This window comes from Chionomys nivalis, chromosome 25 (genome assembly GCF_950005125.1).
Source record: "Chionomys nivalis chromosome 25, mChiNiv1.1, whole genome shotgun sequence".
NCBI lineage: Eukaryota > Metazoa > Chordata > Mammalia > Rodentia > Cricetidae > Chionomys > Chionomys nivalis.
The window spans coordinates 41,289,623-41,361,711 of NC_080110.1; positions in this window are offsets into that span (position 1 = coordinate 41,289,623).

Here is a 72,089-nt window from a genome sequence, read left to right on the forward strand (position 1 = left end):
CTCAGTTGTAAGAGTCCTTTCACACGTAGGAAACAACTGCTTGTTTTTACAAAGAAATGCATTTGCGTTTCTTACTAAAGCTTTTGTGAAATTAATAAACTTTCGAAAGAACGCGATTATCTTACAAAGTAGAGCTTGTACTGAGAAAAGGAACACTGATCTCACTTCTAACCATGGTTTCACACGTAGCAAACTACTGCTTTTCTTTACAAAGCTACGCATGTGCGTTTCTTACTAAAGCTTTCGTGAAATTAATATACTTTCGAAAGAATGCGATTATCTTTCAAAGTAACGCTTGTACTGAGAAAAGGAACACTGATCTCAGTTCTAACCGTCTTTCATACGTAGCAAACAACTGCTTGTCTTTACAAAGAAACGCATGTTCATTTCTTACTAAAGCTTTCGTGAAATTAATAAACTTTCCAAAAAACGCGATTATCTTTAAAGTAAAGTTTGTACTGAGAAAAGGAACACTGATCTCACTTCTAACCGTGCTTTCACAAGAAGTAAAAATCTGCTTGTCTTTACAAAGAAATGCATGTGCGTGTCTTACTAAAGCTTTCGTGAAATTAATAAACTTTTGAAAGAACGCAATTATCTTTCAAAGTAAAGCTTGTACTGAGAAAAGGAACACTGATCTCAGTTCTACCAGTGCTTTCACACGTAGCAAACAACTGCATGTCTTAACAGAGAAACGCATGTTCGTTTCTTACTAAAGCGTTCATGAAATTAATAAAGTTTTGAAAGAGCGCGATTATCTTTCAAAGTAAAGCTTGTACGGAGAAAAGGAACACTGATCTCAGTTCTAACAGTCCTTTCCCACGTAGCAAACAACTGCTAGTCTTTACAAAGACTAAAGCTTTCGTGAAATTAATAAAGTTTCGAAAGAACGTGATTATCTTTCAAAGTAAAGCTTGTACAGAGAAAAGGAACACTGATCTCAGTTCTAACAGTGCTTTCACACGTAGCAAACAACTGCTTGTCTTTACAAAGAAACGCATATGCGTTTATTACTAAAGCTTTCGTGAAATTAATAAACTTTCGAAAGAACGCGATTATCTTTCATAGTAAAGCTTGTATTGGGAAAAGGAACACTGATCATAGTTCTAACAGTGCTTTCACACGATTGAAACCACTGCTTGTCTTTACAAAGAAACGCATGTGCGTTTTTTACTAAAGCTTTCGTGAAATTAATAAAATTTCGAAAGAACGCTATTATCTTTCAAAATAATGGTCGTACTGACAAAAGGAACAATGATCTCAGTTCTAACAGTGCTTTCACACGTCGCAAAAAACTACTCGTCTTTAGAAAGAAACGCATGTGCGTTTCTTACTAAAGCCTTTGTGAAATTAATAAACTTTTGAAAGAACGCCATTATCTTTCAAAGTAAAGCTTGTACTGAGAAAAGAAACACTGATCTCTGTTCAAACCGTGCTTTCATAGAAAGCAAACCACTGCTTGTCTTTCCAAAGAAACGCATGTGCGTTTCCTACTAAAGCTTTCGTGAAATTAATAAAATTTCGAAAGAAAGCGATTATCTTCAAAGTAATGCTTGTACTGAGAAAAGGAACACTGATATCAGTTCTAACAGTGCTTTCACACGTAGCAAACCACTGCTTGTCTTTCCAAAGAAACGCATGTGCGTTTCTTACTAAAGCTTTCGTGAAATTAAAAAACTTTCCAAAAAACGCGATTATCTTTCAAAGTAAAGCTTGTAATGAGAAAAGGAACACTGATCTCCCTTCTAACCGTGCTTTCACAAGAAGTAAAAAACTGCTTGTCTTTACAAAGAAACGCATGTGCGTGTCTTACTAAAGTTTTCGTGAAATTAATAAACTTTCGAAAGAGCGCGATTATCTTTCAAAATAAAGCTTTTACTGAGAAAAGGAACACTGATCTCAGTTCTAACCGTGCTTTCAGAAGAAGTAAAGAACTGCTTGTCTTTACAAAGAAACGCATGTGCGTTTCTTACTAAAGCATTCGTGAAATGAATAAACTTTCGATGGAATGCGATTATCTTTCAAAGTAAAGCTTGTACTGAGAAAAGAAACACTGATCTCTGTTCAAACAGTACTTTCACACGTAGCAAACCACTGCTTGTCGTTTCAAATAAACGCATGTGCGTTTCTTACTAAAGCTTTCGTGAAATTAATAAACTTTCGAAAGAACGCGATTATCTTTCAAAGTAAAGCTTGTACTGAGAAAAGGAACACTGATCTCATTTCTAACAGTGCTTTCACACGTAGCAAACCACTGCTGGTCGTTACAAAGAAACGCATGTGCGATTCTTACTAAAGTTTTCGTGAAGTTAATAATCTTTCGAGTAAAGCGATTATCTTTCAAAGTAAAGCTTGTACTGAGAAAAGGAACACTGATCTCAGTTCTAACCGTCTTTCACACGTAGCAAACAACGGCTTGTCTTTACAAAGAAACGCATGTGCGTTTCTTACTAAAGCTTTCGTGAAATTAATAAACTTTCGAATGAACGCGATTATCTTTAAATTAGAGCTTTTACTGATAAAAGGAACACTGATCTCAGTTCTAACAGTGCTTTCACACGTAGCAAACCACTGCTAGTCTTTACAAAGAAACCCATGTTCGTTTCTTATTAAAGGTTTCGTGAAATTAATTAACTTTCGAAAGAACGTGATTATCTTTCAAAGTAAAGCTTGAACTGAGAAAAGGAACACTGATCTCATTTCTAACAGTGCTTTCACACGTAGCAAACCACTACTTGTCGTTACAAAGAAACGCATGTGGGTTTCTTACTAAAGCTTTCGTGAAGTTAATAATCTTTCGAGTAAAGCGATTATCTTTCAAAGTAAAGCTTGTACTGAGAAATGGAACACTGATCTCAGTTCTAACAGTGCTTTCACAAGTAGCAAACCACTGCTTGTCTTTACAAAGATACTATTGTGTGTTTCTTACTAAAGCTTTCGTGAAATTAATATACTTTCAAAAGAACGCGATTATCTTTCAAAGTAAAGCTTGTACTGAGAAAAGGAATACTGATCTCAGTTCTAACCGTCTTTCACACGTAGCAAACAACTGCTTCTCTTTACAAAGAAAGGCATGTGCATTTCTTACTAAACCTTTCGTGAAATTAGTAAACTTTCGAAAGAACGCGATTATCTTTCAAAATAAAGCTTTTACTGAGAAAAGGAACACTGATCTCAGTTCTAACCGTGCTTTCAGAAGAAGTAAAGAACTGCTTGTCTTTACAAAGAAACGCATGTGCGTTTCTTACTAAAGCATTCGTGAAATTAATAAACTTTCGATGGAACGCGATTATCTTTCAAAGTAAAGCTTGTACTGAGAAAAGAAACACTGATCTCTGTTCAAACAGTACTTTCACACGTAGCAAACCACTGCTTGTCGTTTCAAAGAAACGCATTTGCTTTTCTTACTAAAGCTTTCGTGAAATTAATAAACTTTCGAAAGAACGCGATTATCTTTCAAAGTAAAGCTTGTACTGAGAAAAGGAACACTGATCTCATTTCTAACAGTGCTTTCACACGTAGCAAACCACTGCTTGTCGTTACAAAGAAACGCATCTTCGATTCTTACTAAAGCTTTCGTGAAGTTAATAATCTTTCGAGTAAAGCGATTATCTTTCAAAGTAAAGCTTGTACTGAGAAAAGGAACACTGATCTCAGTTGTAACAGTGCTTTCACACGTAGCAAAAAAATGCTTGTCTTTCCAAAGAAACACATGTGCGTTTCTTACTAAAGCTTTCGTGAAATTAATAAACTTTCGAAAGAACGCGATCATCATTCACAGTAAAGATTGTACTGAGAAAAGGAACACTGATCTCAGTTCTAACAGTGCTTTCACACGTAGCAAACCACTGCTTGTCTTTACAAAGAAACGCATGTGCGTTTCTTACTAAAGCTTTCATGAAATTAATAAACTTTCGAAAGAACGCGAATATCTTCAAAGTAAAGCTTGTACTGAGAAAAGGAACACTGATCTCAGTTCTAACAGTGCTTTCACACGTAGCAAACAACTGCTTGTCTTAACAGAGAAACGCATGTTCGTTTCTTACTAAAGCGTTCGTGAAATTAATAAAGTTTTGAAAGAGCGCGATTGTCTTTCAAAGTAAAGCTTGTATGGAGAAAGGGAACACTGATCTCAGTTCTAACAGTCCTTTCCCACGTAGCAAACAACTGCTAATCTTTACAAAGAAACGCATGTGCGTTTCTTGCTAAAGCTTTCGTGAAATTAATAAACATTCGAAAGAATGCGATTATTTTTCAAATTAAAGCTTGTACTGAAAAAAGTAACACTGATCTCAGTTCAAACAGTGCTTTCACACATAGCAAACAACTTCTTGTCGGTACGAAGAAACACATGTCCGAGTCTTTCTAAAGCTTTCGTGAAATTAATTATCTTTAGAAAGAACGGGATTATCTTTCAAAGTAAAGCTTGTACTGAGAAAATGAACACTGATCTCAGTTCTAACAGTCCTTTCCCACGTAGCAAACAACTGCTAATCTTTACAAAGAAACGCATGTGCGTTTCTTGCTAAAGCTTTCGTGAAATTAATAAACATTCGAAAGAATGCGATTATTTTTCAAATTAAAGCTTGTATTGAAAAAAGTAACACTGATCTCAGTTCAAACAGTGCTTTCACACATAGCAAACAACTTCTTGTCGGTACGAAGAAACACATGTCCGAGTCTTTCTAAAGCTTTCGTGAAATTAATTATCTTTAGAAAGAACGGGATTATCTTTCAAAGTAAAGCTTGTACTGAGAAAATGAACACTGATCTCAGTTCTAACCGTGTCTTCACAAGTAGCAAACCACTGATTGTCTTTACAAAGAAACGCATGTGCGTTTATTACTAAAGCTTTCGTGAAATTAATAAACTTTCGAAAGAACGCGATTATCTTTCATAGTAAAGCTTCTATTGAGAAAAGGAACACTGATCATAGTTCTAACAGTGCTTTCACACGATTGAAACCACTGCTTGTCTTTACAAAGAAACGCATGTGGGTTTCTTACTAAAGCTTTTGTGAAATTAATAAAATTTCGAAAGAACGCTATTATCTTTCAAAATAATGGTCGTACTGAGAAAAGGAACAATGATCTCAGTTCTAACAGTGCTTTCACACGTCGCAAACAACTACTCGTCTTTAGAAAGAAACGCGTTTGCGTTTCTTACTAAAGCATTCGTGAAATTAATAAACTTTCGAAAGAAGGCGATTATCTTTCAAAGTAAAGCTTGTACTGAGAAAAGGAACACTGATCTCGGTTCTAACAGTGCTTTCACACGTAGCATACAACTGCTTGTCTTTACAAAGACTAAAGCTTTCGTGAAATTAATAAAGTTTCGAAAGAACACGATTATCTTTCAAAGTAAAGCTTGTACTGAGAAAAGGAACACTGATCTCAGTTCTAACAGTGCTTTCACACGTAGCAAACCACTGCTTGTCTTTACAAAGAAACCCATGTTAGTTTCTTATTAAAGGTTTCGTGAAATTAATTAACATTCGAAAGAAAGCGATTATCTTTCAAAGTAAAGCTTGTACTGAGAAAAGGAACACTGATCTCATTTCTAACAGTGCTTTCACACGTAGCAAACCACTGCTTGTCTTTACAAAGAAAGGCATGTGCGTTTCTTACTAAAGCTTTCGTGAAGTTAATAATCTTTCGTGTAAAGCAATTATCTTTCAAAGTAAAGCTTGTACTGAGAAAAGGAACACTGATCTCAGTTGTAACAGTGCTTTCACACGTAGCAAACCAATGCTTGTCTTTCCAAAGAAACCCATGTGCGTTTCTTACTAAAGCTTTCGTGAAATTAATAAACTTTCGAAAGAACGCGATCATCATTCAAAGTAAAGCTTGTACTGAGAAAAGGAACACTGATCTCAGTTCTAACAGTGCTTTCACACGTAGCAAACCACTGCTTGTCTTTACAAAGAAACGCATGTGCGTTTCTTACTAAAGCTTTCGTGATATTTATAAACTTTCGAAAGAACGCGATTATCTTTCAAAGTAAAGCTTGTACTGAGGAAAGGAACACTCATCTCAGTTGTAAGAGTGCTTTCACACGTAGGAAACAACTGCTTGTTTTTACAAAGAAATGCATTTGCGTTTCTTACTAAAGCTTTCGTGAAATTAATAAACTTTCGAAAGAACGCGATTATCTTACAAAGTAGAGCTTGTACTGAGAAAAGGAACACTGATCTCACTTCTAACCATGGTTTCACACGTAGCAAACAACTGCTTGTCTTTACAAAGAAACGCATGTGCGTTTCTTACTAAAGCTTTCGTGAAATTAATATACTTTTGAAAGAATGCGATTATCTTTCAAAGTAACGCTTGTACTGAGAAAAGGAACACTGATCTCAGTTCTAACCGTCTTTCATACGTAGCAAACAACTGCTTGTCTTTACAAAGAAACGCATGTGCATTTCTTATTAAAGCTTTCGTGAAATTAATAAACTTTCCAAAAAACGCGATTATCTTTAAAGTAAAGTTTGTACTGAGAAAAGGAACACTGATCTCACTTCTATCCGTGCTTTCACAAGATGTAAAAAACTGCTTGTCTTTACAAAGAAATGCATGTGCGTGTCTTACTAAAGCTTTCGTGAAATTAATAAACATTCGAAAGAACGCGATTATCTTTCAAAGTAAAGCTTGTACTGAGAAAAGGAACACTGATCTCAGTTCTAACAGTGCTTTCACACGTAGCAAACAACTGCATGTCTTAACAGAGAAACGCATGTTCGTTTCTTACTAAAGCGTTCGTGAAATTAATAAAGTTTTGAAAGAGCGCGATTATCTTTCATAGTAAAGCTTGTACGGAGAAAAGGAACACTGATCTCAGTTCTAACAGTCCTTTCCCACATAGCAAACAACTGCTAGTCTTTACAAAGAAACGCATGTGCGTTTCTTGCTAAAGCTTTCGTGAAATTAATAAACTTTCGAAAGAACGGGATTATCTTTCAAAGTAAAGCTTGTACTGAGAAAATGGACACTGATCTCAGTTCTAACCGTGTCTTCACAAGTAGCAAACCACTGCTTGTCTTTCCAAAGAAACGCAAGTGCGTTTCTTACTAAAGCATTCGTGAAATTAATAAACTTTCGAAAGAATGCGATTATCTTTCAAAGTAATGCTTCTACTGAGAAAAGGAACACTGATCTCAGTTCTAACAGTGCTTTCACACAATTGAAACCACTGCTTGTCTTTACAAAGAAACGCATGTGCGTTTCTTACTAAAGCTTTTGTGAAATTAATAAAATTTCGAAAGAACGCTATTATCTTTCAAAATAATGGTCGTACTGACAAAAGGAACAATGATCTCAGTTCTAACAGTGCTTTCACACGTCGCAAAAAACTACTCGTCTTTAGAAAGAAACGCATGTGCGTTTCTTACTAAAGCTTTCGTGAAATTAATAAACTTTTGAAAGAACGCCATTATCTTTCAAAGTAAAGCTTGTACTGAGAAAAGAAACACTGATCTCTGTTCAAACCGTGCTTTAATAGAAAGCAAACCACTGCTTGTCTTTCCAAAGAAACGCATGTGCGTTTCCTACTAAAGCTTTCGTGAAATTAATAAAATTTCGAAAGAAAGCGATTATCTTCAAAGTAATGCTTGTACTGTGAAAAGGAACACTGATGTCAGTTCTAACAGTGCTTTCACACGTAGCAAACCACTGCTTGTCTTTCCAAAGAAACGCATGTGCGTTTCTTACTAAAGCTTTCGTGAAATTAATAAACTTTCCAAAAAACGCGATTATCTTTCAAAGTAAAGCTTGTACTGAGAAAAGGAACACTGATCTCCCTTCTAACCGTGCTTTCACAAGAAGTAAAAAACTGCTTGTCTTTACAAAGAAACGCATGTGCGTGTCTTACTAAAGTTTTCGTGAAATTAATAAACTTTTGAAAGAACGCGATTATCTTTCAAAGTAAAGCTTGTACTGAGAAAAGGAACACTGATCTCAGTTCTAAAAGTGCTTTCCCACGTAGCCATCAACTGCTTGTCTTTACAAAGATACGCATGTGCGTTTCTTACTAAAGCTTTCGTGAAATTAATAAACTTTCGATGGAACGCCATTATCCTTCACAGTAAATCTTGTACTGAGAAAAGAAACACTGATCTCAGTACAAACAGTGCTTTCACATGTAGAAAACCACTGCTTGTCGTTACAAAGAAACGCATGTGCGTTTCTTACTAAAGCTTTCGTGAAATTAATAACCTTTTGAAAGAAAGCGATTCTCTTTCAAAGTAAAGCTTGTACTGAGAAAAGGAACACTGATCTCAGTTCTAACAGTGCTTTCACAAGTAGCAAACCACTGATCGTCTTTACAAAGAAACGCATATGCGTTTCTTACTAAACCTTTGGTGAAATTAATAAACTTTCGATGGAACGCGATTATCTTTCAAAGTAAAGCTTGTACTGAGAAAAGAAACACTGATCTCTGTTCAAACAGTACTTTCACACGTAGCAAACCACTGCTTGTCTTTACAAAGATACGCATGTGCGTTTCTTACTAAAGATTTCGTGAAATTAATAAACTTTCGAAAGAACGCGATTGTCTTTCAAAGTAAAGCTTGTACTTAGGACAGGAACACTCATCTCAGTTGTAAGAGTGCTTTCACGCGTAGGAAACAACTGCTTGTCTTAACAGAGAAACGCATGTTCGTTTCTTACTAAAGCGTTCGTGAAATTAATAAAGTTTTGAAAGAGCGCGATTGTCTTTCAAAGTAAAGCTTGTATGGAGAAAATGAACACTGATCTCAGTTCTAACAGTCCTTTACCACGTAGCAAACAACTGCTAATCTTTACAAAGAAACGCATGTGCGTTTCTTGCTAAAGCTTTCGTGAAATTAATAAACATTCGAAAGAATGCGATTATTTTTCAAATTAAAGCTTGTACTGAAAAAAGTAACACTGATCTCAGTTCAAACAGTGCTTTCACACATAGCAAACAACTTCTTGTTGGTACGAAGAAACACATGTCCGAGTCTTTCTAAAGCTTTCGTGAAATTAATTATCTTTAGAAAGAACAGGATTATCTTTCAAAGTAAAGCTTGTACTGAGAAAATGAACACTGATCTCAGTTCTAACAGTCCTTTCCCACGTAGCAAACAACTGCTAATCTTTACAAAGAAACGCATGTGCGTTTCTTGCTAAAGCTTTCGTGAAATTAATAAACTTTTGAAAGAACGCGATTATCTTTCAAAGTAACGCTTGTACTGAGAAAAGGAACACTGATCTCAGTTCTAACCGTCTTTCACACATAGCAAACAACTGCTTGTCTTTACAAAGAAACGCATGTGCATTTCTTACTAAAGCTTTCGTGAAATTAATAAACTTTCCAAAAAATTCGATTATCTTTAAAAGTAAAGTTTGTACTGAGAAAAGTAACACTGATCTCACTTCTAACAGTCCTTTCCCACGTAGCAAACAACTGCTAATCTTTACAATTGCTAAAGCTTTCGTGAAATTAATTATCTTTAGAAAGAACGGGATTATCTTTCAAAGTAAAGCTTGTACTGAGAAAATGAACACTGATCTCAGTTCTAACCGTGTCTTCACAAGTAGCAAACCACTGCTTGTCTTTCCAAAGAAACGCATGTGCGTTTCTTACTAAAGCATTCGTGAAATTAATAAAATTTCGAAAGAAGGCGATTATCTTTCAAAGTAACGCTTGTACTGAGAAAAGGAACACTGATCTCGGTTCTAACAGTGCTTTCACACGTAGCATAAAACTGCTTGTCTTTACAAAGACTAAAGCTTTCGTGAAATTAATAAAGTTCGAAAGAACACGATTATCTTTCAAAGTAAAGCTTGTACTGACAAAAGGAACACTGATCTCAGTTCTAACAGTGCTTTCACGTGTAGCAAACCACTGCTTGTCTTTACAAAGAAACCCATGTTCGTTTCTTATTAAAGGTTTCGTGAAATTAATTAACTTTCGAAAGAACGTGATTATCTTTCAAAGTAAAGCTTGTACTGAGGAAATGAACACTCATCTCAGTTGTAAGAATGCTTTCACACGTAGGAAACAACTGCTTGTTTTTACAAAGAAATGCATTTGCGTTTCTTACTAAAGCGTTCGTGAAATTAATAAAGTTTTGAAAGAGCGCGATTATCTTTCAAAGTAAAGCTTGTTCATAGAAAAGGAACACTGATCTCAGTTCTAACAGTCCTTTCCCACGTAGCAAACAACTGCTAGTCTTTACAAAGAAACGCATATGCGTTTCTTGCGAAAGCTTTCGTGAAATTAATAAACTTTCAAAAGAATGCGATTATTTTTCAAATTAAAGCTTGTACTGAAAAAAGGAACACTGATCTCAGTTCAAACAGTGCTTTCACACAAGCAAACAACTTCTTGTCGGTACGAAGAAACACATGTCCGAGTCTTTCTAAAGCTTTTGTGAAATTAATAAACTTTCGAAAGAACGGGATTATCTTTCAAAGTAGAGCTTGTACTGAGAAAAGGAACACTGATCTCACTTCTAACCATGGTTTCACACATAGCAAACAACTGCTTTTCTTTACAAAGCTACGCATGTGCGTTTCTTACTAAAGATTTCGTGAAATTAATATACTTTCGAAAGAATGCGATTATCTTTCAAAGTAACGCTTGTACTGAGAAAAGGAACACTGATCTCAGTTCTAACCGTCTTTCATACGTAGCAAACAACTGCTTGTCTTTACAAAGAAACGCATGTGCATTTCTTACTAAAGCTTTCGTGAAATTAATAAACTTTCGAAAGAATGCGATTATTTTTCAAATTAAAGCTTGTATTGAAAAAAGGAACACTGATCTCAGTTCAAACAGTGCTTTCACACAAGCAAACAACTTCTTGTCGGTACGAAGAAACACATGTCCGAGTCTTTCTAAAGCTTTTGTGAAATTAATAAACTTTCCAAAAAACGCGATTATCTTTAAAGTAAAGTTTGTACTGAGAAAAGGAACACTGATCTCACTTCTAACCGTGCTTTCACAAGAAGTAAAAAACTGCTTGTCTTTACAAAGAAATGCATGTGCGTGTCTTACTAAAGCTTTCGTGAAATTAATAAACTTTCGAAAGAACGCGATCAACATTCAAAGTAAAGCTTGTACTGAGAAAAGGAACACTGATCTCAGTTCTAACAGTGCTTTCACACATAGCAAACCACTGCTTGTCTTTACAAAGAAACGCATGTGCGTTTCTTACTAAAGCTTTCGTGAATTTTATAAACTTTCGAAAGAACGCGATTATCTTTCAAAATAAAGCTTGTACTGAGGAAAGGAACACTCATCTCAGTTGTAAGAGTGCTTTCAGACGTAGGAAACAACTGCTTGTTTTTACAAAGAAATGCATTTGCGTTTCTTACTAAAGCTTTCGTGAAATTAATAAACTTTCGAAAGAACGCGATTATCTTTCAAAGTAGAGCCTGTACTGAGAAAAGGAACACTGATCTCACTTCTAACCATGGTTTCACACGTAGCAAACAAAAGCTTTTCTTTACAAAGCTACGCATGTGCGTTCCTTACTAAAGCTTTCCTGAAATTAATATACTTTCGAAAGAATGCGATTATCTTTCAAAGTAACACTTGTACTGAGAAAAGGAACACTGATCTCAGTTCTAACCGTCTTTCACACGTAGCAAACAACTGCTTGTCTTTACAAAGAAACGCATGTGCATTTCTTACTAAAGCTTTCGTGAAATTAATAAACTTTCCAAAAAACTCGATTATCTTTAAAAGTAAAGTTTGTACTGAGAAAAGTAACACTGATCTCACTTCTAAGCGTGCTTTCACAAGGAGTAAAAAACTGCTTGTCTTTACAAAGAAATGCCTGTGCGTGTCTTACTAAATCTTTCGTGAAATTAATAAACTTTCGAAAGAACGCGATTATCTTTCAAAGTAAAGCTTGTACTGAGAAAAGGAACACTGATCTCAGTTGTAACAGTGCTTTCACACGTAGCAAACCACTGCTTGTCTTTACAAAGATACGCATGTGCGTTTCTTACTAAAGCTTTTGTGAAATTAATAAACTTTCGAAAGAACATGATTATCTTTCAAAATAAAGTTTTTACTGAGAAGAGGAACACTGATCTCAGTTCTAACAGTGCTATCACACGTAGCAAACAACTGCTTGTCTTAACAGAGAAACGCATGTTCGTTTCTTACTAAAGCGTTCGTGAAATTAATAAAGTTTTGAAAGAGCGCGATTGTCTTTCAAAGTAAAGCTTGTATGGAGAAAAGGAACACTGATCTCAGTTCTAACAGTCCTTTCCCACGTAGCAAACAACTGCTAATCTTTACAAAGAAACGCATGTGCGTTTCTTGCTAAAGCTTTCGTGAAATTAATAAACATTCGAAAGAATGCGATTATTTTTCAAATTAAAGCTTGTACTGAAAAAAATAACACTGATCTCAGTTCAAACAGTGCTTTCACACATAGCAAACAACTTCTTGTCGGTACGAAGAAACACATGTCCGAGTCTTTCTAAAGCTTTCGTGAAATTAATTATCTTTAAAAAGAACGGGATTATCTTTCAAAGTAAAGCTTGTACTGAGAAAATGAACAATGATCTCAGTTCTAACAGTCCTTTCCCACGTAGCAAACAACTGCTAATCTTTACAAAGAAACGCATGTGCGTTTCTTGCTAAAGCTTTCGTGAAATTAATAAACTTTTGAAAGAACGCGATTATCTTTCAAAGTAACGCTTGTACTGAGAAAAGGAACACTGATCTCAGTTCTAACCGTCTTTCACACATAGCAAACAACTGCTTGTCTTTACAAAGAAACGCATGTGCATTTCTTACTAAAGCTTTCGTGAAATTAATAAACTTTCCAAAAAATTCGATTATCTTTAAAAGTATAGTTTGTACTGAGAAAAGTAACACTGATCTCACTTCTAACCGTGCTTTCACAAGAAGTAAAAAACTGCTTGTCTTTACAAAGAAATGCCTGTGCGTGTCTTACTAAAGCTTTCGTGAAATTAATAAACTTTCGAAAGAACGCGATTATCTTTCAAAGTAAAGCTTGTACTGAGAAAAGGAACACTGATCTCAGTTGTAACAGTGCTTTCACACGTAGCAAACCACTGCTTGTCTTTACAAAGATACGCATGTGCGTTTCTTACTAAAGCTTTCATGAAATTAATAAACTTTCGAAAGAACGCGATTATCTTTCAAAATAAAGCTTTTACTGAGAAGAGGAACACTGATCTCAGTTCTAACAGTGCTTTCACACGTAGCAAACAACTGCTTGTCTTAACAGAGAAACGCATGTTCGTTTCTTACTAAAGCGTTCGTGAAATTAATAAAGTTTTGAAAGAGCGCGATTATCTTTCAAAGTAAAGCTTGTACGGAGAAAAGGAAAACTGATCTCAGTTCTAACAGTCCTTTCCCACGTAGCAAACAACTGCTAATCTTTACAATTGCTAAAGCTTTCGTGAAATTAATAAACTTTCGAAAGAACGCGATTATTTTTCAAATTAAAGCTTGTACTGAAAAAAGTAACACTGATCTCAGTTCAAACAGTGCTTTCACACATAGCAAACAACTTCTTGTCGGTACGAAGAAACACATGTCCGAGTCTTTCTAAAGCTTTCGTGAAATTAATTATCTTTAGAAAGAACGGGATTATCTTTCAAAGTAAAGCTTGTACTGAGAAAATGAACACTGATCTCAGTTCTAACCGTGTCTTCACAAGTAGCAAACCACTGCTTGTCTTTCCAAAGAAACGCATGTGCGTTTCTTACTAAAGCATTCATGAAATTAATAAAATTTCGAAAGAAGGCGATTATCTTTCAAAGTAACGCTTGTACTGAGAAAAGGAACACTGATCTCGGTTCTAACAGTGCTTTCACACGTAGCATACAACTGCTTGTCTTAACAAAGACTAAAGCTTTCGTGAAATTAATAAAGTTTCGAAAGAACACGATTATCTTTCAAAGTAAAGCTTGTACTGACAAAAGGAACACTGATCTCAGTTCTAACAGTGCTTACACATGTAGCAAACCACTGCTTGTCTTTACAAGGAAACCCATGTTCGTTTCTTATTAAAGGTTTCGTGAAATTAATTAACTTTCGAAAGAACGTGATTATCTTTCAAAGTAAAGCTTGTACTGAGGAAATGAACACTCATCTCAGTTGTAAGAGTGCTTTCACACGTAGGAAAAAACTGCTTGTTTTTACAAAGAAATGCATTTGTGTTTCTTACTAAAGCGTTCGTGAAATTAATAAAGTTTTGAAAGAGCGCGATTATCTTTCAAAGTAAAGCTTGTTCATAGAAAAGGAACACTGATCTCAGTTCTAACAGTCCTTTCCCACGTAGCAAACAACTGCTAGTCTTTACAAAGAAACGATGTGCGTTTCTTGCTAAAGCTTTCGTGAAATTAATAAACTTTCGAAAGAATGCGATTATTTTTCAAATTAAAGCTTGTACTGAAAAAAGGAACACTGATCTCAGTTCAAACAGTGCTTTCACACAAGCAAACAACTTCTTGTCGGTACGAAGAAACACATGTCCGAGTCTTTCTAAAGCTTTTGTGAAATTAATAAACTTTCGAAAGAACGGGATTATCTTTCAAAGTAGAGCTTGTACTGAGAAAAGGAACACTGATCTCACTTCTAACCATGGTTTCACACATAGCAAACAACTGCTTTTCTTTACAAAGCTACGCATGTGCGTTTCTTACTAAAGATTTCGTGAAATTAATATACTTTCTAAAGAATGAGATTATCTTTCAAAGTAACGATTGTACTGAGAAAAGGAACACTGATCTCAGTTCTAACCGTCTTTCATACGTAGAAAACAACTGCTTGTCTTTACAAAGAAACGCATGTGCATTTCTTACTAAAGCTTTCGTGAAATTAATAAACTTTCCAAAAAACGCGATTATCTTTAAAGTAAAGTTTGTACTGAGAAAAGGAACACTGATCTCACTTCTAACCGTGCTTTCACAAGAAGTAAAAAACTGCTTGTCTTTACAAAGAAACGCATGTGCGTGTCTTACTAAAGTTTTCGTGAAATTAATAAACTTTTGAAAGAACGCGATTATCTTTCAAAGTAAAGCTTGTACTGAGAAAAGGAACACTGATCTCAGTTCTAAAAGTGCTTTCCCACGTAGCCATCAACTGCTTGTCTTTACAAAGATACGCATGTGCGTTTCTTACTAAAGCTTTCGTGAAATTAATAAACTTTCGATGGAACGCCATTATCCTTCACAGTAAATCTTGTACTGAGAAAAGAAACACTGATCTCAGTACAAACAGTGCTTTCACATGTAGAAAACCACTGCTTGTCGTTACAAAGAAACGCATGTGCGTTTCTTACTAAAGCTTTCGTGAAATTAATAACCTTTTGAAAGAAAGCGATTCTCTTTCAAAGTAAAGCTTGTACTGAGAAAAGGAACACTGATCTCAGTTCTAACAGTGCTTTCACAAGTAGCAAACCACTGATCGTCTTTACAAAGAAACGCATATGCGTTTCTTACTAAACCTTTGGTGAAATTAATAAACTTTCGATGGAACGCGATTATCTTTCAAAGTAAAGCTTGTACTGAGAAAAGAAACACTGATCTCTGTTCAAACAGTACTTTCACACGTAGCAAACCACTGCTTGTCTTTACAAAGATACGCATGTGCGTTTCTTACTAAAGATTTCGTGAAATTAATAAACTTTCGAAAGAACGCGATTGTCTTTCAAAGTAAAGCTTGTACTTAGGACAGGAACACTCATCTCAGTTGTAAGAGTGCTTTCACGCGTAGGAAACAACTGCTTGTCTTAACAGAGAAACGCATGTTCGTTTCTTACTAAAGCGTTCGTGAAATTAATAAAGTTTTGAAAGAGCGCGATTGTCTTTCAAAGTAAAGCTTGTATGGAGAAAATGAACACTGATCTCAGTTCTAACAGTCCTTTACCACGTAGCAAACAACTGCTAATCTTTACAAAGAAACGCATGTGCGTTTCTTGCTAAAGCTTTCGTGAAATTAATAAACATTCGAAAGAATGCGATTATTTTTCAAATTAAAGCTTGTACTGAAAAAAGTAACACTGATCTCAGTTCAAACAGTGCTTTCACACATAGCAAACAACTTCTTGTTGGTACGAAGAAACACATGTCCGAGTCTTTCTAAAGCTTTCGTGAAATTAATTATCTTTAGAAAGAACAGGATTATCTTTCAAAGTAAAGCTTGTACTGAGAAAATGAACACTGATCTCAGTTCTAACAGTCCTTTCCCACGTAGCAAACAACTGCTAATCTTTACAAAGAAACGCATGTGCGTTTCTTGCTAAAGCTTTCGTGAAATTAATAAACTTTTGAAAGAACGCGATTATCTTTCAAAGTAACGCTTGTACTGAGAAAAGGAACACTGATCTCAGTTCTAACCGTCTTTCACACATAGCAAACAACTGCTTGTCTTTACAAAGAAACGCATGTGCATTTCTTACTAAAGCTTTCGTGAAATTAATAAACTTTCCAAAAAATTCGATTATCTTTAAAAGTAAAGTTTGTACTGAGAAAAGTAACACTGATCTCACTTCTAACAGTCCTTTCCCACGTAGCAAACAACTGCTAATCTTTACAATTGCTAAAGCTTTCGTGAAATTAATTATCTTTAGAAAGAACGGGATTATCTTTCAAAGTAAAGCTTGTACTGAGAAAATGAACACTGATCTCAGTTCTAACCGTGTCTTCACAAGTAGCAAACCACTGCTTGTCTTTCCAAAGAAACGCATGTGCGTTTCTTACTAAAGCATTCGTGAAATTAATAAAATTTCGAAAGAAGGCGATTATCTTTCAAAGTAACGCTTGTACTGAGAAAAGGAACACTGATCTCGGTTCTAACAGTGCTTTCACACGTAGCATAAAACTGCTTGTCTTTACAAAGACTAAAGCTTTCGTGAAATTAATAAAGTTCGAAAGAACACGATTATCTTTCAAAGTAAAGCTTGTACTGACAAAAGGAACACTGATCTCAGTTCTAACAGTGCTTTCACGTGTAGCAAACCACTGCTTGTCTTTACAAAGAAACCCATGTTCGTTTCTTATTAAAGGTTTCGTGAAATTAATTAACTTTCGAAAGAACGTGATTATCTTTCAAAGTAAAGCTTGTACTGAGGAAATGAACACTCATCTCAGTTGTAAGAATGCTTTCACACGTAGGAAACAACTGCTTGTTTTTACAAAGAAATGCATTTGCGTTTCTTACTAAAGCGTTCGTGAAATTAATAAAGTTTTGAAAGAGCGCGATTATCTTTCAAAGTAAAGCTTGTTCATAGAAAAGGAACACTGATCTCAGTTCTAACAGTCCTTTCCCACGTAGCAAACAACTGCTAGTCTTTACAAAGAAACGCATATGCGTTTCTTGCGAAAGCTTTCGTGAAATTAATAAACTTTCAAAAGAATGCGATTATTTTTCAAATTAAAGCTTGTACTGAAAAAAGGAACACTGATCTCAGTTCAAACAGTGCTTTCACACAAGCAAACAACTTCTTGTCGGTACGAAGAAACACATGTCCGAGTCTTTCTAAAGCTTTTGTGAAATTAATAAACTTTCGAAAGAACGGGATTATCTTTCAAAGTAGAGCTTGTACTGAGAAAAGGAACACTGATCTCACTTCTAACCATGGTTTCACACATAGCAAACAACTGCTTTTCTTTACAAAGCTACGCATGTGCGTTTCTTACTAAAGATTTCGTGAAATTAATATACTTTCGAAAGAATGCGATTATCTTTCAAAGTAACGCTTGTACTGAGAAAAGGAACACTGATCTCAGTTCTAACCGTCTTTCATACGTAGCAAACAACTGCTTGTCTTTACAAAGAAACGCATGTGCATTTCTTACTAAAGCTTTCGTGAAATTAATAAACTTTCGAAAGAATGCGATTATTTTTCAAATTAAAGCTTGTATTGAAAAAAGGAACACTGATCTCAGTTCAAACAGTGCTTTCACACAAGCAAACAACTTCTTGTCGGTACGAAGAAACACATGTCCGAGTCTTTCTAAAGCTTTTGTGAAATTAATAAACTTTCCAAAAAACGCGATTATCTTTAAAGTAAAGTTTGTACTGAGAAAAGGAACACTGATCTCACTTCTAACCGTGCTTTCACAAGAAGTAAAAAACTGCTTGTCTTTACAAAGAAATGCATGTGCGTGTCTTACTAAAGCTTTCGTGAAATTAATAAACTTTCGAAAGAACGCGATCAACATTCAAAGTAAAGCTTGTACTGAGAAAAGGAACACTGATCTCAGTTCTAACAGTGCTTTCACACATAGCAAACCACTGCTTGTCTTTACAAAGAAACGCATGTGCGTTTCTTACTAAAGCTTTCGTGAATTTTATAAACTTTCGAAAGAACGCGATTATCTTTCAAAATAAAGCTTGTACTGAGGAAAGGAACACTCATCTCAGTTGTAAGAGTGCTTTCAGACGTAGGAAACAACTGCTTGTTTTTACAAAGAAATGCATTTGCGTTTCTTACTAAAGCTTTCGTGAAATTAATAAACTTTCGAAAGAACGCGATTATCTTTCAAAGTAGAGCCTGTACTGAGAAAAGGAACACTGATCTCACTTCTAACCATGGTTTCACACGTAGCAAACAAAAGCTTTTCTTTACAAAGCTACGCATGTGCGTTCCTTACTAAAGCTTTCCTGAAATTAATATACTTTCGAAAGAATGCGATTATCTTTCAAAGTAACACTTGTACTGAGAAAAGGAACACTGATCTCAGTTCTAACCGTCTTTCACACGTAGCAAACAACTGCTTGTCTTTACAAAGAAACGCATGTGCATTTCTTACTAAAGCTTTCGTGAAATTAATAAACTTTCCAAAAAACTCGATTATCTTTAAAAGTAAAGTTTGTACTGAGAAAAGTAACACTGATCTCACTTCTAAGCGTGCTTTCACAAGGAGTAAAAAACTGCTTGTCTTTACAAAGAAATGCCTGTGCGTGTCTTACTAAATCTTTCGTGAAATTAATAAACTTTCGAAAGAACGCGATTATCTTTCAAAGTAAAGCTTGTACTGAGAAAAGGAACACTGATCTCAGTTGTAACAGTGCTTTCACACGTAGCAAACCACTGCTTGTCTTTACAAAGATACGCATGTGCGTTTCTTACTAAAGCTTTTGTGAAATTAATAAACTTTCGAAAGAACATGATTATCTTTCAAAATAAAGTTTTTACTGAGAAGAGGAACACTGATCTCAGTTCTAACAGTGCTATCACACGTAGCAAACAACTGCTTGTCTTAACAGAGAAACGCATGTTCGTTTCTTACTAAAGCGTTCGTGAAATTAATAAAGTTTTGAAAGAGCGCGATTGTCTTTCAAAGTAAAGCTTGTATGGAGAAAAGGAACACTGATCTCAGTTCTAACAGTCCTTTCCCACGTAGCAAACAACTGCTAATCTTTACAAAGAAACGCATGTGCGTTTCTTGCTAAAGCTTTCGTGAAATTAATAAACATTCGAAAGAATGCGATTATTTTTCAAATTAAAGCTTGTACTGAAAAAAATAACACTGATCTCAGTTCAAACAGTGCTTTCACACATAGCAAACAACTTCTTGTCGGTACGAAGAAACACATGTCCGAGTCTTTCTAAAGCTTTCGTGAAATTAATTATCTTTAAAAAGAACGGGATTATCTTTCAAAGTAAAGCTTGTACTGAGAAAATGAACAATGATCTCAGTTCTAACAGTCCTTTCCCACGTAGCAAACAACTGCTAATCTTTACAAAGAAACGCATGTGCGTTTCTTGCTAAAGCTTTCGTGAAATTAATAAACTTTTGAAAGAACGCGATTATCTTTCAAAGTAACGCTTGTACTGAGAAAAGGAACACTGATCTCAGTTCTAACCGTCTTTCACACATAGCAAACAACTGCTTGTCTTTACAAAGAAACGCATGTGCATTTCTTACTAAAGCTTTCGTGAAATTAATAAACTTTCCAAAAAATTCGATTATCTTTAAAAGTATAGTTTGTACTGAGAAAAGTAACACTGATCTCACTTCTAACCGTGCTTTCACAAGAAGTAAAAAACTGCTTGTCTTTACAAAGAAATGCCTGTGCGTGTCTTACTAAAGCTTTCGTGAAATTAATAAACTTTCGAAAGAACGCGATTATCTTTCAAAGTAAAGCTTGTACTGAGAAAAGGAACACTGATCTCAGTTGTAACAGTGCTTTCACACGTAGCAAACCACTGCTTGTCTTTACAAAGATACGCATGTGCGTTTCTTACTAAAGCTTTCATGAAATTAATAAACTTTCGAAAGAACGCGATTATCTTTCAAAATAAAGCTTTTACTGAGAAGAGGAACACTGATCTCAGTTCTAACAGTGCTTTCACACGTAGCAAACAACTGCTTGTCTTAACAGAGAAACGCATGTTCGTTTCTTACTAAAGCGTTCGTGAAATTAATAAAGTTTTGAAAGAGCGCGATTATCTTTCAAAGTAAAGCTTGTACGGAGAAAAGGAAAACTGATCTCAGTTCTAACAGTCCTTTCCCACGTAGCAAACAACTGCTAATCTTTACAATTGCTAAAGCTTTCGTGAAATTAATAAACTTTCGAAAGAACGCGATTATTTTTCAAATTAAAGCTTGTACTGAAAAAAGTAACACTGATCTCAGTTCAAACAGTGCTTTCACACATAGCAAACAACTTCTTGTCGGTACGAAGAAACACATGTCCGAGTCTTTCTAAAGCTTTCGTGAAATTAATTATCTTTAGAAAGAACGGGATTATCTTTCAAAGTAAAGCTTGTACTGAGAAAATGAACACTGATCTCAGTTCTAACCGTGTCTTCACAAGTAGCAAACCACTGCTTGTCTTTCCAAAGAAACGCATGTGCGTTTCTTACTAAAGCATTCATGAAATTAATAAAATTTCGAAAGAAGGCGATTATCTTTCAAAGTAACGCTTGTACTGAGAAAAGGAACACTGATCTCGGTTCTAACAGTGCTTTCACACGTAGCATACAACTGCTTGTCTTAACAAAGACTAAAGCTTTCGTGAAATTAATAAAGTTTCGAAAGAACACGATTATCTTTCAAAGTAAAGCTTGTACTGACAAAAGGAACACTGATCTCAGTTCTAACAGTGCTTACACATGTAGCAAACCACTGCTTGTCTTTACAAGGAAACCCATGTTCGTTTCTTATTAAAGGTTTCGTGAAATTAATTAACTTTCGAAAGAACGTGATTATCTTTCAAAGTAAAGCTTGTACTGAGGAAATGAACACTCATCTCAGTTGTAAGAGTGCTTTCACACGTAGGAAAAAACTGCTTGTTTTTACAAAGAAATGCATTTGTGTTTCTTACTAAAGCTTTCGTGAAATTAATAAACTTTCGAAAGAACGGGATTATCTTTCAAAGTAGAGCTTGTACTGAGAAAAGGAACACTGATCTCACTTCTAACCATGGTTTCACACGTAGCAAACAAAAGCTTTTCTTTACAAAGCTACGCATGTGCGTTCCTTACTAAAGCTTTCCTGAAATTAATATACTTCCGAAAGAATGCGATTATCTTTCAAAGTAACACTTGTACTGAGAAAAGGAACACTGATCTCAGTTCTAACCGTCTTTCACACGTAGCAAACAACTGCTTGTCTTTACAAAGAAACGCATGTGCATTTCTTACTAAAGCTTTCGTGAAATTAATAAACTTTCCAAAAAATTCGATTATCTTTAAAAGTAAAGTTTGTACTGAGAAAATGGACACTGATCTCAGTTCTAACCGTGTCTTCACAAGTAGCAAACCACTGCTTGTCTTTCCAAAGAAACGCATGTGCGTTTCTTACTAAAGCATTCGTGAAATTAATAAAATTTCGAATGAACGTGATTATCTTTCAAAGTAATGCTTCTACTGAGAAAAGGAACACTGATCTCACTTCTAACCGTGCTTTCACAAGAAGTAAAAAACTGCTTGTCTTTACAAAGAAACGCATGTGCGTGTCTTACTAAAGCTTTCGTGAAATTAATAAACTTTCGAAAGAACGCGATTATCTTTCAAAGTAAAGCTTGTACTGAGAAAAGGAACACTTATCTCAGTTCTAAAAGTGCTTTCCCACGTAGCCATCAACTGCTTGTCTTTACAAAGAAACGCATGTGCGTTTCTTACTAAAGCTTTCGTGAAATTAATAAACTTTCGATGGAACGCGATTATCCTTCACAGTAAATCTTGTACTGAGAAAAGAAACACTGATCTCAGTTCAAACAGTGCTTTCACACGTAGAAAACCACTGCTTGTCGTTACAAAGAAACGCATGTGCGTTTCTTACTAAAGCTTTCGTGAAATTAATAACCTTTCGAAAGAAAGCGATTCTCTTTCAAAGTAAAGCTTGTACTGGGAAAAGGAACACTGATCTCAGTTCTAACAGTGCTTTCACAAGTAGCAAACCACTGCTTGTCTTTACAAAGAAACGCATGTGCGTTTCTTACTAAACCTTTTGTGAAATTAATAAACTTTCGATGGAACGCGATTACCTTTCAAAGTAAAGCTTGTACTGAGAAAAGAAAGACTGATCTCTGTTCAAACAGTACTTTCACACGTAGCAAACCACTGCTTGTCGTTTCAAAGAAACGCATATGCGTTTCTTACTAAAGCTTTCGTGAAATTAATAAACTTTCGAAAGAACGCGATTATCTTTCAAAGTAAAGCTTGTACTGAGAAAAGGAACACTGATCTCACTTCTAACAGTGCTTTCACATGTAGCAAACCACTGCTTGTCGTTACAAAGAAACGCATGTGCGTTTCTTACTAAAGCTATCGTGAAGTTAATAATCTTTAGAAAGAACGCTATTATCTTCCAAAGTAAAGCTTGTACTGAGAAAAGAAACACTGAACTCAGGTCAAACAGTGCTTTCACACGTAGCAAACAACTGCTTGTCTTGACAAAGAAACGCATGTGCGTTTCTTACTAAAGCTTTCGTGAAATTAATAAACTTTCGAAAGAACGTGATTATCTTTCAAAGTAGAGCTTCTACTGAGAACAGGAACACTGATCTCAGTTCTAACAATGCTTTCACAAGTAGCAAACAACTGCTTCCCTTTGCAAAGAAACACATGTGCGTTTCTTACTAAACCTTTCGTGAAATTAATAAACATTTAAAGAACGCGATTATCTTTCAAAGTAAAGCTTTTACTGAGAAAAGGATGACTGTTCTCAGTTCTAACAATGCTTTCACAAATAGCAAACAACTGCTTGCCTTTACAAAGAAACACATGTGTGTTTGGTACTGGATTCGTGAAACTAATAAACTTTAAAAAGAAAGAAATTATCTTTCAAGTAAGGCTTGTACTGAGAAAATGAACACTAATCTCAGTTCTAACAATGCTTTCACACGAAGCAAACAACTGCTTGTCTTTACAAAGAAACACATGTTCTTTTGATACTGGAGTTTTCTTAAAATTAGGAAAATTTCAAAAGAACGCAATTATCTTTCAAAGTAAAGCTTGTACTGAGAAAAGGAACACTGATCTCAGTTCTAACAATGCTTTCACACTTAGCAAACAACTGGTTGTCTTTACAAAGAAACACATGTGCTTTTCATACTGGAGTTTTATTAAAATTAGTAAAATTTCAAAAGAAAGCAATTATCTTTCAAAGTAAAGCTTCTACTGAGAAAAGGAACACTGATCTCAGTTCTAACAATGCTTTCACACTTAGCAAACAACTGCTTGTCTTTACAAAGAAACACATGTGCATTTCTTATTAAGCTTTAGTGAAATTAATAAACTTTCAAAAGAAACACGTGCGTTTTTTACTAAAGCTTTCTTGAAATTAATAAACTTGCAAAAGAACGCAATATTCTTTCAAAGTAAAGCTTGTACTGAGAAAAGGAACACTGATCTCAGTTCTAACAAGGCTTTCACACTTAGCAAACAACTGCTTGTCTTTACAAAGAAACACATGTGCGTTTCTTACTAAAGATATTGTGAAATTAATAAACTTTGAAAGAACACGATTATCTTTGAAAGTAAAGCTTGTACTGAGAAAGGAACAGGGATCTCAGTCCTAACAAGGTTTTCACACGTGGCAAAAAAATGCTTGCGTTTACACATGTGCGTTTGGTACTAAAGCTTTTGTTAAATTAGTAAACTTTCAAAAGAATGCGATTATCTTTCACAGTAAAGCTTGTACTGAGAAAGGGAAGACTAATCTCAGTTCTAACAATGCTTTCCCAAGTATCAAAAACTGCTTGTCTTTACAAAGTAACACATGTGCGTTTCTGATTAAAGCTTCGAGAAATTAATAAACTTTCAAAAGAACGCGATTATCTTTCAAAGTAAAGCTTCTACTGAGAAAAGGAACAGGGATCTCAGTTCTAACAATGCTTTCACACATTGCAAACAACTGCTTGTCGTTACAAAGTAACACATGTGCGTTTTGTACTGGAGCTTTATTGATATTAGTAAACTTTCAAAAGAACGCGAATATCTTTCAAAGTAAAGCTTTTACTGAGAAAAGGACCAGGGATCTCAGTTCTAACAATGCTTTCACACATTGCAAACAACTGCTTGTCTTTACAAAGTAACACATGTGCGTTTTGTACTGGAGCTTTTTGAAATTAGTCAACGTGAAAAGAACGCGATTATCTTTCAAAGAAAGCTAGTACTGACAAAAGTAACACTGATCTCAGTTCTAAAAATGCTTTCACACGTAGCCAACAACTGATTGTCTTTACAAAGAAACACATGGGCGTTTCTTACTAAAGCTCTGGTGAAATTAATAAACTTTCAAAAGAACGCGATTATCTTTCAAAATAAAGCTTGTACTGAGAAAAGGAACACTGATCTCAGTTCTAACAATGCTTTCACATGTAGCAAATAACTGCTTGTCTTTACAAAGAAACACATGTGCGTTTCTTAATAAAGCTTTCGTGAAATTAATAAACTTTCAAAAGAACGCGATTATCTTTCAAAATAAAGCTTCTACTGAGAAAAGGATGACTGATCACAGTTCTAAGAATGCTTTCACACATAGCAAACAACTGCTTGTCTTTACAAAGAAACACATTTGCTTTTGATACTGGAGTTTTCTTAAAATTAGTAAAATTTCAAAAGAACGCGATTATCTTTCAAAGTAAAGCTTGTACTGAGAAAAGGAACACTGATGTCAGTTCTAACAATGCTTTCACACTTAGCAAACAACTGCTTGTCTTTACAAAGAAACACATGTGCGTTTCATACTAAAGCTCGGGTGAAATTAATAAACTTTCAAAAAAACGTGATTATCTTTCAAAATAAAGCTTGTACTGAGAAAAGGAACACTGATCTCAGTTCTGACAATGCTTTCACATGTAGCAAACAACTGCTTGTCTTTACAAAGAAACACATTTGCATTTCTTATTAAGCTTTAGTGAAATTAATAAACTTTCAATAGAAACTCGTGCGTTTTTTACTAAAGCTTACTTGAAATTAATAAACTTGCAAAAGAACGATATATTCTTCCAAAGTAAAGCTTGTACTGAGAAAAGGAACACTGATCTCAGTTCTAACAAGGCTTTCACACTTAGCAAACAACTGCTTGTCTTTACAAAGAAACACATGTGCGTTTCTTACTAAAGATATTGTGAAATTAATAAACTTTGAAAGAACACGATTATCTTTGAAAGTAAAGCTTGTACTGAGAAAGGAACAGGGATCTCAGTCCTAACAATGTTTTCCCACGTGGCAAACAAATGCTTGCGTTTACAAAGAAACACATGTGCGTTTGCAACTAAAGCTTTTGTTAAATTAGTGAACTTTCAAAAGAACGCAATTATCTTTCACAGTAAAGCTTGTACTGAGAAAAGGAAGACTAACCTCAGTTCTAACAATGCTTTCACATGTAGCAAAAAACTGCTTGTCTTTACAAAGAAACACATGTGCGTTTCTTAATAAAGCTTTCGTGAAATTAATAAACCTTCAAAAGAACGCGATTATCATTCAAAGTAAAGCTTGTACTGAGAAAAGGATGACTAATCACAGTTCTAACAATGCTTTCACACATAGCAAACAACTGCTTGTCTTTACAAAGAAACACATGTTCTTTTGATACTGGAGTTTTCTTAAAATTAGTAAAATTTCAAAAGAACGCAATTATCTTTCAAAGTAAAGCTTGTACTGAGAAAAGGAACACTGATCTCAGTTCTAACAATGCTTTCACACTTAGCAAACAACTGCTTGTCTTTACAAAGAAACACATGTGCGTTTCATACTAAAGCTCTGGTGAAATTAATAAACTTTCAAAAGAACGTGATTATCTTTCAAAGTAAAGCTTGTACTGAGAAAAGGAACACTGATCTCAGTTCTCACAATGCTTTCACACGTAGCACACAACTGCTTGTCTTTACAAAGAAACACATGTATGTTTGGTACTAGAGCTTTTTGAAATTAGTCAACTTTGAAAAGAACACGATTATCTTTCAAAGTAAAGCTTGTAATGAGAAAAGTAACACTGATCTCAGTTCTAACAATGCTTTCACACGTAGCCAACAACTGATTCTCTTTACAAAGAAACACATGTGAGTTTCTTACTAAAGCTTTCATGAAATTAATGAACTTTGAAAAGAATACAATTATCTTTCAAAGTAAAGCTTGTACTGAGAAAAATAACAATGATCTCAGTTCTAACAATGCTTTCACATGTAGCAAACAACTGCTTGTCTTTACAAAGAAACACAAATGTGTTTCTTACTAAAGCTTTCGGGAAATTAATAAACTTTCAAAAGAACACGATTATCTTTCAAAGTAAAGCTTGTACTGAGAACAGGAACACTGATCTCAGTTCTAACAATGCTTTCACATGTAGCAAACAACTGCTCGTCTTTACAAAGAAACACATGTGTGTTTCTTACTAAAGCTTTTATGAAATTAATACTTTCAAAAGAAACAAATGTGCGTTTCTTACTAAAGCTTTCATGAAATTAATAAACTTTCAAAAGAACACGATTATCTTACAAAGTAAAGCTTGTACTGAGAAAAGGAAGACTGATCTCAGTTCTAACAATGCTTTCACACGTAGCAAACAACTCTTTGTCTTTACAAAGAAACACATGTGCGTTTCTTAATAAAGCTTAGTTGAAATTAATAAACTTTCAAAAGAACGTGATTATCTTTCAAAGTAAAACTTGTACTTAAAAAAGGAACACTGATCTCAGTTCTAACAATGCTTTCACACATAGCAATTAACTGCTTGTCTTTACCACGAAACACATGTGGGTTTCTTACTAAAGATTTTGTGAAATTAATAAACTTTCAATAGAACGCGATTATTTTTCAAAGTAAACTTGTACTGAGAAAAGGAACACTGATCTCAGTTCTAACAATGTTTTCACACGTAGCAAACAACTGCTTGTCTTTACAAAGAAACACATGTGCGTTTCTTACTAAATCTTTCATAATATTAATAAACTTTCAAAAGAACGTGATTATCTTTCAAAGTAAAGCTTGTACTGAGAAAAGGAACACTGATCTCAATTCTAACAATGCTTTCACATGAAGCAAACAACTGCATTCCTCTACACAGGAACACATTTGCATTTGATACTGGAGCTTTCTTGAAATTAGTAAACTTACGAAAGAACGCGATTATCTTTCAAAGTAAAGCTTGTACTGAGAAAAGGAACACTGATCTTGGTTCTAAGAATGCTTTCACACGTAGCAAAAACTGCTTGCCTTTGCAAAGAAAAACATGTGTGTTTGGTACTGGATTCGAGAAACTAATAAACTTTCAAAAGAAAGAAATTATCTCTCAAGTAAAGCTTGTACTGAGAAAAGGAACACTGATCTCAGTTCTAACAATGCTTTCACACTTAGCAAACAACTGCTTGTCTTTACAAAGAAACACATGTGCGTTTCATACTAAAGCTCTGGTGAAATTAATAAACTTTCAAAAGAACGCGATTATCTTCCAAAGTAAAGCTTGTACTGAGAAAAGGAACACTGATCTCAGTTCTAACAATGCTTTCACACTTAACAAACAACTGCTTGTCTTTACAAAGAAACACATGTGCGTTTCATACTAAAGCTCTGGTGAAATTAATAAACTTTAAAAAGAACGCGATTATCTTTCAAAATAAAGCTTGTACTGAGAAAAGGAACACTGATCTCAGTTCTAACAATGCTTTCACATGTAGCAAAAACTGCTTGTCTTTACAAAGAAACACATGTGCGTTTCTTAATAAAGCTTTCGTGAAATTAATAAACTTTCAAAAGAACGCGATTATCTTTCAAAGTAAAGCTTGTACTGAGAAAAGGATGACTGATCACAGTTCTAACAATGCTTTCACACATAGCAAACAACTGCTTGCCTTTACAAAGAAACACATGTGTGTTTGGTACTGGATTCGTGAAACTAAGAAACTTTCAAAAGAAAGAAATTATCTTTCAAGTAAAGCTTGTACTGAGAAAATGAACACTAATCTAAGTTCTAACAATGCTTTTACACGAAGCAAACAACTGCTTGTCTTTACAAAGCAATACATGTGCGTTTGAATTTGGAGTTTTCTTAAAATTAGTAAAATTTCAAAAGAACGCAATTATCTTTCAAAGTAAAGCTTGTACTGAGAAAAGGAACACTGATCTCAGTTCTAACAATGCTTTCACACTTATCAAACAACTGCTTGTCTTTACAAAGAAACACATGTGCGTTTCTTACTAAAGATTTCGTGAAATTAATAAACTTTGAAACAATGCGATTATCTTTGAAAGTAAAGCTTGTACTGAGAAAGGAACAGGGATCTCAGTCCTAACAATGTTTTCACACGTGGCAAACAACTGCTTGCCTTTACAAAGAAACACATGTGCATTTGGTACTAAAGCTTTTGTTAAATTAGTAAACTTTCAAAAGAACGCGATTATCTTTCAAATTAAAGCTTGTACTGAGAAAAGGAAGACTGATATCAGTTCTAACAATGCTTTCACAAGTAGCAAAAACTGCTTGCCTTTACAAAGTAACACATGTGCGTTTCTCACTAAAGCTTTCGTGAAATTTATAAACTATCAAAAGAAACACATGTGCGTTTTTACTAAAGCTTTCATGAAATTAATAAACTTTCAAAAGAATGCTATTATATTTCAAAGTAAAGCTTGTTCTGAGAAATGGAACACTGATCTCGTTGTAACAATGCTTTCACATTTAGCAAACAACTGCTTGTCTTTACAAAGAAACACATGTGCGTTTCATACTAAAGCTCTGGTGAAATTAATAAACTTTCAGAAGAACGCGATTATCTTTCAAAATAAAGCTTGTACTGAGAAAAGGAACACTGATCTCAGTTCTAACAATTTTTCACACGTAGCAAACAACTGCTTGCCTTTACAAAGAAACACATATACGTATCTTACTAAAGCTTTCGTGAAATTAATAAACTTTCAAAAGAACGCGATTATCTTTCAAAGTAAAGCTTGTACTGAGAAAAGGATGACTGATCTCAGATCTAACAATGCTTTCACACATAGCAAACAACTGCTTGCCTTTACAAAGAAACACATGTGTGTTTGGTACTGGATTCGTGAAACTAATAAACTTTCAAATGAAAGAAATTATCTTTCAAGTAAAGCTTGTACTGAGAAAATGAACACTAATCTCACTTCTAACAATGCTTTCACACGAAGCAAACAACTGCTTGTCTTTACAAAGAAACACATGTGCTTTTGATACTGGAGTTTTCTTAAAATTAGTAAAATTTCAAAAGAACGCAATTATCTTTCAAAGTAAAGCTTGTACTGAGAAAAGGAACACTGATCTCAGTTCTAACAATGCTTTCACACTTAGCAAACAACTGCTTGTCTTTACAAAGAAACACATGTGCGTTTCATACTAAAGCTCTGGTGAAATTAATAAACTTTAAAAAAGCGCGATTATCTTTCAAAATAAAGCTTGTACTGAGAAAAGGAACACTGATCTCAGTTCTAACAATGCTTTCACATGTAGCAAAAAACTGCTTGTCTTTACAAAGAAACACATGTGCGTTTCTTAATAAAGCTTTCGTGAAATTAATAAACTTTCAAAAGAACGGGATTATCTTTCAAAGTAAAGCTTGTAGTGAGAAAAGGATGACTGATCTCAGTTCTAACAATGCTTTCACACATAGCAAACAACTGCTTGCCTTTACAAAGAAACACATGTGTGTTTGGTACTGGATTCGTGAAACTAATAAACTTTCAAAAGAAAGAAATTATCTTTCAAGTAAAGCTTGTACTGAGAAAATGAACACTAATCTAAGTTCTAACAATGCTTTCACACGAAGCAAACAACTGCTTGTCTTTACAAAGAAACACATGTGCGTTTGATTCTGGAGTTTTCTTAAAATTAGTAAAATTTCAAAAGAACGCAATTATCTTTCAAAGTAAAGCTTGTACTGAGAAAAGGAACACTGATCTCAGTTCTAAAAATGCTTTCACACTTATCAAACAACTGCTTGTCTTTACAAAGAAACATATGTGCGTTTCTTACTAAAGATTTCGTGAAATTAATAAACTTTGAAACAACGCGATTATCTTTGAAAGTAAAGCTTGTACTGAGAAAGGAACAGGGATCTCAGTCCTAACAATGTTTTCACACGTGGCAAACAACTGCTTGCCTTTACAAAGAAACACATGTGCATTTGGTACTAAAGCTTTTGTTAAATTAGTAAACTTTCAAAGGAACGCGATTATCTTTCACAGTAAAGCTTGTACTGAGAAAAGGAAGACTGATATCAGTTCTAACAATTCTTTCACAAGTAGCAAAAAACTGCTTGCCTTTACAAAGTAACACATGTGCGTTTCTTACTAAATCTTTCGTGAAATTTATAAACTATCAAAAGAAACACATGTGCGTTTTTACTAAAGCTTTCATGAAATTAATAAACTTTCAAAAGAATGCTATTATCTTTCAAAGTAAAGCTTGTTCTGAGAAATGGAACACTGATCTCAGTTCTAACAATGCTTTCACACGTAGCAAACAACTGCTTGCCTTTACAAAGAAACACATGTGCATTTCTTACTAAAGCTTTCATGAAGTAATAAACTTTCAAAAGAACGCGATTATCTTTCAAAGTAAACTTGTACTGAGAAAAGGATGACTGATCTCAGTTCTAACAATGCTTTCACACATAGCAAACAACTGCTTGCCTTTACAAAGAAACACACGTGTGTTTGGTACTGGATTCGTGAAACTAATAAACTTTCAAAAGAAAGAAATTATCTTTCAAGTAAAGCTTGTACTGAGAAAATGAACACTAATCTCAGATCTAACAATGCTTTCACACGAAGCAAACAACTGCTTGTCTTTACAAAGAAACACATGTGCTTTTGAAACTGGAGATTTCTTAAAATTAGTAAAATTTCAAAAGAACGCAATTATCTTTCAAAGTAAAGCTTATACTGAGAAAAGGAACACTGATCTCAGTTCTAACAATGCTTTCACACTTAGCAAACAACTGCTTGTCTTTACAAAGAAACACATGTGCGTTTCATACTAAAGCTCGGGTGAAATTAATAAACTTTCAAAAGAACGCGATTCTCTTTCAAAATAAAGCTTGTACTGACAAAAGGAACACTGATCTCAGTTCTAACAATGCTTTCACACGTAGCAAACAACTGCTTGCCTTTACAAAGGAACACATGTACGTTTGGTACTAGAGCTTTTTGAAATTAGTCAACTTTGAAAAGAACACGATTATCTTTCAAATAAAGCTTTTAATGAGAAAAGTAACACTGATCTCAGTTCTAACAATGCTTTCACACGTAGCCAACAACATTTTCTCTTTACAAAGAAACACATGTGAGTTTCTTACTAAATCTTTCGTGAAATTAATGAACTTTGAAAAGAATACCATTATCTTTCAAAGTAAAGCTTGTACTGAGAAAAATAACACTGATCTCAGTTCTAACAATGCTTTCACATGTAGCAAACAACTGCTTGTCTTTACAAAGAAACACATATGTGTTTCTTACTAAAGCTTTTGTGAAATTAATAAACTTTCAAAAGAACGCGATTATCTTTCAAAGTAAAGCTTGTACTGAGAACAGGAACACTGATCTCAGTTCTAACAATGCTTTCACATGTAGCAAACAACTGCTTGTCTTTACAAAGAAACACATGTGTGTTTCTTACTAAAGCTTTCATGAAATTAATAAACTTTCAAAAGAAACACATGTGCGTTTCTTACTAAAGCTTTCGTGAAATTAATAAACTTTCAAAAGAAGGAGATTATCTTTCAAAGTAAAGCTTGTACTGAGAAAAGGAAGACTGATCTCAGTTCTAACAATGCTTTCACACGTAGCAAACAACTCTTTGTCTTTACAAAGAAACACATGTGCGTTTCTTACTAAAGTTTTCGTGAAATTAATAAACTTTCAAAAGAACGCGATTATCTTTCAAAGTAAAGCTTCTACTGAGAAAAGAAACACTGATCTCAGATCTAACAATGCTTTCACACATAGCAATTAACTGCTTGTCTTTACCAAGAAACACATGTGCGTTTCTTACTAAAGATTTTGTGAAATTAATAAACTTTCAATAGAACGCGATTATCTTTCAAAGTAAACTTGTACTGAGAAAAGGAACACTGATCTCAGTTCGAACAATGCTTTCACACGTAGCAAACAACTGCTTATCTTTACAAAGAAACACATGTGCGTTTCCTACTAAAGCTTTCGTGAAATTAATAAACTTCCAAAGAACGCGATTATCTTTCAAAGTAAAGCTTGTACTGAGAAAAGGAACACTGATCTCAGTTCTAACAATGCTTTCACATGTAGCAAACAACTGCTTGTCTTTAAAAAGAAACACATGTGCGTTTCTTACTAAATCTTTCATAATATTAATAAACTTTCAAAAGAACGTGATTGTCTTTCAAAGTACAGCTTGTACTGAGAAAAGGAACACTGATCTCAATTCTCACAATGCTTTCACATGAAGCAAACAACTGCATTCCTCTACACAGGAACACATTTGCATTTGGTACTGGAGCTTTCTTGAAATTAGTAAACTTACAAAAGAACGCGATTATCTTTCAAAGTAAAGCTTGTACTGAGAAAAGGAACACTGATCTTGGTTCTAAGAATGCTTTCACACGTAGCAAAAACTGCTTGTCTTTTCAAAGTAACACATGTGCATTTCTTGTTAAAGCTTTCGAGAAATTAATAAATAAACTTTCAAAAGAACGCGATTATCTTTCAAAGTAAAGCTTGTACTGAGAAAAGGAACACTGATTTCAGTTCTACCAAAATCTTTCACATGTAGAAAACAACTGCTTGCCTTTAGAAAGAAATAGATGTGCATTTCTTAATAAAGCTTTCCTTAAATTAATAAACTTTCAAAAGAACATGATTATCTTTAAAAGTAAAGCTTGTACAGAGAAAAGGAACACTGATCTCTGTTCTAAAAACGCTATTACTCGTACCAAACAACAGCTTGTCTATACAAAGAAGCATTTGCGTTTCTTACTAAAGCCTTCCTTAAATTAATATACTTTCAAAAGAACGTGATTATCTTTCAAAGTAAAGCTTGTACAGAGTCAAGGAACATTGTCCTCAATTATAACAATACTATCACATGTACCAGACAAATATACAAAGAAACATGTGCTTTTCTTACTGAAGCTTTCCTTAAAATATTAAACTTTCAAAAGAACGGGATTATCTCTCAAATTAAATCTTGTACAGAGAAAAGGATCATTGATCTCAGTTCTAACAATGCTTTGACACGTGCCAAGCAAGTGCTTGTATTTAGAAAGGAACACGTGTGCGTTACTTAAGAAAACTTTCCTTAAATAAATCAACTTTCTAAAGAACATGATCATCTTTCAAAGTAAAGCTTGTACAGAGAAAAGGAACACTGATCTCTGTTCTCACAATGCTTGGACACGTGCCAGAAACAGAATTTCTTTAGAAAGAAACACATGTGCGTTTCTTATTAAGCTTGCATTAAATTAATAAACTTTCAAAAGAATGGGGTTATCTTTCAAAGTACAGCTTGTACAGAGAAAAATAACACTGATCTCAGTTCTAACAATGCTTTGACACGTGCCAAACAACTGCTTGTCTTTAGAAAGAAACACATGTGCGTTTCTTACGAAAGCTTTCCTTAAATTAATATACTTTCAAAAGAACGTGATTATCTTTCAAAGTACACTTTATACAGAGAAAAGGAACACTGATCTCAGTTCTAACAATGTGATTACACGTACCAAACACCAGCTTGTCTATACAAAAAAAAAATGTGCGTTTCTTACTGAAGCTCTAATTAAATCAATATATTTTCAAAAGAACTTGATTATCTTTCAAAGTAAAGCTTGTACTGAGAAAAGGAACACTGATCTAAGTTCTACAAATACTATCACACGTACCAAACAACTTCGTGTTTATACAAAGAAACACATGTGTGTTTCTTAATAAGATTTCTTTAAATTAATAAACTTTCCAAAGAACGTGATTTCTTTCAAAGTAAAGCTTGTACAGAGAAAAGGAACAATGAACTCAATTATAACAATACTATCACAGGTACCAAACAACAGCTTGTCTATCCAAAGAAACATGTGCTTTTCTTACTGAAGCTTTCCCTAAATTATTAAACTTTCAAAAGAACGGGATTATCTCTCAAATTAAATCTTGTACAGAGAAAAGGATCATTGATCTCAGTTCTAACAATGCTTTGACACGTGCCAAACAACTGCTTGTATGTAGAAAGAAACACATGTGCGTTTCTTACGAAAACTATCTAAAGAACATGATCATCTTCCAAATAAAGCTTTTAAAAAGAAAAGGAACCCTGATCTCAGTTCTAACAATGCTATTACACGTAAGAAACAACAGTTTATCTCTACAAAGAAACATGTGCGTTTCTTACTAAAGCTTTCCTTAAATTAATATACTTTCAAAAGAACGTGGTTATCTTTCAAAGTAAAGCTTGTACAGAGAAAAGGAACACTGCTCTCAGTTCTTACAATACTATCACCTATACCAAACTCCTGCTTGTGAATACAAAGAAACAGTGTGCGTTTCTTACTAAAGCTTTCGTTAAATTAATAAACTTTCAAAAACATGATTTTCTTTCAAAGTAAAGCTTGTACAGAGAAAAGTAACACTGATCTCACTTCTAAAAACCTTTGACACATACCGAGCAACTGCTTGTCTTTAGAAAGAAACACATATGAGTTTCTTTCTAAAGCTTTCCTTAAGTTAATAATCTTTCAAAGAACGTGATTATCTTTCAAAGGAAAGCTTGTACAGAGAAATGCAACACTGATCTCAGTTCTAACAATACTATCACAGGTAATAAAACATCAGCTTGTCTATACAAAGAAACATGTACATTTCTTACTAAAGCTTTCCTTTAATTAATAAACTTTCAAAAGAATGTGATTATCTCTCAAATTAAAGCTTGGACAGAGAAAAGGATCACTGATCTCAGTTGTAACAATGCTTTGACATGTGCCAAACAACTGCTTGTCTTTAGAAAGAAACACATGTGCGTTTCTTACGAAAGCTTTCCTTAAATTAATAAACTTTCTAAAGAACGTGATCATCTTCCAAAGTAAAGCTTCTAAAGAGAAAAGGAACACTGATCTCAGTTCTAACAATGCTTTTACATGTGCCACACAATGGCTTTTGTTTGCAAAGAAACACATGAGCGATTCTTACTAAAGCATTCCTTAAATTAATAAACTTTCAAAAGTACGTTATTATCTTTCAAAGTAAAGCTTGTACAGAGAAAAGTAACACTGATGTCTGATTGACAATGCTTTTACACAGGCCAAATAACTGAATGTCTTTACTAAGAAACACATGTGCGTTTCTTACTAAAGCTTTCCTTAAATTAATCAACTTTCAAAAGAACGTGATAACCTTTCAAAGTAAAGCTTGTACAGAGAAAAGTAACACTGCTCTCATTTCAAACAATGCTTTCACAAGTAACGAAAAACTGCTTGTCTTTACGAGGAAACACATGTGTTTTTCTTATTAAAGCTTTCCTTAAATTAATAAACTTTCAAAAGAACGCAATTATCTTTCAAAGTAAAACTTGTACAGAGAAAACAATCATTGATCTCAATTCTAACAATGCTTTGACACGTGCCAAACTACTGCTTGTCTTAATAAAGAAACACATGTGTGTTTCTTAAGAAAGCTTTCCTTAAATTAATAAACTTTCAAAGAACATGATTATCTTTCAAAGTAAAAATTGTACAGAGAATAGTAACACTGATCTCTGTTCTAAGAATGCTTTGCCACGTGCCAAACAACTGAATTTCTTTAGAAAGAAACACATATGTTTTTCTTACTAAAGCTTTCCTTAAACTAATAAACTTTCAAAAGAACATGATTTCTTTCAAAGTAAAGCTTGTACAGAGAAAAGGAACACTGATCTCAGTTCAAACAGTGCTTTGACACGTGCCAAAAAACTGCTTGTCTTTTGAAAGAAACACATGTGCGTTTCTTAGGAAAGCTTTCCTTAAATTAATAAATTTTCAATGAACATGATTATCTTTCAAAGTAAAACTTGTACAGAGAAAAGGATCATTGATCTCAGTTATAAAAATGCTTTGACACGTGCCAAACAGCTGCTTGTCTTTTGAAAGAAACACATGTGTGCTTCTTACGAAAGCTTTCCTTAAATTAATAAACTTTCAAAAGAACTTGATCATCTACCAAAGTAAAGCATGTAAAGAGAAAAGGAACACTGATCTCAGTTCTAACAATGCTTTCACACGTGCCACACAACTGCTTGTGTTCTGAAAGAAACACATGAGCGATTCTTACTAAAGCTTTCCTTACATTAATAAACTTTCAAAAGAACATGATTATCTTTAAAAGTAAAGCTTGTACAGAGAAAAGGAACACTGATCTCTGTTCTAAAAATGCTATTACACGTACCAAACAACAGCTTGTCTATACAAAGAAACATGTGCGTTTCTTACTAAAGCCTTCCTTAAATTAATATACTTTCTAAAGAACGTGATTATCTTTCAAAGTAAAGCTTGTACAGAGTCAAGGAACAATGATCTCAATTATAACAATACTATCACATGTACCAGACAACAGCTTGTCTATACAAAGAACCATGTGCTTTTCTTACTGAAGCTTTCCTTAAATTATTAAACTTTCAAAAGAACGGGATTATCTCTCAAATTAAATCTTGTACAGAGAAAAGGATCATTGATCTCAGTTCTAACAATGCTTTGACACATGCCAAGCAAATGCTTGTATTTAGAAAGAAACACATGTGCGTTACTTAAGAAAACTTTCCTTAAATAAATCAACTTTCTAAAGAACATGATCATCTTTCAAAGTAAAGCTTGTACAGAGAAAAGGAACACTGATCTCTGTTCTCACAATGCTTTGACACGTGCCAAAAAACTGAATTTGTTTAGAAAGAAACACATGTGCATTTCTTATTAAGCTTGCATTAAATTAATAAACTTTCAAAAGAATGGGATTATTCTTCAAAGTAAAGCTTGTACAGAGAAAAGTAACACTGATCTCAGTTCTAACAATGCTTTGACACGTGCCAAACAACTGCTTGTCTTTAGAAAGAAACACATGTGCGTTTCTTACGAAAGCTTTCCTTAAATTAATATACTTTCAAAAGAATGTGATTATCTTTCAAAGTACACTTTATACAGAGAAAAGGAATACTGATCTCAGTTCTAACAATGCAATTACACATACCAAACACCAGCTTGTCTATACAAAAAAAAACATGTGCGTTTCTTACTAAAGCTCTAATTAAATCAATATATTTTCAAAAGAACTTGATTATCTTTCAAAGTAAAGCTTGTACTGAGAAAAGGAACACCGATCTAAGTTCTACAAATACTATCACACGTACCAAACAACTTCTTGTTTATACAAAGAAACACATGTGTGTTTCTTAATAAGCTTTCTTTAAATTAATAAACTTTCCAAAGAACGTGATTTCTTTCAAAGTAAAGCTTGTACAGAGAAAAGGAACAATAAACTCAATTATAACAATACTATCACAGGTACCAAACAACAGCTTGTCTATCCAAAAAAACATGTGCTTTTCTTATTGATGCTTTCCCTAAATTATTAAACTTTCAAAAGAACGGGATTATCTCTCAAATTAAATCTTTTTTTTTTTTTTTTAGATTCTTATATATGGTTTATTGTTTAGTGTTTTTATGGTATTCATGAGCATGAGTACAAGTGGATCTCTGATTCTTTTTTTGTTTTGTTTTTTTTTCTTTTCTCATTTTTTTATTCTTTTTTAATTAAAATTTCCAACTGCTCCCCGTTTCCCATTTCCCTCCCCCTCCTCCCACATATTGCCCCCTCCCCCCGCTCCCCTCCCCCTATCCCCACTCCTCTTCTCCTCCCCCCAGTCCATTCCCCCTCCCTCTCGATACTGAAGAGCAGTCCAAATTCCCTGCCCTACAGGAAGACCAAGGTCCTCCCACTTCTATCTAGGTTCAGGAAGCTGAGCATCCAAACAGGCTAAGCTCCCACAAAGCCACTTCATGTATTAGGATCGAAACCTAGTGCCATTGTCCGCCATGTTCAGAGAGTCCAGTTTCATCCCATGCTTATTCAGTCCCAGTCCAGCTGGCCTTGGAGAGCTCCCAATAGATCAGTTCCACTGTCACAGTGAGTGGGTGCACGCCTCGTGATCCTGATTTCCTTGCTCATGTTCTCCCGCCTTCTGCTCCTCATTTGGACCGTAAGAGCTCAGACCGTTGCTCCAAATTGGGTCTCTGTCTCTCTCTTGATACATCGCCAGATGAAAGTTCCTGTGCCATTCTCCTTGGCCTCTCGTCAGCTCTCATTGTCCACCGCATTCAGAGAGTCCGGTTTTATCCCATGTTTTTTCAGTAGCAGTCCAGCTGGCCTTGGTGAGCTCCCAATAGATCGGCCCCACTGTCTCAGTGGTTGGGTGCACCCCTCATGGTCCTGACTTCCTTGTTCATATTCTCTCTCCTTCTGCTCCTCGTTATAACCTTGGGAACTCAGTCCGTTGCTCCAGTGTGGGTCTCTGTCTCTATCTCCATCCATCGCTAGATGAAGGTTCTATGACGATATGCAAGATATTCATCAGTATGATTATAGGATAGGTTCATTTCAGGTTCCCTATCCTCAGGTGCCCAATGAACTAACTGGGGACATTGCCCTGGGCATCTGGTAGCCATTCCAAGTTCAAGTCTCTTGCCAACCCTTATGTGGCTCCCTTACCTAAGGTATGAGTTTCCCTGCTCCCCTATCCAATCTTCCTTTATCCCCAATCACCCCGATTCCCCCAGTTCCCCTCATCCTCTCCTTCACACTTTTCTCTCCCCATCACCCCTCATCCCCATCCCACCCCACCCCCAAGATTCCAATTTTTTGCCCATCAATCTTGTCTATTTCCCATAGCTGGGAGGATATCTATATGTTTTTCCTTGGGTTTACCCTCTTGTTTAGCTTCTTAGGATCACAAATTATAGAGTCAGTGGCCCCTATCCATGGCTAGAAACCAATTATGAGTGAGTACATCCCATGATCTTCTTTTTGGGTCTGGGTTACCTCACTCAGGATCGTATTTTCTATTTCCATCCATTTGCATGCAAAATTCGAGAAGTCATTGTTTTTTACCGCAGAGTAGTACTCTAATGTGAATATATTCCACACTTTCTTCATCCATTCTTCCATTGAAGGGCATCTAGGTTGCTTCCAGGTTCTGGCTATTACAAATAATGCTGCTATGAACATAGTTGGACAAATGCTTTTGTCATATGATAAGGCATCTCTTGGGTATATTCCCAAGAGTGCTATTGCTGGGTCCAGGGGTAGGTTGATCCCAATTTTTCTGAGAAACCGCCACACTGATTTCCAAAGTGGTTGCACAAGTTTGCAGTCCCACCAGCAATGGATGAGGGTACCCCTTTTTCCACAACCTCTCCAGCAAAGGATATCCTTGGTGTTTTTGATTTTAGCCATTCTGACAGGTGTAAGATGATATCTCAAAGTTGTTTTGATTTGCATTTCTCTGATTGCTAAGGAGGTTGAGCATGATCTTAAGTATCTTTTGGCCATTTGAACTTCTTCTGTTGAGAATTCTCTGTTCAGTTCAGTGCCCCATTTTTTAATTGGGTAAATTATCCTTTTAAAGTCTAGTTTCTTGAGTTCTTTATATATTTTGGAGATCAGACCTTTGTCTGTTGCGGGGTTGGTGAAGATCTTCTCCCAGTCAGTAGGCTGCCTTTTTGTCTTAATGACAGTGTCCTTTGCTTTACAGAAACTTCTCAGTCAGGAGGTCCCATTTATTCAATGATGCCCTTAATGTCTGTGCTGCTGGGGTTATACATAGGAAGCAATCTCCTGTGCCCATATGTTGTAGGGTACAATACAAAGAAACACATGTGCGTTTCTTACGAAAGCTTTCCTTAAATTTATAAACTTTCAAAAGATCGTGATTATCTTTCAAAGTAAAGCTTGGACAGAGAAAAGGATCATTGATCTCAGTTCTAACAACGCTTTGACACGTGCCAAGCAAATGCTTGTATTTAGAAAGAAACACATGTGTGTTACTTAAGAAAACTTTCCTTAAATAAATCAACTTTCTAAAGAACATGATCATCTTTCAAAGTAAAGCTTGTACAGAGAAAAGGAACACTGATCTCTGTTCTCACAATGCTTTGACACGTACCAAAAAACTGCTTGCCTTTAGAAAGGAACACATATGCATTTCTTACTAATCCTTTCCTTAAATTAATAAACTTTCAAAGAACGTGATTATCATTCAAAGGAAAGCTTGTACAGAGAAAAGGAACACTGATCTCAGTTCAAACAATTCTTTGACAAGTACTGAAAAACAGCTTGTCTTTACAAAGAAACACATGTATGTTTCTTACTAAAGCTTTCCTTAAATTAATATACTTTCAAAAGAACGTGATAATCTTTTTAAGTAAAGCTTGTACAGAGAAAATGAACACTGTTCTCAGTTCTAACAATGCTATTACACGTACCAAACAACAGCTTGTCTATACAAGAAACATGTTCGTTTCTTACTAAAGCTTTCCTTAAATTAATATACTTTCAAAAGAACGTGATAAGCTTTCAAAGTAAAGCTTGTTCAGAGAAAAGGAACCCTGATCTCTGGTCTAACTCTGCTGTGACACGTGCCAAACAACTGCTTGTCTTTAGAAAAAAACACATGTGTGTTTCTTACTAAAGCTTTCCTTAAATTAATAAACTTTCAAAACAATGTGATTATCTTTCAACATAAAGCTTGTACAAAGAAAAGAAACACTGGTTTCAGTTCTAACAATGCTTTGACAGGTACCAAGCAAATGCTTGTTTTTACAAAGAAACACATGTGTGTTTCTTACTAAAGCTTTCCTTAAATTAATAAACTTCCAAAAGAACGTGATTATCTTTCCAAGTAAAGCTGGTACAGAGAAAAGGAACACTGATCTCAGTAATAACAATGCTTTCACACTTATCAATCAACAGCTTGTCTATACAAGTAACATGAGCGTTTCTTATTAAAGCTTTCCTTAAATTAATATCCTTTCAAATAGAACGTGATTATCTTTTAAAGTAAAGCTTGTAAAGAGAAAAGGAACACTGATCTCTGTCCTAACACTGCTTTGACACGTGCCAAACAACTGCTTGTCTTTAGAAAGAAACACATGTTCGTTTCTTACTAAAGCTTTCGTTAAATTAATAAACTTTCAATAGAACGTGATTATCTTTCAAAGTAACGCTTGTACAGAGAAAAGGAACACTGATCTCAGTTCTAACAATGCTTTGAGACGTACCAAACACCTGCTTGTCTTCACAAAGAAACACATGTGCGTTTCTTACTAAAGCTTTCCTTAAATTAATAAACTTTCAAAAAAAACTTGTTTATCTTTCAAAGTAAAGCTTGTACTGAGAAAAGGAACACTGATCTAAGTTCTAAAAATGCTTTGACACGTGCCAAACAATGGCTTGTCTTTAGGAAGAAACACATGTGCGTTTCTTACTAAAGCTATCCTTAAATTAATAAACTTTCAAAGAACATGATTATCTTTCAAAGTAAAGCTTGTAAAGAGAAAAGGAACACTGGTCTCACTTCTAACAATGCTTTTCACTGTGCCAAACTACTGCATGTCTTTGAAAGAAACACATATGCGTTTCTTACTAAAGCTTTCCTTAAATTAACATACTTTAAAAAGAATGTGATTGTCTTTCAAAGTAAAGCTTGTACAGAGAAAAGGAACACTGATATCAGTTAAAACAATGCTTTCACAAGTACCGGAAAACTGCTTGTCTTTACAAAGATACACATGTGTGTTTCTTACTAAAGCTATCCTTAAATTAATAAACTTTCAAAAGAATGTGATCTCATTTCTAAAAATGCTTTTACACGTGCAACACAACTGCATGTCTATACAAAGAAACACATGTGCGTTTCATACTAAAGCTTTCCTTAAATTAATAAACTTTCAAAAGAACATGATTATCTTTCAAAGTAAATCTTTTACAGAGAAAAAACACTGATCTCAGTTCTAACAATTCTTAGACACGTACCAAGCAACTGCTTGTCTTTACAAATAAACACATGTGTGTTTCTTACTAAAGCTTTCCTTCAATTAATAAACTTTCAAAAGAACGTGATTATCTTTCAAATTAAAGCTTGTAAAGAGAAAATGAACACTGATCTTACTTCTTACAATACCTAGACCCGTACCAGATCTCTGTCTATTTTAAGAGAAATACTTGTGTGTTCCTCACTAAATCTTTTCATGGAATTAATACACATTCAAAAAAACGCGATTATCTTTTTATAGTAAAGATTGTACAGGGAAAAAGAACACTGATCTCACTTGCAACAATACCTTGATACGTACCACAGAACAGCGGCTCTCTTCAGAGAAACACATGTGCCCTTAAAATAAAAGAGATGTGTGTGGCACACGCCTTTAATTCTAGCACTTGGGAAATAGAGGTAGCGAGAACTGAGTTCAAAACTAGCCTGGTCTCGAGTTAGATCCAGGACAGCCAAAGAAACACAGAAAACCTATCTCAAAAAGCCATAATCAGCACTAAAAGACATCTGAGTAGATAGAAGTCTGCTGGATTAGTCCAACCTAGATATTTTAAAAAGGCTGTGAGTTCAAAAATTGTAATTCAATGTATATTTTACTTTGGAGAAGTTTTGCTTTTGGTTCCACATGAAGTGAGAGGCTGAGGGTCCATTCAGTGTTTAAAAAAATAAGGATTCTTCAAGAGAGACCCCTGAAATATCTCATAGGGACAGATGGCCCAGATGATCCAATGTTTTAGAGCACCTCTGTTGCTGTTTCCTCTGAGTTCCACGTCCACAGTAGTTTCAAGACTGCTGCTGAGATGATCCAGCCTCACCGAATAATCCAGTCAGGACTTGACCATAATCCTAAATCTTCTTTGTGTCCCCCATAAGATTATCAGTTCCTCCAATCAGCAGGAAGTACCCTAGAAAACTATGCCCACATTTCCCAAAAATGGATTATGGATGGTCTGTCTTTGTTTAGTGTGTTGGTTACAAGTTATGGATAATGGTCAGGAAAACAACTAAACAAAGGAAATTAGATTCAATGTTTTTGTGAGACGAGGTTTCTCTACATAGCTTTGTAGGCTGTCCTGGCAGTAGCTCAGTAGACCAAGCGGGCCCTGATCTGAGAGATCTGCCTGCCTCTTCCTCCTGACAATGCTGATCTTTTGGTGAATTTAAGATAAGTATTTTTCTTTGGTGTGGGGGATACAGAGTTTATTAGTGGGTGATGTAAGGAAAAAGGGGAAGGGAGAGAGGGAGAGAGAGGAAAGGAGAGAGAGGCAGTAGCCACTTTTCTGAAGTGAGACTGGGAGAGAGAGAGAGAGAGAGAGAGAGAGAGAGAGGGAGAGAGACAGAGAGAGAGGCAGAGAGGGAGAGAGCTAGCTGATCTACATATTCTTGAGCATGCCTTAAATCCCCGCAGTAGGGAAGCAGAGGAAGGCTGATACTTACTGGTGATTTTGAGATCAGCCTAGGCTTCACAGTGAGTTCTAACCCAGGAGGTGTTGGAATGCTATTTCATCCCAGCATATAGCAGACACGGGGAGGTGGATGTCTGAGTTCAAGGCCACCCTGGTCTACAGAGATTTCCAGGACAGCCAGGGTTCACAGTGAATTCCAAACAGCCAGGGTCACTATCTAGTTTTGAAATTGAAAATGAAAAAATAAAAAGTTTTTGCATGGAGCCTATAGTGTCCTAGAATTTGCAGAAAGCAGCCTGCTTCCATTCAGTGTCCAGCTGACATTTAATTAGAAATCCTACCCCCTTCAGTCTTACTTGTTTCAGAAGAACTCAGGAAGCCATTCTGGTGCTCTAGAAGTAAACAGTTGTGGCAGTGTTCTAGTGAGTTTCCTTCCTCCAGAATGTGAATAATCATTTCCATCTCTAGTCCTCTCCTTTTTAGTTTTATTTTTCTTTTTTGCCTGTTGTCCTCCTGCTTCTTTGGAGAGACTGCACACCACAGAGAGGTGAATTGTGGCTTTAACTCCAGGAGAAGGTGATCAAAATTGGTCAATGGAGATCTCAACAATCCCTCAGCACTGACTGCCCTGACAGCTCCCTGTGTGTGCAGAAGGACTTCCTAAGTTTACCATCATTAATGGTCTCTTTCTTTGCCTGCTTCCCCAGTCACAATGAGAGATCAAGCCCCACCAACACTCCAGCAGCTAGCGTTCGAGAGCCTACTGAAGAAGGAGGCCTTGGCCATTTCTGGTCTGGCAGACTGGCCCTGGTTCCTGTTCCCAGCAGCATTTGAGAGGGCCTTCAGGAACAATCAGACCAACATCCTGCGGGACATGGTGCCTGCCTGGCCATTCACATGCCTTCTTGTAGGAATCCTGATGAAGAAGCCCCACCTGGAGACTTTGAAAGCTCTGCTTGATGGACTAGATGTGCTGATTACAGAGGAGCCTTGCCCCCTGTAAGCAAGGTCCAGTTCTGTTGGAGGAGGCTCTGTGTGAACAAAGCAAGACCATGTGGAGCCATGGATTATTTGGTCAAAGAGGGTTGGGAATTCTAATAGCATCTGCTTAGAGGAATTCAGAGGCTTTGGCCTGGTCTCAGCCATCTTGGCAATAATAATGTGGAGAACATGAGAACAGCCACTGAGCAATCCCTCAAGGGTGTCTGTCACTCAAAGTTCCAGGTGGAATGAGGCTGGGATTAAGGGGAATGGAAGGATGTGGGACAGGGCTGAGGATGCCTCCCTGGTAAAGTTCTCTTTATACTGAGCCTGAGGTCCTGGTTTTCATTCTTTGCATAGGAAAAAGCAAACTTTTGGAAGGGAGAGCTGAAGTGTGAGATGTGGATAAGAAGAAGACTTTATTATGTATGATATTTGCTGAGATTGCTACCTGTTTCTCCCACAGCCGCGGAAAAATCAGAGTGCTGGATTTGACAAATAGGGATTCCTGTGTCAATTGGAGTCAATCCTGTGAAAGGGAATTCTTTCTTCAGTTCAGGAGAGAGAAGACAGTGGAGACGTGTCCTTACTCGCAAGTAAAGAAATATTTAAATGTCATAACTGACCTAAATATCATGAAGAGTGAGTGTGATGAATGTCCCACATACTTGTGGCGATGGGCCCAGCAGAGACAAAATTCTGTTCATTTGTGCTGTCCAAAGATCGATATTTTGAGATCAAAATACTTTCCCACAGCCATAGACTTCTTAAAGTCTGTAGATCTCCACTGTGTATGGGAGCTGAGTTTGAGATATACATGGATAGAAGGCATGGCTTCTTTTGGACCGTACCTGAGACAGATGAGAAACCTTCACACACTCAGTTTGTCATACATTCGGAAGGATTCAAGCATCAGTGGATCTGAAGAGCTGGAAGAGGAATGCATGAACAAATTCGTATCACAATTACCCCAATTCCACTGTCTCCAGCATCTCTATATCAACGATTCTCCTGCTCTAGTTGGCAGCCTGGCTGATTGTCTCAGGTAAGGAAGGATAAAGAGAGGTTCTCCAGACAAATAACCCACCTTTTGCTTATAGGTTAGGACGTCCTTGAACGTCAGGCTATGCACTATCAACCTTGTACATCCAAGGAGATGAGCTCTGTGCTAAGCCACCTGTGACCAGCCCCAAGTTTGCCGATAATTGCTCATTAGAGAAAGGTTGTTGGGTGCATAGAAAGAGATTGAGTTAGTGGGAAATGGGTGACACCTGCATTGAAGTTGTGGGACCAGGAAATGGCAGTGTTGAGGAAATGACATCAGGGGAACCTACAGGGAAACCGTTGTGGTGTCCCTGAAGCTTGCCTGGTGTAGGTAGTCCTTACACTCACTGTATTCACTCCTCCTGATAGGAAAATCACTGGGTTTTCTCCTGTGGCCTGAGCCTGGCCCATGCTAGACTTCTGTGATTTTTGTGAGCTGACCACAAAAGGGAGAGTCATGGGGGTTGACCTCCTTCAGAATGAAAGCGGGAGAAGTACCACCTACTACATTGTCAGTTCTAACCATCCTCTTCAATACCATTGGAAAAAATCTCATTCTCTCTCTAGGCGCCTGAAGAAGCCCTTGGAGACTCTGTCCATCACTCACTGTTACATCATACAGAGAGACTTGGATTACCTGCCCCGGTCTCTGAACCCTTATGCACTTAAACATCTCTACTTGTCGTACACAATGTTGGACAAGTGTATTAAGCCACTTGGCTATCTCCTTGAGAGAGTGAAAGACACCTTGGAAACTCTTGACCTGGCCGGATGTCCGCTAGAGAATTCTCAATTTAGTGCTTTGATGCCTGCCCTGAGTCAATGCTCCCAGCTCCTCAGGATTGATTTTTACAGGAATGAATTGTCTCTACCCATCCTGAAGCAACTGCTTCACCACACAGCCAAGCTGAACAAGCTAACCAAAGAGACATACCCTGTCGCTCTGGAGTACTATGATGGATGCCGAGTGCTTGTACTCAGATTTGATGAACTTGGTCCTGAGCTTCTGGATATACTCAGGTCTGAAAGACAGCTCAAGTTAGTCTGTTTTAATCGCAGCCATCTGCCCTACCTGTTATGTGCGCTATGCCTATGACCAGAAGGGCAGCCATTGCTTGGGAAATACTGTGGAGGCACATTGCCCCGTGATGCCAATGGAATACTCTTATGAGCTATGATTGAAATGGTTTGGATTATTGAACCTTTAGACTGCTCCCCACAGAGACCCCCACCATGAGTAGCAGTGCCCTTCTGTCCACGGCACAAAATAAATGTGCTATGATTCTGGTTTGCTGGTGTCAGCTTCACAGCAAACAGTCAACTCATTCCCAGCATTCTCTGTTTCTGTTTTTTCTTTCTTCATCCTACTCACCTAGTAAGTCTCAAAGCTGTATGGGCCATGAAATTCTTTGGGACCCAGGGCACATGACTTCGGACCCTTCAATGTAGTCGTCTGAGTTCTAAGATTGCTAACCATGACCAGGAGGCCCGGTTTGTAAGCCTTATAGCAGTGGGGCCTTATTCTTCAAAGTTCCTACCCTGTGGTTGTAGCTGGTGTCTTTCACATAAAAACCTCCTTTACAGGGGCTGAGGAGATGGCTCAGTAGTTAAGAGCACTGACTGCTCTTCCAGAGGACCTGAGTTCAATTCCTAGCAGCCACATGGTAGCTCAACTCTCTGATCTGGTCTCCTCTTCTTGTGTGACAGGCAGAACACTGCATCATAATAATATACATAATAGTAACCATAATCCTTGAAAATATTCATTACTTGGGCATGTTTAATTTTCTTGGTCTCGAAGAAGTGTACTTTATCCCTGCAACTGTATTTTCTATATTTTGGTGTTGCTGTCCCTGATGCTACTCTATTCCCTTTGTATAATTTGGTGCCACATTTTTCTTAATCTTACTTATTGTTGTTAGAAAATGATGAATAGAAATCCTACACTCAATCATCACAGGTATTATGCGCTTATTTCTCTAAACCATGATGAAAGGAATGTTCAAGGATACTGCACACCCAAGTAATATTGGGTACCAAGTGATAACCGAGAAGGACAATGTCCTTGTATTAGACCCTTGCTAGAATTTCAAGTAGACATTATTTACAATACACCAACATACAGAGACCTAATCACATAGTGAGATGGGCACATTGGAACCCCAAGATATGTATTTCTTCATACACCCAGAAGAGTTTGTCTACTGGATAGGAACAGCACTTTCTTTAGCATATCCCCTGGAAGAGAGATGTCAAATGGCATTCAATAAGAGTCTTACATCAATCCATCTGCTGAGATCTGAACCCACTCTCAGTTGTTGCAGCTTTTTATGTTCTCAACAGAGTGTCACACACTGTTTCATGCCTGTATGCATGGCAGACAGTAATATGTCCATTTAAAAGATGCATCTCCACCTATTTCATTCTCTCTCTCTCTCTCTCTCTCTTTCTCTCTCTCTCCCTCTCCTGTTTCTGCAGATCCTGTCCCCAGGGACTTGTCCCTTCCCTGTCTTTTTCCCTTCTGTCAGTAACTTATCACTCAAATTCTTTCTGCATAACCCATTTGTCTGTCCATCACTTGCCTTGGACTCTAACCTGCCACCAAGGCAAACACTTGTAAAATAAAAACAAGTGAATCCTAACACATACACACACATACACACAAATAACCTACATGAACTAGAACAACCTCTCTCTCTCTCTCTCTCTCTCTCTCACACACACACACACACACACACACACACACACACAAATAACCTACATGAACTAGAACGGCCTCCTTTAACAGTTGAACTGTTGAAATTTCACTATGGCATTCTCACACATACACATAATTTACTCTGCTCTTATTTGTTGACCTCCCCCATTCTCCTCCCTCTGTTTCTTTCCCATCGAAAGTCCATTACCTCCAAAAAGCTCAGGTCACCTGTATCTGTGGGTTTTCCCATCATGTTCTTGCCCACCCTCCCCCCTTGCTCATATAGTCCCTTAAACTCTCTTCAACTGGTCTCCCAGAGCTCGGCCCAGTGGTTGGCTGTGGATCTCTGCATCTACTTCCATTGGGTACTGGATGAACGTTCTATGATAACAATTAGGGTAGTCACCAATCTGATTACAAGGGAAGGGCAGTTCAGGCACTCTCTCCAGAATTTCTAGGAGACTTGTGGATCTTTGCAAATTTCCCTAGCACCAGGACTCTCCCTATCCCATAGGGTCTCTTCTATCAAAATATCTCTTTCCTTGCTGTGCCCCTCCATCCTGCCCCCATCTCAGCCATTTAATTCCTCATGTTTCAAGCCCCTCATTCCCTCTCTTTTACTCTCTCCACAGTTGACCCAGGATATCTCATCTATTTCCTCTTCCCAGGGAGATACATGTGTCCCAATTAGGGTCCTCCTTGCTATGTAACTTCTCTGGAGCTGAGAATTGTAGTGTGGTTATTCTTTGCTTTACATCTACTGTTCACTTATGATTGAATACATACCATATTTGTCTTTCTGAGTCTGGGTTACCTCACTCAGGATGGATTATTTTTTTAGTTCCATTCATTTGCCTGCAATTTTCATGATATAAATGTTTTTCTGCTGAATAATACACCATTGTGTACATATATCACATTTTCTTTATCCATTCTTCAATGGAGGGTCCATCTAGGTTGTTTTCAGGTTACTGGCTATGGAGAGGATTTTCAGGTGCTTCCTTGTGGACTGATGAAGTCTTTGCTAGAGCACTGAATTTCCACCAGATTTGAGGACAGGATCTAACTGCCTAGCTGCTTACTCAAGACACACTACCTTCATTCTAAGCAGGAATCTTAATCATCGTTGCTCTTCTCTGAGTGTTATCTGATTGGGTGGGGCTTCACCTCAGCCCTTGGCATGTTTTGAAATGTTGGGTTCAAAGTTCCATTTCAAGCCCTTTCCATTGGAGGTTGCCTCAGTCCAAACTCCATGTCCAAGAAAGGCCATCAAAGAGTGAACCTTTCCCCAGAAAGGGTCAAGACCTCTCCCACAGGGTATTTAAACTGTCCCCAGAAAAGAACATGTGGTCTTTCTGGCTCTCCTTTTCCCTCTTTGTGGTTTCCCAGAGGGCCACCTGGGACGACTGGCATTAATTAAACCTGGACTTTTTCTAATTTGGTTTGATTTGGTATGATTTTTATTATTGTTTCACCTGGGAAGTGTGTTGTGCTGCAAAAACTTTACATTGGCCTCCTTGAACAGTGGGAGAAAGAGCAGCAGCATTGGCAGATCCTGCAGAGGAAAGATGGTCAAGGCCTCATTCCTCACCAGGGTCTGCACTCCCAGTTGTAGGATTGTGGGTGGGCCTGGAACGTCATTCTGATGGATGTTTAGGGAGATGGTCCTGAGGAAGAATTTAGTTGAAAATATATTTTCAGAATCTTTCTTATGAAGCTCTTTCCCCTCACAGTGAATACCTGTCACCACTCTGGCCTTGATGGAGACTGGCTTTGCTCATTAGTCACTATTTGGTGGTCTCAAAGGCAAACTTGCTACCCTGGCAGCATGTGGAGCTTCTCACAATCACATTCACCATTGTGCCATCCAGTCCCAACTTCTGCTACTCTGAAGCCCATTGCCTTTTGGAAGGGGAACTCCAGGGAAGGAAAAATCTGAGCTCCTCTCCTCATGGCAGAAAAGATCCTAACCACCTTTCAGAGACAATGGAGTTGTGATATGCCCACCATACCAATATTCTGATTTCAAATGACTGATCCTGCCTGGCAGGGACTGAGGACAATCTGTGAAATGGGCTCGTTGCCTTTAATTTTCAAAGATTTAGCTCCTGGTTTAAGGAACGTATAACATACATCTTTGGAATAGACAGTGCACTGGGTATATGTTTGTGGGGACAGTAGTGGGGGTTCAAGTCTATTTAGCATCTTTTTTTATCATTTTCCTAATTATGTAGCCATAGCCAGCTATGTAGTCCAGGCTGGACTCAAGTCACTCTAAGACCCTAGAGTTAGACACTAGCCAATCTGGTGTGACCTTATTTCCCAGTGTGGTGTCATTCAAACTTTGGCCTTTCAAATACTGCATGATATCAGTGTGGTTTGCAAGAACCTAATATTTCATTACATTAGAGGCAAATGCAGGAGTAATTCCATGCAGTCTAGTCTATATTTTGAGTTTGAGGACAGGCTAGTAGTAGAGGTTATAGGAACAAAAATAAGCAGGAATGTTAGGGATTGATGAGTCCCTTTGATTTTGACTGAGGTTGTCTTGTGCTGCGGTTTGATTCAGGTCCTGGCCTGTGTTAGATAAATATACTACCTCTGAGCTGCATTCAACTCAATAATTTCCTTTTATTTTACATAGAGACAAAGTCACTTCATATACCCAGGCCATCCTAGAGCAGGAACTTTGTTTCCTCACATCTCTAGTGCTAGGATTCCAGCATTGTGCAAGCAGCCTACATGGCTTCATTTTATGTCAGTTTGAGGAGTGATCTTGTCAAACTGACCAGGATGAAGCACCTGCACCCCAACAGGCACTGTCAGAAGAATCACTGTCTTGGGGCCCGTCTTAACAAAACCATCCCCAATCTTGTTTTTATGATACTGTTAAAAATTCCATCTATCATCTGGATTGTGGTGGCATAGGCCTTTAATCTCAATACTTGAGAGGAAGAGGAGACCCACCTGGTTTACAGAGTGATTTCTAGGATGTTCATTTCTACTGCCTTGGAAAACAAAATGAATTTTTTCTTCAATTAAAGCACAAAAGTGCAACCAATAAGCTGTAATTCCTGGGATTACAAACACCTGAAATAACAATGATTCCATAACTGAAAGTAAAAGACCCGGATAAACCCAGAGCTTCTAGCAGGAAAAATAGATTAAAAAGGTTCAGCAGGAAGAGAAGAGCCAATATCTCTTTTAGCCAGTTCAGTGACTCTGTTTCAGGAACTAACTGAAGATAAAGTTAGATTATAATCTTGAGAACAATCTTGAGAAACAGGGAGTAACCCCCTTGTGATTATCTCTGATATTTTCAGAATTTGTCAATGATCTCTGGTATTTTCAGAATTTTTCAATGATCACTGGTATTTCCAGAATTTTCCAATGATGCCTACCCTACCTCCTTTGGATTACTGTGTTATGGGTTTTCCCTTAAATACCCCTTCTCCCAGCAATTCAGGTTCGAAAACTAAACACTGGAAAATGTGCGTTTCATAATAAAGTTTTTAATGAAATTAATACACTTTCAAAAGAACATGATTTTCTTTCAAAGTAAAGCTTGTACTGAGAGAAGGAACACTGATCTTACTTCTAACAAAAGGTTTTCATGAAATTAATACACTTTCAAAAGAACGTGATTATCTTTCAAAGTAAAGCTAGTAGAGAGAAAAGGTACACTGATCTCATTTCTAACAATGCTTTGAGACGTACCACAGAACTGCGTCTCTTTTCAGAGAAACACATATGCATTTCTCATAAAAGCTTGTCAAGAAATTAATACACTTTCAAAAGAACATGATTATCTTTCAAAGTAAGCATGTACAGAGAAAAGGAACACTGCTCTCACTTTTAACAATAGCTTTACATGTCCCAAACAACTGCCTCTCTTTTCTAAGAAACAAATGTGTGTTTCTTACTAAAGTTGTTCATGAAATTAATACACTTTCAATAGAAAGTGATTATCTTTCAAAATAAAGCTTGTACAGAGAAAAGAAACACTGATCTCACTTCTAACAATACTTCGAAATGTCCCAAACAACAGCTTCTCTTTACAAAGAAACACATGTGCATTTCTCAATAAAGCTTTTCATGAAATTGATACACTTTCAAAAGAACATGATTATCTTTCAAAACAAAGCTTGTGCAGAGAAGGAGAAAACTGATCTCACTACTAACAATAATTTGACATATCACTAACAACTGCTTCTCTTTACAAAAATACACATGTGCATCTTGCTAAAACTTTTCAAGAAATTAATACACTTTTAAAGAAAGTTATTACCTTTCAAAGTAAAGCTTGTACAGAGAAAAGGAACACTGTTCTAACTTCTAACAATTCTTTGATATGTCGCAAACAACTGCTTCACTTTTCAAACAACAAATATGCGGTTCTCACTAAAGATTTTCATGAAATTAATACAATTTCAAAAGAATATTATTATCTATCAAAGTAAAGCTTGTACAGAGAAAAGGATCAATTCTCTCACTTTTTGCAATGATTTGACATGTCCCACAGAACTGTGTCTCTTTTCAGGGAAACACATGTGCTTTTCTTACTAAAGCTTTTCATGAAATTAATACATTTTCTAAAGAACATGATTACCGTCCAAAGTAAAGCTTGTACCAATAAAGGGAACACTGATCTCACTTCTAAAAATACTTTGATAAGATTCAAACAACTGCGTATGTTGACAAAGAAAAATATGTACGTTTCTCACTAAAGCTTTTCACGAAATTAATACACGTTCAAAAGAACGTGATTACTTTCAAAGTAAAACTTGTACAGAGGAAAAGAACACTGATTTTACTTCTGACAATATTTTGACATGTTGCAAACAACTGCTTCTCTTTACAAAAAAAACACGTGTCTGTTTCTTACAAATCTTTTCATGAAACTATTACACTTTCAAAGAACATCATAATCTTTCAAAGTAAAGCTTGTACAGAGAATAGGTTCACTACTCTCACTTATGACAATACTTTGACATGTCCCAAACAACTGCTTGTCTTGACAAAGAAATACATGTCCTTTTCTCACTGAAGCATTTCATGATTAATACACTTTCCAAAGAACGTGATTATCTTTCAAATAATCAAAGTAAAGCTTGTACAGAGAAATGGAACACTGATATCACTTCTAACAATACTTTGATAGGTCGTAAAGAACTGCCTCTCTTTACAAAGAAACACATGTGCGTTTCTCATTTAAACTTTTCATGAAAATAATACACTTTCAAAAGGACACGTTTATCTTTCAAAGTAAAGATTGTACGGAGAAAAGGAACCCTGATCTCACATCTAAGCATACTTTGAAATGTCCCAAACAACAGCTTCTCTTTAAAGAAACACATTTGCGTTTCTCTTTAAAGCTTTTCATGAAATTGGTACACTTTCAAAAGAAGGTGATTATCTTTCAAAGTAAAGCTTGTACAGAGAAAAGAAACACTGATATCACTTCTAACAATACTTTGACATGTCCCAAGCAATAGCTTCTTTTTACAAAGAAACACATGGTTTTTTCTTACTAAAGCTTTTCATTAAATTAATACACTTTCAAAATAATGTCATTATCGTAGAAAGTAAAGCTTGTACAGAGAAGAGAAACACTGATTTTATTTCTCACAACTTTGACATGTCCTAAACTACAGCTTCTCTTTACAAAAAACACATTTTTTCTTACTAAAGCTTTTCATGAAATTAACACACTTTCAAAATATCATGATCATCTTAGAAAGTAAAGATTGTACAGAGAAAAGAAACACTGATCTCATTTCTCAAATTACTTTGATATATCCTAAACAACAGCTTTTCTTTACAAAGAAACACATGTGCGTTTCTCAATAAAGCTTTTGATGAAGTGAATACACTTTCAAATGAACATGATTATCTTTCAAAGTAAAGCTTGTACAGAGAAGGAGAATACTGATCTCACTTCTGACAGTTCTTTGACATGACACAAAGAACTGCTTCTCTTTTCAAACAACAAATGTGCGTTACTCACTAGGCTTTACATGAAATTAATACAATTTCAAAAGAACATTATTATCTATCAAAATAAAGCTTCTACAGACTAAAGGATCAATTCTCTCACTTTTTGCAATGATTTGACATGTCCCACAGAAATGTGTCTCTTTTCAGAGAAACACATGTGCTTTTCCTACTAAAGCTTTTCATGAAATTAATACACTTTCAAAAGAACGTGTTTATAGTTCAAAGTAAAGCTTGTATGGATAAAAGGAACACTGATCTTACTTCTGAAAATACTTTGATAAGATTCAAACAACTGCTTGTCTTGACAAAGAAACATATGTACATTTCTCACTAAAGCTTTTCATGAAATTGATACCCTTTCAAAAGAATGTAATTATCTTTCAAAGAACAGCTTGTACAGAGAAAAGGAACCCTGATATCACTTCTAACAATACTTTGACATGTTCCAAACAACAGCTTGTCTCAAGAAAGAAACACATGTGGATTTTTTTACTATTGCTTTTCTTGAAATTAGTACACTTTCAAAAAAACATGATGATCTTTCCAGGTAAAAGTTGTTCAGAGAAAAATAACACAGATCTCACTTCTAACAAGACTTTGACATGTCGCAAACAACTACTTCTCTTTACAAAACAACACATGTGTGTTTCATACTAAAGTTTTTAATGAAATTAATACACTTTCAAAAGAATGTGATTTTCCTTCAAAGTAAAGCTTGCACTGAGAGAATGAAAACTGATCTTACTTCTAACAAAAGGTTTTCATGAAATTAATACACTTTCAAAAGAACGTGATTATCTTTCAAAGTAAAGCTAGTAGAGAAAAAAGGTACACTGATCTCATTTCTAACAATGCTTTGACACATACCACAGAACTGCGTCTCTTTTCAGAGAAACACATGTGTGTTTCTTACTAAGCTTTTCATGAAATTAATACACTTTCAAAAGAACATGATTATCTTTCAAAGTAAAGCTTACACAGAGACAAGGAAGACTTATCTCACTTCTAACCATACTTTGACATGTCTCAAACTACAGCTTCTCTTTATAAAGAAACAAATGTGCCTTTCTTACTAAAGTTTTTCAAGAAATTAATACACTTTCAAAAGAACGTGATTATCTTTCAAAGTAACTTTTACAAAGAAAAGGAACACTGATCTCACTTCTAACAATACTTTGAAATGTCCCAAACAACAGCTTCTCTTAACAAAGAAAATCTCGTGTGTTTCTCACTAAAGCTTTTCATGAAATGAATACTCTTTCAAAAGAACGTGATTATCTTTTAAAGTAAAGCTTGTATAGAGAAATGGAACACTGATATCACTTCTAACAATACTTTGAAATGTCCCAAACATCTTCTTGTCTCAACAAAAACACATGTGGATTTTTTACTAAACCTTTTCATGAAATTAATACACTGTCAAAAGAACATGATTATCTTTCAGAGTAACAATTGTACAGAGAAAAGAAACACTGATCTCACTTCTAACAATACTTTGACATGTCCCAAACAACAGCTTCTCTTTACAAAGAAACACGTTTTTTTCTTACTAAAACCTTTCATTAAATTAACACACTTTCAAAATAATGTGATTATCTTAGAAAGTAAAGCTTGTACAGAGAAAAGAAACACTGATCTAATTTCTAACAGTACTTTGACATGTCCAAAACAGCAGCATCTTTTTACAAAGAAACATAAGTGTGTTTCTAAATAAAGCTTTTGGCGAATTGAATTCACTTTCAAAAGAACGTGATTATCTTTCAAAATGAAGCTTGTACAGAGAAAAAGAACACTGATCTCACTTCTGCCAATAGTTTGATATGTTGCAACCAACTGCTTCTCTTTACAATTAACACATGTTTTTTTCTTACTAAAGCTTTTCAGAAATTAAATCACTTTAAAGAATGTGATTATCTTAGACTGTAAAGGTTGTGCAGAGAAAAGAAGCACTGATCTAGTTTCTAACAGTACTTTGACATGTCTCAAACAAAAGCTTCTCCTTACAAAGAAACACATGTGCATTTCTCACTAAAGCTTTTCATGAAGTTAATACACTTTCAAAAGAATGTTATTTACTTTCATAGTAAAGCTTGTACAGTGAAGGGGGAACACTGATCTCACTTCTAACAATACTTTGATATGTCGAAAACAGCTGCTTCTCTTTACAAAAAAACACATGTGTGTTTCATACTAAAGTTTTTAATGAAATTAATAAACTTTCAAAGGAATGTGATTTTCTTTCAAAGTAAAGCTTGTACTGAGAGAAGGAACACTGATCTTACTTCTAACAAAAGATTTTCATGAAATTAATACAATTTCAAAAGAAAGTGATTATCTTTCAAAGTAAAGCTAGTAGAGAGAAAAAAATCCTGATCTCATTTCTAAAAATGCTTTCACATGTACCACAGAACTGTGTCTCTTTTCAGAGAAACACATATGTGTTTCTTATTAAGCATTTCATGAAATTAATACGCTTTCAAAAGAACATGATTATCTTTCAAAGTAAAGCTTGTACAGAGAAAAGGAAGACTGATCTCACTTCTAACAATACTTTGACATGTCTCATACTACAGCTTCTCTTGATAAAGAAACAAATGTGCATTTCTTACTAAAGTTTTTCATGAAATTATTACACTTTCAAAAGAACAAGATTATATTTCAAAATAAAGTTAGTACAGAGAGAAGGAACACTGATCTCACTACTAACAATACTTTGACAAGTCCCAAACAATAGCTTCTTGTCATACCTTTACAACAGTAAAGAAATATTTAAATGTCATAACTGACCTAAAGTTCATGAAGACTGATTGTGATGAATGTACCACATGGGCTCAGCAGAGAAAATGTTCTCTTCATTGTGCTGTTCAAAGATTGATATTTTGTCATCAGAATACTTTCCCACAGCCATAGAATTCTAAAAGTCTGTAGATCTCCACTGTGTAAGGGAGCTGAGGTTGAGATATATATGGATAGAAGACATGGGTCTTGTGGGCCATACCTGAGACATTTTAGAAACCTTCACACACTCCGTTTGGCGTACATTCAAAAGGATTCAAGCATCATTGGATCTGAAGAGTTGGAAGAGGAGTGCATGAACAAATTGGTATCACAATTACCCAAATTCCACTGTTTCCAGCATCTTTATATCAACAATTCTCCTGCTCTAGTTGGCAGCCTGGCTGATTGTCTCAGGTAAGGAAGGATAAAGAGAGGTTCTCCAGACAAATAACCCACCTTTTGCTTATAGTTTAGGAGGTCCTTGAACATCAGGCTATGCGCTATCAACCTTGTACATCCAAGGAGATGAGCTCTGTGCTAAGCCACCTGTGACCAGCCCCAAGGGTGCCGATAATTGCTCATTAGAGAAAGGTTGTTGGGTGCATAGAAAGAGATTGAGTTAGTGGGAAATGGGTGACATCTGCATTGAAGTTGTAGGACCAGGACATGGCAGTGTTGAAGAAAGGACGTCAGGGGATCCTATAACGAAACCGCTGTGGTGTCGCTGAAGCTCGCTTTTGGTAGGTAGTCCTTACAGTCATCATATTCACTCTTCCTGATAGGAAAATCCCTGGGTTTTCTCCTGTGACCTGAGCCTGGCCAATGCTAGACTTCTGTGATTTTTGTGAGCTGACCAGGAAAGGGAGAGTCATGGGGGTTGACCTCCTTCAGAATGAATGCGGGAGAAGTACCATCTGCTCCATTGTCAGTTCTAACCATCCTCTTCAACAACATTTGACAGAAATCTCATTCTCTCTCTAGGTGCCTGAAGAAGCCATTGGAGATCCTGTCCATCACTCACTGTTACATCATACAGAGAGACTTGGATTACATGCCCCGGTACATGAACCTTTCTGTGCTTAAACATCTCTACTTGTTTTACACAATGTTGGACTGGTGTATTAAGCCACTTGGTTGTCTCCTTGAGAGAGTGAAAGACATCTTGGAAACTCTTGACCTGGCCGGATGTCGGCTGGAGGATTCTCAATTTAGTGCTTTGAATCCTGCCCTGAGTCAATGCTCCCAGCTCATCAAGATTGAGTTTTACATGAATGACCTGTCTTTCCCCATCCTGAACAACTGCTTCACCACACAGCCAAGTTGAACAAGCTAAGCAAAGAGACATACCCTGTCCCTCTGGAGTACTATGATGGATGCCGAGTGCTTCTATGCAGATTTGATGAACTTGGTCCTGAGCTTCTGGATATACTCAGGTCTGAAAGACAACGCAAGGCAGTCTGTTTTTTTCGCAGCCATCTGCCCTACCTGTCATGTGCGCTATGCCTATGGCCTGAAGGACAGCCATTTTTTGGGAAATACTGCAGTGACACGTTGCCATGTGATGGCGAGGGAATACTTTTATGAGATATGGTTGAAAATGTTTGGATTAGTGAACCTTTAGACTCCACCCCACAGAAACCCACCATGAGTAGCAGTGCCCTTCTGTCCACGGCACAAAATAAATGTGCTATGATTCTGGTTTGCTGGTGTCAGCTTCACAGCAAACAGTCAACTCATTCCCAGCATTCTCTGTTTCTGGTTTTTCTTTCTTCATCCTACTCACCTAGAATGTCTCAAAGCTGTATGGGCCATGAAATTCATTGGGACCCATGGCACATGACTTCAGACCCTTCCATGTAGTCGTCTGAGTTCTAAGATTGCTAACCATGACCAGGAGGCCCAGCTTGTAAGCCTTATGGCAGTGGGCCTTATTCTTCCAAGCTCATACCCTGTGGTTGTAGCTGGTGTCTTTCACATAAAAACCTCCTTTACAGAGGCTGAGGGGATGGCTCAGTGTTTAAGAGCACTGATTGCTCTTCCAGAGGACCTGAGTTCAATTCCTAGCAGCCACATGGTAGCTCAACTCTCTGATCTGGTCTCCTCTTCTTGTGTGACAGGCAGAACACTGCATCATAATAATGTACATAATAGTAATCATAATCCTTGAAAAATATTCATTACTTGAGCATGTTTCATTTTCTTGGTCTCTAAGAAGTGTCCTTTAGCCTCTTAACTATATTTTCTATATTTTGTTGTTGTTGTCCCTGAAGCTACTCTTTTCCCTTAGTATAATTTGGTGCCACATTTTTCTTATTCATATTTATTGCTATTAGGAAATGATGAATAGAAGTCCTACACTCATTCATCACAGGTATTATGTGCTTATTTCCCTAAACCATGACGAAAGGAATGTTAAAGGACACTACACAATCAAGTAATATTTGGTATCAAGTGATAACCAAGAGGGACATTGTCCTTGTATTAGACCCTTGCTAGAATTTCAGGTTGACATTATTTACAATATACCAACACTCAGAGACCTAATCTCACAGTGAGATGGGCACATTGGAACCCCAAGATATCTATGTCTTCATACACCCAGATGATGGAGGAAGGTCATTGGTTAAAAATAAAGAAACTGCTTGGCCCTCATAGGTTAAAACATAGGTGGGTGGAGTAAACAGAACAGAATGATGGGAGGAAGAGGAAGTGAGCTCAGATGCAGGGCAGCTCCTCTCAGAGCCAGAAGCGATGAAGCAAGCCGCCAGGTCAGACATGCTGAATCTTTCCTGGTAAGACTGATGCTACACAGATTATTAGAGATGGGTTGATCGGGATATGAGAATTAGCCAGTAAGGGCTAGAGCTAATGGGCCAAGCAGTGTTTAAAAGAATACAATGCGTGTGTTGTTATTTCGGGTATAAAGCTAGCCATGCGGGAGCCGGGCTGTGGGAAGAGGTCTACAGCTCCCTCAACAGAATGGCCCCCAACGTGTGGACAACTGATTCCACAGAAAGCCTGAGAAAGCTTGGGAAAGAATAGAGTAAAGCATGTTTTCTTGGTAGCAGCAATTTCTTGGGTCTGCTCTGCTTGCTAGAGGCAAGCAAGTACTCTCATCTAAGAGAGACTTCCTGACTCAGCTTCAGCTGTGAAACCTTGCAGCTCATTTAAGAGGTCCTGCCACGAAACACTTAAAACGGTGTTGATGAAAAGCTGAAGGCATGCTTTTCGGTTTTCAGCCGTAGCAGGAAAAAAGTTGTGCTGTTTTAAAATGCTGGCTTTATGGGCCATCCTGCCAGAGAAAACTCTGACTCTTTGAGGCAGGAGGTCAGCTACAGAGAGAGCATTTGAGTGTTGTAGCTTGTTTGCTGGCAAGGACCTTGAAACGCCACAGAGTTGTGGTGATAAACATGGCTACAGCTGGTATCTCCACCATGAGGCTGGAAAGCTAAGGAATGGCTGGATCCAGCCATCAAAACCACGGCTTTCATCCTACTGATATTGCTTGGTAAATTAAAGACTCATGTGGTCAGAAAAAGAGAGATATACAGTAAAGAGAGATTCAAAGACAAAGAAAACTTTAAATGATTTACAGTGTGTTTAAAAATATATACAGGCTGAAAATTAAAGTTCTTAAAAGTAAAATAAGGAAGAAAGAGAGTAGTTGGGTGTGGTAGTGCACACCTTTAATCCCAAAACTTTGGAGGCAGAGGGAGATTGACCTCTGAGACTTCAAGGTGTGGTAGCACACGCCTTTAATCCCGACGCCTGGGAGGCAGAGACAGACGGATCTCTGAGAGTTCAAGGACAGCCTGGTCTAAAGAGCTATTCCAGGATGAAGATATACAGAGAATATAAAACAAAAGTAAAAGTAAACAAAATAGAGTTAAAATGAAGCTTCAAGAGATGGAAAATACAATGAGAATCTTGATACTGTATGCTATTATGCTCTCTTTGAATTGTTTTAATGCTGAGGAAGGAGCAACAGATGCTAAAAGATATTTGTTTATAAATGCTGCTGAACTAATCCAAGATAGATATTTTCAAAATACCTTGACTTCAGAATTTGGATCTAAGGATATGATACTTTGGAAAAGAGTTTCCTCTTTTGTTTTCACAGAGGATGAGACTCTTTGGATTGCTTCTATTTCAATATGGTATGAAAGACCACGCCCTCCTGAAGGGTTGCTGTGAACACCTTCAAAAAATTACTTTGCTCAACTGCCGACTGAGAGGAACCTAGCACACAGGTTATACCATGAAAGACCTGATTAACAGCGCCCCCATTCAGCAGGAAGCAGTTTGGAGAGAAATAACTGTGCCCATATTCCCAAATATTGCTTATAAATATTCTTTTACAATTAAAGGGGGATATGATATAGGTATGAATAATTTGCATTGGTATGGATTTTAAGGTCAATTTTGTTATATGTATATGTATTTCTCCTCTTGATTAAGGTATTGTGATTGTATAGTTCATTTCAAAATGTAATGTATATAGGTTGTTAATGGATAATTATCAATAATAGTCAAGCTTGTAGTCATGTTAGTTAGATTTTCTAGATGTACATAGATATATTTTAGATAGGCATTCTTCATATCTTTCAAAGATTATAGAATATGGTATTATAAATGTTTTAATAACTTAGGACTTTTCATGACAATGAGACACGTCTGCTCCTGGCAGCACCAATCTACTTCAAGAAAAAGATGGGCATCGAAGAGGATTCTTATGGAGTTTGATAGCTATTTGGGCAAGAAACTGCTCTTGCCTGGAATATTGTATAAACTGGACACAGAGAACCCGCAGAGAGAGGACTGCTGAACTTGCCTAAAGGTGAGATGATCTTTTGGGATTCCTGATTCATGGAGGAGTCTGCGAGACATTCTGCAGGACACAGCAGATAGTGACTGAACTGCCTTTGAAATTTCCTGCTTCATGGAAAAGTCTTCTGGATACTATGGACCTGTAGGCCGAAGATGGATGCCCCAATGGTACAAAGGAACTTTGGGTGACTGTCCAGGCAGCGAGATGTCTCTGTGATTTCTAGAGTTTTGTAAGTTACTTACTTCTGATTTACTTAGGTAATATTGTATCCTTCTGGAGTCTTTGATGGAGTTAAAGAATAGTTAGTTATAGTTATAGTTTTCCTTAGTTATGATAAAGATAAAATAGATGTAAATATTGTAATTTTTACTTGATAACTGTTTTGTTATATGTAATTTTGCTATGTTAAAGTTAAAGCCTTTCCTTTTTTTTTGTTTAAACAGAAAAAGAGGAAATGATGGAGGAAGGTCATTGGTTAAAAATAAAGAAACTGCTTGGCCCTCATAGGTTAAAACATAGGTGGGTGGAGTAAACAGAACAGAATGATGGGAGGAAGAGGAAGTGAGCTCAGATGCAGGGCAGCTCCTCTCAGAGCCAGAAGCGATGAAGCAAGCCGCCAGGTAAGACATGCTGAATCTTTCCTGGTAAGACTGATGCTACACAGATTATTAGAGATGGGTTGATCGGGATATGAGAATTAGCCAGTAAGGGCTAGAGCTAATGGGCCAAGCAGTGTTTAAAAGAATACAATGCGTGTGTTGTTATTTCGGGTATAAAGCTAGCCATGCGGGAGCCGGGCTGTGGGAAGAGGTCCACAGCTCCCTCAACACCCAGAAGAGTTTGTATACTGGATAGGAACAGCACTTTCTTTAGCATATCCCCTGGTAGAGAGATGTCAAATGGCATTCAATAAGAGTCTTACATCAATCCATCTGCTGAGATCTGAACCCACTCTCAGTTGTTGCAGCTTTTTATGTTCTCAACAGAGTGTCACTCACTGTTTCATGCCTGTATGCATGGCAGACAGTAATATGTCCCTTTAAAAGATGCATCTCCACCTATTTCACTTTCTTTCACTCTCTCTCTCTCTCTCTCTCTCTCTCTCTCTCTCTCTCTCTCTCTCTCTCTCTCTCACACTCACTCACTCTCCGTCTCTCTCCCTCTTGTGCTTCTGTAGATCCTGTCCCCAGAGACTGGTCCTTTCCTTGTCCTTTCCCCTTCTGTAAGTAAACTTATCACTCAAACTTTTTCTGCATATCCCTTTTGTCTGTCCCTCATTTGCCTTGGGCTCTAACCTGCCACAAAGGCAAACACTTGTAAAATAAAACAAGTGAATCCAAACATATACAAACACATACACACAAATAACCTACATGAACTAGAACAAACACACACACACACACACACAAATAACCTACATGAACTAGAACGGCCTCCTTTAACAGTTGAACTGTTGAAATTTCACTATGGCATTCTCACACATACACATATTTATTCTGCTCTTATTTGTTGACCTCCCCCATTCTCCTCCCTCTGTTTCTTTCCCAGCGAAAGTCCATGACCTCCAACAAGCTCAGGTCACCTGTCTCTGTGGGTTTCCCATCAAGATCTTGCCCACGCCCACTCTTGCTCATATATTCCACTAACCTCTCTTAACCTGGTCTCCCAGAGCCCAGCCCAGTGGTTGGCTGTGGATCTCTGCATCTACTTCCATTGGGTACTGGATGAACGTTCTATGATAACAATTTGGGTAGTGACCAATCTGATTACAGGTGAAGGCCAGTTAAGACACCCTCTCCAGAACTTCTCGGTGACTTGTGGATCCTTGGGAATTTCCCTAGCACCAGGATTCTCCCTATTCTGTAATGGTCTCTTCTATCAAAATATCTCTTTCCTTGCTGTGCCCCTCCATCCTGCCCCCATCTCAGCCATTTAATTCCTCATGTTTCAAGCCCCTCATTCCCTCTCTTTTATTCTCCCCACAGTTCACCCAGGATATCTCATCTATTTCCTCTTCCCAGGGAGATACATGTGTCCCAATTAGGGTCCTCCTTGCTATGTAACTTCTCTGGAGCTGAGAATTGTAGTGTGGTTATTCTTTGCTTTACATCTACTGTTCACTTATGACTGAATACATACCATATTTGTCTTTCTGAGTCTGGGTTACCTCACTCAGGATGGATTATTTTTTAGTTCCATTCATTTGCCTGCAATTTTCATGATATAAATGTTTTACTGCTGAATAATACACCATTGTGTACATATATCACATTTTCTTTATCCATTCTTCAATGGAGGGTCCAACTAGGTTGTTTTCAGGTTACTGGCTATGGAGAGGATTTTCAGGTGCCTTCTTGCTGACTGATAAAGTCTTTGCAAGAGCACTGAATTTCCACCAGATTTGAGGACAGGATCTAGCTGCCCAGCTGCTTACTCAAGACATAACACTTTCTTTCAAAGCGGGAATCTTAATCATCTTTGCTCTTCTCTGAGTGTTATCTGATTGGGTGGGGCTTCTCCTCAGCCCTTGGCATATTTTGGAATGTTGGGTTCAAAGTTCCATTTCAAGTCCTTTCCCTTGGAAGTTTCCTCAGTCAAACTTCACATTCAAGAAAGGCCACCAAAGAGTGAACCTTTCCCCAGAGAGAGTCAAGACGTCTCTCACAGTGTATTTAAACTGTCCCCAAAAAAGAACATGTGGTCTTTCTGGCTCTCCTTTTCCCTCTTTGTGGTTTCCCAGAGGGCCACCTGGGATGACTGGCATTAATTAATCCTGGACTTTTTCTAATTTGGTTTGATTTGGTATGATTTTTATTATTGTTTCATCAGGGAAGTGTATTGTGCTGCAAAAATTTTACATTGGCCTCCTTGAACAGTGGGAGAAAGAGCAGCATTGGCAGCTCCTGCAGAGGAGATATCGTCAAGTCCTCATTCCTCGCCAGGGTCTGCACTCCCAACTGTAGGAGTTTGGATGGGACCTGAAAGCTCATTCTGATGGATGTTTAGGGAGATGGTCCTGAGGAAGAATTTAGGTGAAAATATATTTTCAGAGTCTTTCTTATTAAGCTCTTTCCCCTCACAGTGAGCACCTGTCACCACTCTGGCCTTGGTGGAGACTGGCTTTGCTCATTAGTCACTATTTGGTGGTCTTTTTTTTTATTCTTTTTTAATTAAAATTTCCACCTTCTCCCCGTTTCCCATTTCCCTCCCCTCTTCCCAAATATTGCCCCCTCCCCCCACTCCCCTCCCCCATCCCCACTCCTCTTCTCCTCCCCCCACACCATTCCCCCTCCCTCTCAATACTGAAGAGCAGTCCAAATTCTCTGCCCTGCGGGAAGACGAAGGTCTTCTATCTATGTCCAGGAAGGTGAGCGTCTAAACAGGCTAAGCACCCACAAAGCCAGTTCATGTATTAGGATCGAAACCTAGTGCCATTGTCCTTGGCTTCTCATCAGCCTTCATTGTCCGCCATGCTCAGAGAGTCCAGTTTCAACCCATGCTTATTCAGACCCAGACCAGCTGGCCTTGGTGGGCTCACAATAAATCAGTTCCACTGTCATAGTGGGTGGGTGCATCCCTCGTGGTCCTGGTTTCCTTGCTCATGTTCTCCCTCCTTCTACTCCTCATTTGGACCTTAAGAGCTCAGACCGTTGCTCCAAACTGAGACTCTGTCTCTACCTCGATCCATCGCCAGATGAAGGTTCTAAGGTGATATGCAAGATATTCATCAGTATAGGATAGGGTCATTTCAGGTTCCCTCTCCTTAGGTGCCCAAGGTACCAGATGGGGACATCTCCCTGGACACCTGCTAACCCCTCTAGAGTCAAGTCTCTTGCCAACCCTAAGATGGCTCTCTTAGTTAGGATATATACTTCCCTGCTCCCGTATCCTCCCTTCCTATATCCCAACCATCCTAATCCCCCGAGCTCCTCCCATCCTCCCCATCTCATGTTTCTCATCCCATTTCCCCTTTGCCCCTTGCCACCTCACCCTCAAGTTCCCAGTTTTTGCCCTGCAATCTTGTCTACTTCCCCTCTCCAGGCGGATGACTATATGATTTTCTTTGGGTTCACTTTCTTATTTAGCTTCTCTAGGATCACAAATTATATGCTCAATGTCCTTTATTTATGGCTAGAAACCGATTATGAGTGAGTACATCCCATGTTCCTCTTTTTGGGTCTGGGATACCTCACTCAGGATAGTGTTTTCTATTTCCATCCATTTGCACGCAAAATTCGAGAAGTCATTGTTTTTTACCACTGAGTAGTACTCTAATATGTATATATTCCACACTTTCTTCATCCATTCCTCCATTGAAGGGCATCTAGGTTGTTTCTAGGTTTTGGCTATTACAAACAATGCTGCTATGAACATAGTTGAACAGATACTTTTGTCATTTGATGGGGCATCTCTTGGGTATATTCCCAATAGTGGTATTACTGGATCTTGGGGTAGGTTGATCCCAAATTTCCTGAGAAATCGCCACACTGATTTCCAAAGTGGTTGCACAAGTTTGCATTCCCACCAGCAATGAATGAGTGTGCCCCTTTCTCCACAACCTCTCCAGCAAAGGCTGTCATCGCTGTTTTTGATTTTAGCCATTGTGACAGGTGTAAGATGGTATCTCAAAGTTGTTTTAATTTGCATTTCCCTTATCGCTAAGGAGGTTGAGCATGACCTTAAGTGTCTTTTGGCCATTTGAATTTCTTCTGTTGAGAATTCTCTGTTCAGATCAGTGCCCCATTTTTTTATTGGGTTCATTAGCATTTTAAAGTCTAGTTTCTTGAGTTCTTTATATATTTTGGAGATCAGACCCTTGTCTGTTGCAGGGTTGGTGAAGATCTTCTCCCAGTCAGTGGGTTGCTTTTTGTCTTAGTGACAGTGTCCTTTGCTTTACAGAAGCTACTCAGTTTCAGGAGGTCCCATTTATTCAATGTTGTCCTTAATGTCTGTACTGCTGGGGATAAACGTAGGAAGTGATCTCCTGTACCCATATGTTGTAGAGTACTTCCCACTTTTTCTTCTATCAGGTTCAGTGTGTTCAGACTAATATTGAGGTCTTTAATCCATTTGGACTTGAGTTTTGTGCATGGTGATAGATATGGATCTATTTTCATTCTTCTACACGTTGACAACCAGTTCTGCCAGCACCATTTGTTGAAGATGCTCTCTTTTTTCCATTGAATACATTTAGCTCCTTTATCAAAAATTAGGTGTTCATATGTTTGTGGGTTAAAATCAGGGTCTTCTACTCGGTTCCATTGATCGACTTCTCTGTTTTTATGCCAATACCAAGCTGTTTTCAATACTGAGGCTCTGTAATAGAGTTTGAGGTCAGGGATGGTAATGCCTCCAGACGATCCTTTATTATATAAGATTGTTTTGGCTATCCTGGGTTTTTTGTTTCTCCATATAAAGTTGATTATTGTCCTCTCAAGATCTGTGAAGAATTTTGATGGGATTTTAATGGGGATTGCATTGAATCTATAAATTGCCCTTGGTAGAATTGCCATTTTTACTATGTTGATCCTCCCAATCCAAGAGCAAGGGAGATCCTTCCATTTTCTGGTATCCTCCTCAATTTCTTTCTTCATAGACTTAAAGTTCTTGTCAAATAGATCCTTTACTTCCTTGGTTAGAGTTACCCCAAGATATTTTATGCTATTTGTGGCTATCGTGAAGGGTGATGCTTCTCTGATTTCCATCTCTGCTTCCTTATCCTTTGTGTATAGGAGGGCAACTGATTTTTTGGAATTGATCTTGTATCCTGCAACGCTACTAAAGGTGTTTATCAGCTGAAGGAGTTCTTTGCTGGAGTTTTTGGGGTCGTTTATGTACACTATCATATCGTCTGCAAATAATGAAAGTTTAACTTCTTCCTTTCCAATTTGAATCCCTTTGATCCCCTTATGTTGTCTTATTGCTATTGCTAGAATTTCAAGCACTATATTAAAGAGGTATGGAGAGAGTGGACAACCTTGTCGTGTTCCTGATTTTAGTGGAATAGCTTTGAGTTTCTCTCCATTTAATTTGATGTTAGCTGACGGCTTGCTATAAATAGCTTTTATTATACTTAGGAACGACCCTTGTATTCCTAATCTCTCTAAGACCTTTATCATAAAGGGATGTTGAATTTTGTCAAATGCTTTTTCCGCATCTAATGAAATGATCATATGGTTTTTTTCTTTCAGATTATTTATATGATGGATTACATTGATAGATTTTCGTATGTTGAACCAGCCCTGCATCTCTGGGATGAAGCCTACTTGATCATAATGGATAATTTTTCTAACGTGTTCTTGGATTCGGTTTGCCAGTATTTTATTGAGAATTTTTGCGTCGATGTTCATGAGTGAGATTGGCCTGTAGTTCTCTTTCTTGGTTGTGTCTTTGTGTGGTTTTGGTATCAGAGTAACTTCAGCTTCATAAAAAGAATTTGGCAATGACTTCTCTGTTTCAATATTGTGAAATACATTAAGGAGTATAGGTATTAGGTCTTCTTGGAAGTTCTGGTAGAATTCTACATTGAAGCCGTCTGGACCTGGGCTTTTTTTGGTGGGGAGGTTTTTTATAACAACTTCTAATTCTTCGCGACTAACAGGTCTATTTAGATTGTTCACCTGGTCCTGGTTTAACTTTGGTATATGGTACTTATCTAAAAAGGTGTCCATTTCTTTTACATTTTCCAATTTTGTGGCATACAGGTTTTTGTAGTAAGATCTAATGATTCTCTGAATTTCCTCTGTGTCTGTGGTTATGTCTCCCTTTTTGTTTCTGATTTTGTTAATTTGCATATTCTCTCTCCGTCGTTTGATTAGTTTGGATAGGGGTTTATCAATCTTATTGATTTTCTCCAAGAACCAGCTTTTTGTTTCATTGATTCTTTGGATTGTTTTCTGTGTTTCTATTTTGTTGATTTCAGCCCTCATTTTGATTATTTCGAGTCTTCTACTTCTCCTAGGTGAGTCTGCTTCTTTTTTTTCTAAAGCTTTCGGGTGGGCTATTAAGTCTCCAATGTGTGCTTTCTCCGTTTTCTTTAAGTGGGCACTTAATGCTATGAACTTTCCTCTTAGCACTGCTTTCATAGTGTCCCATAGGTTTGAGTATGTTGAGTCTTCGTTTTCATTGAATTCAAGAAAGACTTTAATTTCTTTCTTTATTTCTTCCTTGATCCAGGTGTGGTTCAGTAGTTGACTGTCCAGTTTCCATGAGTTCATAGGCTTTCTGGGGCTAGCATTGTTGTTGAATTCTAACTTTAATCCATGGTGATCTGATAAGACACAGGTGGTTACCGATAATTTTTTGTAACTGTCTAAGTTTGCTTTGTTACCGAGTATGTGGTCTATTTTCGAGAAGGTTCCATGAGCTGCAGAGAAGAAGGTATATTCTTTCTTATTTGAGTGGAATGTTCTATAGATGTCTGTTAAGTCCATTTGATTCATTACCTCCCTTAATCCTCTTATTTCTCTGTTAGGTTTCTGTCTGATTGACCTGTCCATTGGTGAGAGAGGAGTGTTGAAATCTCCTACTATTAGTGTGTGTGGTTTGATGACTGCCTTGAGTTTTAGTAATGTTTCTTTTACATAAGTGGGTGCTTTTATATTAGGGGCATATATATTCAGGATTGAGACTTCATCCTGGTGAATTGTTCCTGTTATGAGTAAAAAATGTCCCTCTCCATCTCTTTTGATTGATTTTAGTTTGAAGTCAACTTTCTTAGAAATTAGTATGGCCACACCTGCTTGTTTCTTAGGTCCGTTTGCTTGATAAACCTTTTCCCAGCCCTTTACTCTGAGTAGATGTCTGTCTTTGTGGTTGAGGTGTGTTTCCTGTAAGCAGCAGAATGTTGGATCCTGTTTTCGAATCCAATCTCTTAGCCTGTGCCTCTTTATAGGTGAGTTGAGTCCATTGATATTAAGTGATATTAATGACCAGTGGTTGTTAACTCCGGTCATTTTTCCTTTCTCTCTTTCTTTCTTTTGGTAGTAGAGTTTGTGTGTTTCCCTTCTTCAAGTTGTGCTGGTGAAGGGTCATTAGATTTCTGAGTTATTATGGGCATTGTTGGACTCCTTGGTTTGTGATTTTTATTTGGTGGTCTTAAAGGCAAACTCGCTACCCTGGCAGCATGTGGAGCCTCTCACAATCACATTCACTAATGTGCCATCCAGTCCCAACTTCTGCTACGCTGAAGCACATAGCCCTTTGGAAGAAGGAATCCAGGAAGGAAAAATCTGAGCTCCTTCCCTTATGGCAGAAAAGATCCTAACCACCTTTCAGAGACAATGGAGTTGTGATATGCCCACCCTACCAATATTCTGATTTTAAAAGACTGATCCTGCCTGGCAGGGACTGATGAGAATCTGTGAATTGGGTCATTGCTTTTAATTTTCAATGATTCAGCTCCTGGTTTAGGGAGCCTATATCATACTTCTTTGGCATAGAAAGTACTGTGGGTATGTGTTTGGGAGGATAGTAGTGGGGTTTCAGGTCTGTTTAGCATCTTGTTTGTTTTGCTCATTATGTAGCCAGAGGCAGCTATATAATCCAGTCTGGACTCAACTCACCCTTAGATCCTAGAATTGGACAGTAGCCAATCTGCTGTGACCTCATTGCTCAGCGTGGTGTCATTCAAACACTGGCCTTTCAAATACTGCATGATGTCAGTGTGGTTCTCAAGAACCTAATATTTCATTATTTTAGAGGCAAATACTGGAGGAATTCCATTCAGTGTAGTCTATACTTTGAGTTTGAGGCCAGACCAGTAGTAGAGGTTATAAAAACAAAAATAAGCAAGAATGGTATGGATTGATGAGTCCCTTTGATTTTGACTGAGGTTGTCTGGTGCTGGGGTTTGATCCAGGTCCTGGCCTGTGTTAGACAAATGTTCTACCTCTGAGCTGCATTCAACTCAATCATTTCCTTTTATTTTACATAAAGACAAAGTCACTTCATGTACACAGGCCATCCTAGAGCAGGGATGTGATTTCCCTCACATCTCTAGTGCTAGGATTCCAGCATTGTGCAAGCAGCCTACCTGGCTTCTTTTTATGTCAGTTTGAGGAGTGAACTTGCCAAACTGACCAGGTTGAAGCAACTGCACCCCAACAGGCACTTTCGGAAAAATCACTGTCTTGTGGCCCTTCTTAACAAAACCATCCCAAGGCGTTTTTGTAAGATACTGTTAAAAAATTCCGTCTATTATCTGGGTTCTGGGAAAGTTTTCTTCTATAATTTTATTAAATATATTTTCTGGACGATTGAGCTGTACTTCTTCTCCTTCTTATATCCCTATTATTCTTAGGTTTGGTCTTTTTATTGTGTCCCAGATTTCCTGAATGTTTTGTGAGGAGAATTTGTTGGTTATGCTGTTTTCTTTGATCAGAGTGTTTATTTTCTCTATGGTATCTTCAGTGTCTGAGATTCTTTCTTCTATCTCTTGTAATCTGTTGGTGGTACTTGTCTCTGTAGTTCCTGTTCATTTATCCAAATTTTCCATCTCCATCCTTCCCTCGGTTTGTGTTTTCTTTATTACTTCCACTTCATTCTTCAAGTCTTGAACCTTTTCCCTTACCTGTTTGATTACTTTTTCTTGTTTCTCTTGGTTTTCTTGGGTATCTTTGAGAGATTTATTCATTTCCTCTACCTTTTTGTTTGTAATCTCTAATTGATTATGGCAGTTTTTCACCTCCTGTTTAAGGTCCTCTATTATTTTCATATAATTCACTTTTGAGTCGAATTCTTCTAATTCTTCTGGATTAGGGTGTACACTTCTTATTTCGGGATTCCTGGATTCTGGTTATGTCACGTTGCCTTTCAAGTTGTTGGGGGAATTCTTGCGTTGGCGCCTGCCCATCTCTTCCTTCAAATGGAGCCAGGAGAGGCCTGGT